This window comes from Homo sapiens, chromosome X (genome assembly GCF_000001405.40).
Source record: "Homo sapiens chromosome X, GRCh38.p14 Primary Assembly".
In the NCBI taxonomy this organism is placed as follows: Eukaryota; Metazoa; Chordata; class Mammalia; order Primates; family Hominidae; genus Homo; species Homo sapiens.
The window spans coordinates 93,006,553-93,078,641 of NC_000023.11; the positions used below are offsets into that span (position 1 = coordinate 93,006,553).

The following is a 72,089-nucleotide window of genomic DNA, read 5'->3' on the forward strand; positions in this document are numbered from 1 at the left end:
CTGTGCACTTGCAGGATAAATACCACGTGGAAGTTGACAAGGCTTATGGCTTACACCCTGTAAAGCAATGGCCTGAGCTGAACCTTGGCCCCTTTTAGCCATGGCTGGAGCTGAAGCAACTGGGACACAAGGCACCATGTATCAAGGCAGTATGGAGCAGGTGGGCCCTGGGCCCAGCCCAGGAAACCATTTTTTCCTCCTAGGACTCTGGGCCTGTGATGGGAGAGCCTGCTGCGAAGGTCTCTGACATGCACTGGAGACATTTTCCCCATTGTTTGGGGATTAACATTTGGCTCCTTGTTACTTATGCAAATTTCTGCAGTGAGCTTAAATTTCTCCTGAGAAAATAGGTTTTTCTTTTCTATCACACTATCAGCCTGCAAATTTTCCCAAACTTTTATGCTCTGTTTCCTCTGGAATGCTTTGCTGCTTAGAAATTTCTTCCACCAGATACCCTAACTCATCTCTCTCAAGTTCAAAGTTCCACATATCACTAGGGCAGAGGCAAAATGCCATCAGTCTCTTTGCACAGCAAGAGTGACTTTTACTCCAGTTCCTAAGAAGTTCCTCATCTCCATCTGAGACCACCTCAGCCTGAACATCATTGTTCATATCACTGTCAGCATTTTGGACAAAGCCATTCAACAGGTGTCTATGAAGTTCCAAACATTCACATCTTCCTGTCTTCTGAGTTCTCCAAGTCTTTAGGAAGTTCCAAACTTTACCACATTTTCCTGTCTTCTTCTGAGACCTCCAAACTATTCCAACCTCTGCCTGTTACCCAGTTCTAATGTTGCTTCCACATTTTGGGGTATCTTTATAGCAGCACCCCACTGTCTGCAGTACCAATTTACTGTATTATTTCATTCTCATGTTGCTGTGAAGAAATACAGAGACTAGGTGATTTATAAAGAAAAGAGGTTTAATTGACTCACAGCTCTGCGTGGCTGGGGAGGCCTCAGGAAATTTACAATCATGGTGGAAGGCACCTCTTCACAGGGTGGCAGGAAAGAGAATGAGTGAGAGCTGAGTGAAGGAGGAAGACCCCTCAGATTTCATGAGAACTTACTATCATGAAAATAGCATGGGGGAAATCACCTACATGATTAAATTACCTCCTACCAGGTCCCTCCCATGACACATGGGGATTATGGGAACTACAATTTGACATGAGATTTGGGTGAGGACATAGCCTAACCATATCAATTAGTATGTTCAGGGATTCAATTTCTTCCTGGTTCAGTCTTCGGAGGGTGTATGTGTCCAGGAATGTATTCACTTCTTCTAGATATTTTAGTTTCTGTGCATAGAGGTGTTCATACTAGTCTCTGATAGTTATTTGTATTTCTGTCATGTTACTAGTGGCATCCCCTTTGTTGTTTCTAATTGTTTTTATCTGGATCTTCTTTCTTTTCTTTTTTATTAGTTTAACTAGTGACCTATCCATCTTATTAATTTTCTTCAAAAAAGCAACTCCTGCATTTGGTTATCTTTTTCATGTCTTAATCTTGTTAAGTTCAGCTCTGCTTTTGCTTATTTCTTGTCTTCTGCAAACTTTGGGATTGGTTTGCTCTTGCTTATCTAGTTCTTTTGTAGCAGGACGAGACGCAGACAAAATCCCTCAGACACCGAGTTAAAGAAGGAAGGGCTTTATTCGGCCAGGAGCGTTGGCAAGACTCACATCTCAAAAACCGAGCTCCCCGAGTGAACAATTCCTGTCCCTTTTAAGGGCTTACAACTCTAAGGGGGTCCGCATGAGAGGGTCGTGATCAATTGAGCAAGCAGTGGGTACGTGACTGGGGGCTGCATGCACTGGTAATTAGAATGAAACAGAACAGAACAGGACAGGGATTTTCACAATGCTTTTCCATCCAATGTCTGAAATCTATAGATAACACAAGCAGTTAGGTCAGGGGTTGATTTTTAACTATCAGGCCCAGGGTGTGGTGCTGGGCTATCTGCTTGTGGATTCCATTTCTGCATTTTAGTTTTTACTTCTTCTTCCTTTAGAGGCAGAAATTGGGCATAAGACCATATGAAGGGTGGTCTCCTCCCTTACTTTTTGTTGTGATGCTAGGTTGCTAAATCAAGATCTTTCTAACTTTTGATGTGAGCATTTAGTGCTATGAATTTCTCTCTGAACACTACCTTAGCTGCATCTTAGAGATTCTGCTTTGTTGTATATTAGCTCTCATTAGTTCCAAAGAACTTCTTGATTTCTGCCTTAATTTCATTATTTACCAAAAAGTCATTCAGGAGCGGGTTGTTTAGTTTCTACTCAATTGCATGATTTTCAGTTATTTTTGTAGTCTTGGATTCTATTTTTATGATTTCGATTCTTTTGAATTTGCTGAGAATTATTTTATTTTGGATTGTGTGGTCAATTTTAGTGTAGGTACATTGTGATGATGAGAAGAATGTATATTCTACTGTTGTTCAGTGGACAGTTTTGTAGATGTCTATCAGGTTTATTTGGTCCAGTATTGAGGTCAGGTCCTGTATATGTTCGTTAATTTTCTGTCATGATGATCTGTCTAATACTGTCAGTGGGGTATTGAAGTCTCTCACTATTCTTGTGTGGGAGACTAAGTCTCTTTAAAGGTCTCTAAGAACTTCCTTTATGAATCTGTGTGTTCCTGGGTTAGGTGCATATATATTAGGGACAGTTAGGTCTTCTTGTTGAATTGAACTCTTTACCATTATGTAATTCCTTTCTTTGTCCTTTTTGATTTTTGTTGGTTTCAAGTCTGTTTTGTCTGAAATTAGGATTGCAACTCCTGGGTTTTTTTCCATTTGCTTGGTAGATTTTTCTTCATCCCTTTATTTTGAGCTTATGTTTGTCACTGCATGTGAAATGGGTCTTGTGAAGATAGCATAGTATTGGGTTCTCTTTCTTTATCCAGCTTGACACTCTGTACCTTTCATTTGGGGCATTTAGCCCATTTACATTCAAGATTATTATTGATATATGTGTATTTGATCATGTTACAATGTTATTAGGTGATTGTTATGCAGACTTGTTTATGTGGTTGCTTTAAAGTGTCACTGGTTTGTGTACTTAAGTGTGTATTTCAGTGACTGGTAACAATCTTTCTTTCTCATATTTAGTGTTTCTTTCAGGAACACTTGTAAGTTCTAGTGGCAACTAATATCCTCAGCATTTGTTTGTCTGAAAATAATCTAATTACTCCTTCACTTATGAATCTTAGTTTGGCCGGATATAAAATTCTTGGTAGGAATTTCTTTTCTATAAGAATGTTGAATATAGGACCCTAAGCTCTTCTGGCTTGTAGGTTTTCTGCTTTGAGGTCTGCTGTTAGTCTAATGGGCTTCCCTTTGTAGGTGACTTGCCCTTTTCTCTAGCTGCCTGTAACATTATTTTTTATTTTTGACCCTGAAGAATATGATGGTTATGTATCTTAGGGACAATCTTTGTGTGAAGTATCTTACAGGGGTTCTCTGCATTTCTTGAATTTAACTATTTACCTTACTAGCTAATCTGGGGAAGTACTCATGGATGATATTCTGAAATATGTTTTACTAGTTACTTTCATTCTCCCCTTCTCTTTCAGGGATGCCAATGGGTCATAAATTCAATCTCTTAATTCCATGTTTCTTGGAGATTTTGTTTGTTTCTTGTCATTTTTTAAATTCTTGTCTGACTGTCTTATTTCAGAAAGCCAATCTTCAGGTTTGGAGATTCTTTTCAAAGCTTGGTCTATTTTTCTATTAATATGTGTGATTGCATTATGAAATTCTTGTAGTGTATTTTTCAGCTTGATCAGTTCAGTTACTTTTCTATACCGGCTACTTTGTTTGTCAGCTGCTGTATCATTTTACTGTGATTCTTAGCTTCCTTAGGTTGGGTTTCAACATATTCCTAGATCTTGATCTTCATTCCTATGCACATTCTGAATGCTATTTCTGTCATATCAGCCAATTCAGCCTGGTTAAGAATTCTTGCTGGAGAAATAGTATGGACATTTAAAGGAAAGAATGCATTCTGGCTTTTTGAGTTGTCAGAGTTCTTGTGCTTGTTCTTTCTCATCTGTGTGGGCTGATATTCCTTCAATCTTTGAAGTTATTGTCTTTGGGAATTTTTTCCTTTTATCCTATTTGATATCCTTTAGGGTTTGATTATGATATAACGTAGGTTTAGTCTCCTGGCTTCATTTCTTGAAGGTTTTAGGGGGGCAAGGCTCAGCTCAGGACTCCTTGACTGCATCCTCTAACTCTGGGAGAATGGCATCAGGCCCTGGCTTTGTTCTCTGTCTTCTCTAGGTTAGGAACCTGAGTGCTAGAGAGGCCAATGTGCTTTCAGACTGCTGGTCATGACAGTCCAATATGTGGTGCCAGCCAAAGTACTTTATATGGCAGTGGTAGTGGGATCCATCCTTGTCACACATGCCAGCAGTAGCAGCAGTGGGAAAATGGTGGGGTGCATATTCGTTGGCTGTGGCAGGGTGTTAGCAGGTGTTTAGGTGCCAACCTCCAAGCAGATGTTCACAGCAGCAGTGGTGGCAGCACAGCTAGAGTGAATGCCAGGCTAGTGTCATGGGCAAGGCCAGCAGACTTAGGGGAGCTCAGGTTGGATGGGCTTCTTCTCATGGGCAAGACTGGCATGCAGAGTTTAGGTTCCACAGTTCCCCTAGGACTAACATCTCCTATGGAGTCAAGTTGAGCCTAGGGAGATGGCCATCCCTGACCATGCTTCTCTACAGACACTCACACCAAACCCTCTGGACTCTACACTGGCTGGAATTCTGCCCCTACCATAACTCTTAGCAGCTCTCTCTGTCAACTCAAGTGTCCATGGTGGTCGAGGAGTCTCCTTCTGCCAGTATTCCAGAGACCCGTGGTGAGAACAGGTTGTTGATTGCTTGTTCAACTCACCCTTTTCCTCAGGGTTCTTAGGGGCTAGGAACAAGTCCTGATGCACAGTAGACCCGTGCAAGGTTCCTAGCTTCCTCCCCTTTCAGCCCAGCATCTGTGTTTTTTCTCCATCCACTGTCAATGCCTTCTCTGTGAAGATCTACTGAGAGTGTGCCAGTCTTCCTGAAGTCCCATTTTTTTGGTGGGAGATGTTTATCCTGGCTGCATCTAATCAGCCATCTTACCTCCTTCTCTGATTCCAGTTTTAAATGAAATTCTACTACGGGTAAAATTCAATGAAAAAGCATCACTTGTTATGGAGAAAACTTTTATGAAAGGAAGAGTCAATTGATGCAGCAAATTTTAGTGTTGTTTTAAGAAATTGCCATGGCTAACCCCAACTTTCAGTAATCACAACCCAGATCAGTCAGCAGCCAACAATATCAAGGCAAGACCCTCAATCGGCAAAAAGATTCTGACTCACTGATGGCTCCAATGATTGTTAGCATTTTTCAGCAATAAAATATTTTTAATAAAGTTATATACATTGTTTTTTGGACATAATGCTATTTCACACTTAATATAGTATAGTGCGAACAGAACTTTTATATTTACTACCAAAATTTGAATGACTTGTTTTATGGAGGTGCTCTGGACCCAAACTATTTCTGAGGTATACCTGTTTTTCTTATCTCAATGTACTGCACCTTCCATGGGAAAAATTATAAACTATGAGATCATCCTTGACCACCTCCCACTTCCTCTTTCTTCCTCTCCAATATACCACTAATTCTGTAGATTTTACATAGTCAGCTTTTACCCATTTTCAATAATAAAAGATTTATAAGCTATCATCCTTTTTCATCTGGACTAGTACTACAATATTCTTTTTTTTTTTTTTTTTTTTTTGAGATGGAGTCTTGCTCTTTCACCTAGGCTGGAGCTCAGTGGTGCGATCTCGGCTCACTGCAACCTCCACCTCCCGGGTTCACGCCATTCTCCTGCCTCAGCCTCCTGAGTGGCTGGGACAACAGGCGCCCACCACCACGCCCGGCTAATTTTTTGTATTTTTAGTAGAGACCGGGTTTCACCGTGTTAGCCAGGATGGTCTTGATCTCCTGACCTTGTGATCCGCCTGCCTCGGCCTCCCAAAGTGCTGGGATTACAGGCGTGAGCCATCACGCCCGGCCTTACTACATTATTCTTATGAGTGATGTAATGCATCTAAGCATCTACCCTTTTCCCTTATCAATCTATGCTCTCCTCTGCATCCAGAAAGAGTGTTACAAATACAAATGTTATCAAGTCACTCAGTTGTTTGAAAACTTGGAATGACTTCCCAATTCTCTTAGGAAAACAAAAGAGCTTGACATTAGTCTGTAGATACTATAAGTTTTAGCCCTTACATCTCCTTGTACGACTCTCTCTTTTGTTCTCTGTGCTCCTGTCATGCTGGGTTTCTTTCAGTTTTTTTTTTTTTAAATATATGCCCCAGGGCCTTCACATTTGCTTTTTTCCCTACCTATAAATCTCCTAAGCAGTCCCTCTCTCACTACCATAAAACCCTACCCTACCTAATCATTAATTCCTCATTGAAATCTTTCTTAACTTTTCTGACTAGATTAGATCCCTTTATTGTACAATTTCATATTAATATGTACTTCTCCTTCATGGCACATAACACAGATTATGTTACTTTTCTTTGTGTAATTATTTGGTTAATATTTATCTCCCCAACTATCTGCTATGGGTCATGAAACCAGAGGCAGCGACTATTTTTCCCACTATTTCTACCCAATTACCTACTTCAGTGACTGACATGTAGTACATCTTCAGTAAATCTAAATAAATTAATAAAAGAAACAAAGAGAGTGAAAGAAGTAATACACACACACACACACACACACATAAAAAGAGAAAGAGAATTCTGTAAGTGTTCTTGTATTTGTGTAACATATTTAATATTGATTGTCCCTGTCCTAGGATTTATGTGATAACTTATTTGAAAAAGACAAGGAGATTTTAGAGTTTTTCCAGAGACACAATGCTGAGAGCAATGCTGTCCAGTGGAACATCCTGCAATGATGGTACTGTTCTTTATTGGTACTGACAATAGAGTAGCTACTACTTACATGTGGTTGTTAAGCAACTGAAATGCAGCCAGTGTGACTGAGAAAGTAAATTTTTAATCTTATTTTATTTTGACTACTTTCTATTTAAGTAAATACATGTGTCTGTGTTGCATGGAGTGGATATAGAGATCAATTTTAAGCAGGAAAAATTCATAAAGAAGCCTAGTATGTCCCTGGTAGAAGTTGAATTATCTTCCAAGCCCTCAGATTTTTCACCTTCCACTAATTAAACAAAATATTATGAAATCCTAAAGTTTCCCAGAGTTGGCCATTGGATTTCAGAGGAAGGGTAAGGTGAAAGCCAAGTGATTGAGGATAGGTACTTTCCACTGCTTTCTACTCCTATACTTTCAAAAAAGAGCAGAATTTTGTGTATTTGGTAAATTAATTTTTCACTTAACTTATTTGCATAAAGATCTGTACCACTTGAAAATTTTGAAAACCACTACCTTGTACAACAGATTGTACCCATATTCAGAAAGCAGTACACGATATGTTTCCATTATGTGGCTGTACATATTTATAGGAAGGGAAAGTTGCTATTCATGCGGAATGATAGGAGAGGCACAAGATGGTCTCTCTACCTCTGTTTTTTCTCTCTCACCCACCTACCATAGTACAAATGAATATATGTACATAGAATATGAAAGATGTACAAAATAGGTCTAGAAATTATCTTGTCAAAACTTGTCCCATAACAATGAATTCCTAACAGAATACCTGACAAAGCAAATTAACTGTTTTAGAGCAGAGACTGGAATAGAGAAGTCAGTGTAGTTGAGTAAACCAATTTTCCTAAGAGAAAGATAATAAGTTATTTTAAAATTATTATTATTATTTCGTTTCTCTTTCCTTCATTCCTCTTGTTCTCGACTTTCCACTTAGCTCTTTAGAAACACAATTATAATCTTTACCTTCCCTTTACCAGACACTCCCTATACAGCAAGCTTATCTACATGCTTATTTAGAAGCTCCAGAGCCAGAACTCTCTCCCAGCAGATTTCCTTGAGACAACAGTCAATTTACCACCTAAATTATGCTCACAATGGAACTCTCTCTCACCTGGAAAGCATCTTGCGACATCAGCCACTTTACAACCTCACTCTGCCCATAATAGCACCAGCTCAACCACCTGGTAGATAACTCAAAGTCATGTAACTCCCACACCTGCTCACTCTCTTCTCTGCATGCCTTTTAGTGAAAGCTGCCCTTTAAAACTCCTGCTTTCTGCCCCTAAAGTAAAGCAATTCCCTTAAAGGCAGGAGCCTGTACCTCTTCCCCTTTGCTAAGCTTTGAAACAGTCACTTCCTTTATACCAGACCTTGCTCTTGTTAATTGAACTCTGCAAGTGGTGAGTGACTGAACTTGCATTTCAGTTACAGCAGTAATGACTGTAATGTTTTATAAATACATACCAATAGTGGACCAAGTTGCCAGAGACAATTGGAGCTAAGGCAGAATAAGTTGGTTGTGGCAGATAGAGGCCAAACATTCAAAGAAAAAAAAAAAAAAAAAAAAAACAACTAAAGCAGTAACTGCAGTAACTCATGCTGAAACACAGAGGAGCAATTAGAAAGGCCACAGCTGACAACCAGGCAAACAAATTAGTGGTTAGCAGGTAGTCAGGAAGCTGAGATTCATTACAATAAAGACTAAAAGATCAGATAACAGTTTTACTAGAGAGGTGAGTGCTTCTGAAAATCATGCTGGCTATTACCCTACTGTTAAAGAATGTAACTAATGTAACTGACCTCCTTTTATAACCTTCTTAGTGGTGGTTCTCATTTTTTAAGAAGTCTGTGTTTTCCCTATGGTCTTGAATATGCTTGCTGTCTTAACAGTCATTCAACTTTTTCCTGAGCATTTACAGTAAATGGAAAAGGAAATGAAGAAGATTGAGCACCTGTTACTTGCCTGAAAGTGTAGCAGAAGAGAGCTAACCAGATAGCTAAATAAACACTCTCATGGAATATTAATCAACAATTTGATACATAAATAAGTACCATTACTAATAAGATTTTACAAGTAGGAAGCTCAAAAAAGTGAGGTAAAGAATCCAAGTTTACATAGCTAGTTTTAAGTGGTGAAATGTATCAACTCAAGACTTTTATTATCCCCTATGCCCTCTTTTATGTATTTTATGGACTACTAAGACTCCTCTTAGTATGTGAGGCTGAAAACTAATCTCTGATTAGTCCAGATTTTGACAAAAATATTGCCAGTACTCTAGAACTAAGTTATTATTTTCAGAGGATCTCTTTTAGAATGTATGATTCCTGGGAGGATATTAATTAAACCGTACAACACACTGCAATACAATTTTTTTTAATCAGATAAGTCATGGGAGGCCAAGACTCCAGGGAATCAGAGCAAAGGGTAGGATCATAATGGGGGCAATGGGGGTTATAGTGAGAAGTATTGGAAGGCATGGGGGTAAAGAAGTAAAAACATTAATAGAGGCCAATTTTTAGAGAAAACAGGATAAATCGACTTTTTAATAGGCAATCTTTATTATACTGTTTGATTTTTTTTAACAGCCAGGAGAAAGTTCCAGCTAAAATATTTCACCTGTGGCCATATTGATTATTTTACAATAGGCTATCATTTCTTACCATATTTTTAAAAGCTATGCTTTGTGGTTATTAAGAGGTGATTCTACAATACTTTTCTGAATGATAGCTTTCATCTGACAATGCATCATATTTAATGAGTAGTAAAACTGTAATTCAGTCTTTGATCACTGTCAACAAACAACTTGGGCTGGCAAGGAGCTATAAGTGTATGCTGCATTGACAATTTATTTTCTTTTAGGCTATTTTATAGTAAAAAAAAAATCACCTGGTATAAAATGTTGTGTTAATTGTTTATAACTAACTAGTAGAATTTGACCGCAGAGTTAATCTTAGGCAATAATTTCTTCAACTACCAGTGGAATTTTGCACTCAAAGTTGTTAAAGACTTCTTTCATTCAAATCCCTGAAGTGTGGTGCAGTTCTAGTCATTGTAAAGATTTTTCAGGAGATGGGAGAAAGATCTAATAAGGTCATTTTTCACAGTGTTATACTGAGAGTTGTCTTGGATGGAATGGTTCTGCAGTTCATCAGTTTTGATATTTATATTCAGTACCTCTGAGTAGTTAAAGATCAATGACACCATAAAATGCATTTATCTCATACATACTTTAAAACATCTCACAACAAAGCATTTAGAGAACTGTGTCAAAAACATGACTAGATCTTGTAACTTACAAAAAGGGACACATTTTGCCTTTTTATATTTTCCATTTTTAAAATTTTTTTAAAGAGTGTGTTTATTATAAAGATATTTTAGGAGCAAAGATAAAAAAAATGTATTCCAAAAATGAGCCTGTACATTCTAGGGCTTCTGATATTGTGACTAAAGTGAGATATATTCTATTAACCTTTTCCAAATAGGATTGTACTTGTTTATAAATGATGTCCAGCATTTGGTCCCAAACGCAAATTTTAACTTCATAATCATATAAAAAACTTGAACTGATATATCAAACCCACATACTATCTAACTTTTAAATGTATATCTATTTTTATTTCATAATCACAATAACAGTAAAATGCAATATTTCTCTGACTTCTTATAATAATTTCCCCCTATCCTTCTACAAGAATTCAGGGAGTTTCCAGACCCTTTCTCTTGTGGGCTTATGCGTGGGAGATTCTTATGTTATCTTCTCTCAGTGTCAGCATCAGTATGTCACATGCTCCTTAAATCTGGGTTTCTGTAGTGACATGTTCTGCTACTTCACTGTGCCTGAGAAATGATGTGCTATGATCCAATGATAATTATATTGCATCGGCTCAGTTGTCCTGCACACTTTATGATAAGCTTGTGAAACAGAGCTGTCTTCTGTTTTTTGTTTCTTATGCATATTTCCATGATGATGATCTATGTTAGTTACTCACTTCTAAATGAGTAAAAATAAAAGGGAGTACAACACAGTGGTTAACAAAATGGACTCTGATACTTCAGTACTTGGGTTTGATTGTCAACTCTACTACTACTAGCTATGTAGCATTCAAAAAACTACTTGATTCCCCTTTGCCACCATAGCCCATTTACTAAATGTGGGTAATGACAATCAGATCTGCCTCATAGGATGGTTTATGAAAATTAAAAGATTTAATGTGCATAAACTACTTAATTCATGACACATAATAAGCATTATATCAATGTATTATTATTATTATTATTACTGCTGATTCCTCTCTTCAAGGTACCATTATGAGTACAGGGTGACTAAGCCCTATGTGACACCTAAAACTTAAGAGTTTGGTTGATACAATTAAGCAAAAACTATTAGGCAGAAAGTCTCAGCAACAAGGACTATCCAATCTGTTGTATAGAATTCCGAATTCCAACATCCATTTTTGTTTTAAAGATATGTGTCATTATTATTTGACATGGAGATAAAATAGACTTCTACTCAAGATGATGAATTATGAAGAATATGTCAAATCAATAAAAATGCAGAATAAATAATTGTTAGATATAGTTATGACAACTGTCACTATGAAGGATTAAAAAAGGAGCACATCAGGAATTAGGATGTTAAATAACATTAATGATGTAGCTTAAATAGAAAATCCTGTTTTTAAGACATTACTCTGTAAGAAGCACCAATATGGCTGAGTAGAAGCAGCTGGTGTGTGCTGTTCTCATGGGGAAAAGAAAGAGTGGTGAGGAAACACTACCTCTTCAAGTGATAATCCAGGAAGCCTCATTGGGATTCATAAAAAAAGCAATGGTGCCACATGAACACCAGTAAAAACTGAGGCAGGACAGCTGCCTACCTGGGATTGGTGCAGAGCCAGGGGAGGCTCCCTACCATGAGAAAAGGGTGAGTGAGGGAGAACCCTTGGGGACTCAAATTTATGCCACAAACCTTTGAGGTTATGGGCACTAAAGATCCCCATTGGCACCCCCAGGCTTATAGTCCAACACAGAGAGCTTCCTGGTGTCTCAGCAGAGCCACAGCTCAAGCTCATGTTCGGCCCCATTGGTCTTGTTTCCTTGTGCCAGCTTTCATAGCCCTGCCAACAAGGGAGGCCAGGCTCTCTCACACATCCCTAAGATAGGGGCCATATTCATGATAGTGAGGAGCAGAGAGACCACAAGTCCCACCTCTGCTGTATCTCATCAGGCAAGGTCCATTGGCTGGGGTCCCCAGAACAACCACCCGACCCCTGTCTGAGCACTCCAGCTGGTTGTGGCCCTGCATTTCTCTGAAATACAGCTACCGGAAGTAACTTACAGGTCTGCTGCAATTGCTATGGTTGTGGACCCCACACCTGCTGCTCTCAGGCTGGGGAGGCAGCAAAGAATCCAAGAAATATAGTGGGCCTCCAGCAAGCCACAGCTGCCCTATGAAAAGGTATCCAGATTGTTTTCCACATCTGACCCTGCTTCTGCTGCTCCTCACTGGGCAGAGCCTCCTGGCTTTGGCCCACAGTGCAGCCACCTCACACCTGCTTAATCACATCGGTCCATGGCAGCTCTGTATTTCTCCAGGATGGAGCTCCCAGAGACAACTGACAGACCCTCTGCCATTGCTGCCACCATTGCTCCCCCCAGGTTAGGAGGAAACAAAGAGCCTGATTGTTTTCACATGCCTACAGTATGCCACAGCCATTTTATGTAGAAGAGTTTAGACTGCCTTTAATGTGAACTGAGCACCCTGTTCTTTGTCAGGCAGTCCTCCACTCCCCACCCTCAGCTTGGGTCTGCAGTACAGCAGCCCCACTCCTGGCTGATCATCACAATCAGCAATGGCTCTGCATTTCTCTGGGGTGGAGTTCCCAGAGGCAACTAACAGCCCCTCTTCCACTGCTGCCACTGTAGTACCCTGCCTTGCTGCCCTAGTGATGGAAAGGGAACAATTCACCTGATTGCTGTGTTTATATCTCCAGCATGCCATAGCCGCCCTACAGAGGGAAGGCCAGACTGTCTTCCCTGTTAGTCCCTGCCCCCACTACTCTTTACAAGGCAGGGCTCCCTAGCATGGGTCATAGCACACCTGCCACATCCCCAGCTGTTTACTAATCAGCTATGGTTTTTCATTTAGCTGAGGTGGAACGCCCAGAGTCATCTGACAGGCCCTCTGCCATTGCTGCTGCCATGGTCCCCACCCCTGCTGCCTCCAAGCTGAGGAGGGAAGAAAAAACTTCACCACACTCCAGGGTGGCAGTGCACAGCTTGGGAGTGGTGAACGGAGATCTGTGACCAGCACTCTGAAAGGAGAGGAGTTTACACTCCCAGAGCACTGAGAGGGGTAAGTTGCATGGGCTCATGGGCTGTCACAGGAGGGGAGCATGCCTGCCTCCACAAAGCCAGCCCAGAAAATGTGAGGCCTATTTCCCTCCTGCCTGCTGTCTCTGCCTGAGGAAGCCCCATGAACCAAAAGAGCTAAGAAAAGAGAAACTGACACAGTGCCAGTGATGTGAGGAAGCTCCCCTAAGGTCCAGATGTATAGCTAATGAGGTCATCTCTCTCTCTGTTGCAACACAGAGCACAGCTACAAACGCCAGGAAATAAAAAGAAGCCAGTGGCTTAGTAAGAGCCTACCTACTGCCAGTACTCTTAAGAACTATCTACTGCATCTCGGCCCAATGTAAAACACCAAAACTACTTAGCTAATATACCCCCCTATGGAACCAAGGGCAGTAATTCAGTCGCAAAAAAAGAAAGACTCTACACAGAGCATTGGCTTTCTGGAACCATCTACAAACAAAGCTAACTGACTATATTCAACTTATAACCACAATTAAAAGAACATCAACCCTTCCAGATGAGAAATAATTAGCACAAGAACCCTGGCAATTCAAAAACCAAAGTGTCTATGTACCTCCAAGGGAGTCCACTAGTCTCCAACAATGAATCTTAAGTTGAAAATAATAGATATAGAATTCAGAATCTTTATGGCAAGGAAGTGCATTGAGTTGCAAGAGAAAGTTGAAACTCAATCCAAGGAATCCAGTAAGATGATCCAAGAGCTGAAATACAATATAGCTATTTTAAGAAATAACCAAACTAAACTTTTAGAGCTGAAAAACTCCCTACAAGAATTTCATACTTCGATGTAAAGTATTAACAGCAGAATAGACCATGCTGAGCATAGAATTTCAGAGCATGAAAAATGGTTCTGTAAATCAACTCAGTTAGACAAAAATGAAGAAAAAAAATTGTTAAAAAATGAACAAAACGTCCAATAAATAATGGGGTTATGTAAAGAGACCAAGTGTTTGACTTATTGGCATTCCTAGGAGAGAGAAGAAGGGGGAAAAATAACTTGGAAAATATATTTGAGGATATAGTCCATGAACATTTCTCTACTCTCACTAGAGAGATGGACATTCAAATCCAAGAAATAGAAAGAATTTCAGCTAGATATTTTACAAGATGACCAACCACTAAGGCACATAGTCATCAGATTCAGCAAGCTCAATGCAAAATAAAAAAGCCTTAAAGGAAGCTAGAGAGAAGGATAAAGTCATATACAAAGCAAACTCCATCAGCTAGCAGCAGACATCTCAGCAGAAACATTATAAACATAAGTGATTGCAGACCTATTTTCAGGATCCTTAAAGAAAAGAAATTCCAAGCAAGAATTCATATTCTTCAAAACTAAGATTCATAAGTAAAGGAGGAATAAATTCTTCTCAGACAGGCAAATACTAAGGGAATTTATTCCAACCAGACCAGCCTTAAAAGAGGTTCTTGAGAGAGTGCTACACATGGAACCAAAGGGGGAAAAAAAGGCTAGCACAAAAACATACCTAAGTACAAAGATCACAGACACTATAAAACAATCACACAAACAAGTCTACAGAATAACCAGCTTACAACATGATGACAGAATCAAAATCTTACATATCAATACTAACCCTGAATGTAAATGGGCTAAATGCCCCCACATAAAAGACATGGAGTAGCAAACTGGAAAAAAAGATAAGACCTAACTATCTACAGTCTACAAGAGACCCAGCTCACATGCAGTGAAACACACAAGCTCAAAGTAAAGAGATGAAGAAAGATCTGTCATGCAAGTGGAAAACAACAACAAAAAGTAGGAGTTGATATTCTTGAAGAAGGGCATACATAATAATACAGAGTACCAACAAGAAAACTTAACTATTCTAAATATGTAGGCACCTAAATAAATATGCACTCACATTTATAAAACAAGTTCTTCTTGGCCTATGAGAAGACTTAGAAAACCACACAATAATAGTGGGAGATTTCAACACCCCAAAGAGCATTGAGGGAGAAAACTGTCAAAGAAACATTAGAGTTAAACAGTACACTTGACCAAATGGACATGATACACGTCTACAGAACACTCCATCAAACAACCACAGAGTATATATTATTTTCACCTGCACACGGAACAAATTCTAAGACAACCACATGCTTGATCATAAAGCATGTCTCAACAAATTCGAAACAGTTGAAATCATACCAGTTAACAACCTCAGGCAACAGTGCAATAAAAATACAAATGAATATCAAGAAAATCTCTCAAAACCACACAAATAATTTGGAAATTGAACAACTTGCTCCTAAATTACTCCTGGGTGGACATCAAATTTTCGTCAGAAATAAAAATAATTGAAATTAATGAAAATAGGGACACAACTTACCAAAAATGGAAACATTTTTCTTGAAAAGTTGAACAAGGCAAGGATGTCCACTCTCACTCCTCCTATTTAACATAGTACTGAAAGCCCCAGCCAGAACAATTAGGCAAGAGAAAGAAATAAAAAAAACATCTAAATAGGAAAAGAATAAGTCAAGCTATTTTTCCTGACATTATGATTCTATACCTAGAAAATACTAAAGACTCCACAGAAAGGCAACCAAATCTGGAAAATAATTTTGACAATGTTTCAGAGTAAAAAAAAAGTCACTGTACAAAAATCAGTGGCATTTTTATAGACCAAAATGTCTAGGTTGTGACTCAAATCAAGAACACAATCCCACTTACAATAGCTACAAAGAAAATGAAATATCTAGGTATACAACTAACCAAGGAAGTGAAAGATCTCTCCCAGGAGAACTACAAAACATTGCTGAAAGAAATCAGAGACATCACAAATAAATTAAAAAAAAATTTTGTGCTCATGGATTGGAAGAATCAATATAATAAAAATGGCCATACTGCCCAAAGCAATTTACAAATTCACTGCTAGTCCTATCAAACTACCAATGTCATTCTTCACAGAATTAGAAAAAAACTATTCTAAACATTATATGGAACTTAAAAAAGAACCCAAGTAGCCTAAGCAAAAAGAACACAGCCAGACACATCATACAAACTGAGTTCAAACTATATTATAAGGCTACAGTAAAACAAAACACCATGATATTTGTCAGGCCTCTGAGCCTAAGCTAAGCCATCATATTTCCTGTGACCTGCGCTTACACATCCAGATGGCCGGTTCCTGCCTTAACTGATGACATTCCACCACAAAAGAAGTGAAAATGTCCTGTTCCTGCCTTAACTGATGACATTGTCTTGTGAAATTCCTTCTCCTGGCTCATCCTGGCTCAAAAGCTCCACTACTGAGCACCTTGTGACCCCCACTCTGCCTGCCAGAGAACAACCCCCTTTGACTGTAATTTTCCTTTACCTACCCAAATCCTATAAAACGACCCCACCCCTATCTCCCTTCGCTGACTCTCTTTTCAGACTCAGCCCACCTGCACCCAGGTGAAATAGACAGCTTTATTGGTCACACAAAGCCTGTTTGGTGGTCTCTTCATATGGACGTGCATGAAATTTGGTGCTATGACTCAGATCAGAGGACCTCCCTTGGGAGATCAATCCCCTGTCCTCCTGTTCTTTGCTCCATGAAAAAGATCCACCTACGACCTCAGGTCCTCAGACCCACCAGCCCAAGGAACATCTCACCAATTTTAAATCGGGTAAGCGGCCTCTTTTTACTCTCTTCTCCAGCCTCCTTCACTATCCCTCAACCTCTTTCTCCTTTCAATCTTGGTGCCACACTTCAATCTCTACGTTCTCTTAATTTCAATTCCTTTCATTTTCTGGTAGAGACAAAGGAGACATGTTTTATCCGTGGACCCAAAACTCCAGTGCCGGTCACAGACTAGGGAAGGCAGCCTTCCCTTGGTGTTTACTTATTGCAGGGATGCCTCTCTGATTATTCACCCAGGTTTCAGAGGTGTCAGACCATGCAGGGACGCCTGCCTTGATCCTTCACCCTTAGCGACAAGTCCCACTTTTCTGGGGAAGGGGCAAGTACCCCAACCCCTTCTCTCTGTGTCTCTACCCCTTCTCCACCTTTCTGGGGGGCAAGAGACCCCCAACCCCTTCTCCTTCACCCTTAGTGGCAAGTCCCACTTTTCTAGGGGAGGGGCAAGTACCCCAACCCCTTATATCTCTGCACCCCGATCCCTTATTTCCACACCCCAACCTCTTATATCTCTGTGCCCCAATCCCTTATTTCCATGCCCTGACATCATATCTCTGTGTCCCAACCCCTTTCCCACTTTTCTGGAGGGTAAGAACTCCCAAACCCCTTCCCTCTGTGTCTCTACTCTCTCTTTTCTCTGGGCTTGCCTCCTTCACTATGGGCAACCTTCCACCCTCCATTCCTCCTTCTTCTCCCTTAGCCTGTGTTCTTAAGAACTTAAAACCTCTTCAACTCTCACCTGATCTAAAATCTAAGCATGTTATTTTCTTCTGCAATGCCACCTGACCCCAATACAAACTTGACAGTAGTTCCAAATAGCCAGAAAACAGCACTTTCAATTTTTCCATCCTGCAAGTTCTAAATAATTATTGTCATAAAATAGGCAAACGGTCTGAGGTGCCTGATGTCCAGGAATTATTTTACACATTGGTCCCTTCCTAGTCTCTGTGCCCAGTGCAACTCATCCCAAATCTTCCTTCTTTCCCTCCCACCTGTCCCCTCCATCCCAACCCCCAGCATCGCTGAGTCTTTCTAATCTTCCTTTTCTACAGACCCATCTGACCTCTCCCCTCCTCCCCAGACTGCTCCTCACCAGGCCGAGCTAGGTCCCAATTCTTCCTCAGCCTCCGCTCCTCCACCCAATAATCCTTTTATCACCTCCCCTCCTCACACCTGGTCCAGCTTACAGTTTCATTCCGTGACTAGCCCTCCCCCACCTGCCCAGCAATTTACTCTTAAAAAGGTGGCTGGAGCTAAAGCCATAGTCAAGGTTAATGCTCCCTTTTCTTTATTCCAAATCAGATAGCGTTTAGGCTCTTTTTCATCAAATATAAAAATCCTGCCCAGTTCATGACTCATTTGGCAGCAACCCTGAGACACTTTATAGCCCTAGACCCTAAAAGGTCAAAAGGCCATCTTATTCTCAAAATACATTTTATTACCCAATCTGCTCCCGACATTAAATAAAACTCCAAAAATTAAATTCTGGCCCTCAAACCCCACAACAGGATTTAATTAACCTCGCCTTCAAGGTGTACAATAATAGAAAAAAGTTGCAATTCCTTGCCTCCACTGTGAGACAAACCCCAGCCACATCTCCAGCACACAAGAACTTCCAAACGCCTGAACCGCAGCAGCCAGGCATTCCTCCAGAACCTCCTCCCCGAGGAGCTTGCTACAAGTGCCAGAAATCTGGCCACCAGGCCAAGGAATGCCTGCAGCCCAGGATTCCTCCTAAGCCACGTCCCATCTGTGCAGGACCCCACTGGAAATCAGACTGTCCAACTCACCTGGCAGCCACTCCCAGAGCCCCTGGAACTCTGGCCCAAGGCTCTCTGACTCCTTCCCAGATCTTCTTGGCTTAGCGGCTGAAGACTGACACTTCCCGATCACCTCGGAAGCCCCCTAGACCGTCACAGACGCCGAGCTTCGGATAACTCTCACAGTGGAAGGTAAGTCTGTCCCCTTCTTAATCAATACGGAGGCTACCCACTCCACATTACCTTCTTTTCAAGGGCCTGTTTCCCTTGCCTCCATAACTGTTGTGGGTATTGACAGCCAGGCTTCTAAACCTCTTAAAACTCCCCAATTCTGGTGCCAACTTAGACAACACTCATTTAAGCACTCCTTTTAGTTATCCCCACCTGCCCAGTTCCCTTATTAGGCTGAGACACTTTAACTAAATTATCTGCTTCCTTGACTATTCCTGGATTACAGCTACATCTCATTGCTGCCCTTCTTCCCAATCCAAAGCCTCCTTTGCGTCCTCCTCTTGTATTCCCCCACCTTAACCCACAAGTATAAGATACCTCTACTCCCTCCTTGGTGACTGATCATGCACCCCTTACCATCTCATTAAAATCTAATCACCCTTACCCCACTGCACACCAATATCCCATCCCACAGCACGCTTTAAAAGGATTAAAACCTGTTATCACTCGCCTGCTACAGCATGGGCTTCTAAAACCTATAAGCTCTCCTTACAATTCCCCCATTTTACCTGTCCAAAAACTGGACAAGTCTTACAGATTAGTTCAGGATCTGCGCCTTATCAACCAAATTGTTTTGCCTATCCACCCTGTGGTGCCCAACCCATACACTCTTGTCCTCATTACCTTCCTCCACAACTCACTATTCTGTTCTTGATCTTAAAGATGGTTTTTTCACTATTCCCCTGCACCCCTTGTCCCAGCCTCTCTTTGCTTTCACTTAGACTAACCCTGACACCCATTAGGCTCAGCAAATTACCTGGGCTGTACTGCCGCAAGGCTTCACAGACAGCCCCCATTACTTCAGTCAAGCCCAAATTTCATCCTCATCTGTTACCTATCTTGGAATAATTCTCATAAAAACACACGTGCTTTCCCTGCTGATCATGTCCGATTAATCTCCCAAACCTCAATCCCTTACAAAACAACATTCCTTTCCTTCCTAGCCATGGTTAGTGTGGTCAGAATTCTTACACAAGAGCCAGGACTGCACCCTGTAGCCTTTCTGTCCAAACAATTTGACCTTACTGTTTTAGCCTAGCCATCATGTCTCCATGCAGTGGCTGCTGCCACCCTAATACTTTTAGAGGCCCTCAAAATCACAAACTATGCTCAAATTACTCTCTACATTTCTCATAACTTCCAAAATCGATTTTCTTCCTCATACCTGATGCATATACTTTCTGCTCCCTGGCTCCTTCAGCTGTACTCACTCTTTGTTAAGTCCCACAATTACCATTGTTCCTGGCCCAGACTTCAATCTGGCTTCCCACATTATTCCTGATACCACACCTGACCCACATGACTGTATCTCTCTGATCCACCTGACATTCACCCCATTTCCCCATATTTCCTTCTTTCCTGTTCCTCACCCTGATCACGCTTGATTTATTGATGGCAGTTCCACCAGGCCTAATCACCACACACCAGCAAAGGCAGGCTATGCTATAGTACAAGCAACTAGCCCGCCTCTTAGAACCTCTCATTTTCTTTCCATCGTGGAAATCTATCCTCATGGAAATAACTTCTCAGTGTTCCATCTGTTACTCTACTACTCCTCAGGGATTATTCAGGCCCCCTCCCTTCCCTACACATCAAGCTCAAGGATTTGCCCCCACCCAGGACTGGCAAATTAGCTTTACTCAACATGCCCCGAGTCACAAAAACTAAAATACCTCTTAGTCTAAGTAGACACTTTCACTAGATAGGTAGAGGCCTTTCCTACAGGGCCTCAGAAGGCCACCGCAGTCATATCTTCCCTCCTGTCAGACATAATTCCTCAGTTTAGCCTTCCCACATCTATATAGTCTGATAACAGACCAGCCTTTATTAGTCAAATCAGCCAAGCATTTTTTCAGGCTCTTAGTATTCAGTGAAACCTTTATATCCCTTACAGTCCTCAGTCTTCAGGAAAAGTAGAACAGACTAATGGTCTTTTAAAAACACACCTCACCAAGCTCAGCCACCAACTTAAAAAGGACTGGACAATACTTTTACCACTTTCCCTTCTCAGAATTCAGGCCTGTCCTCGGAATGCTACAGGGTATAGCCCATTTAAGCTCCTGTATGGACACTCCTTTTTATTAGGCCCCAGTCTCATTCCAGACACCAGACCAACCTGGACCGTGCCCCCAAAAAACTTGTCATCCCTACTATCTTCTGTCTAGTCATACTCCTATTCACCATTCTCAGCTACTCATACATGCCCTACTCTTGTTTACACTGCGGGTTTACACTGTTTCTCCAAGCCATCACAGCTGATATCTCCTGGTGCTATCCCCCAAACTGCCACTCTTAACTCTTGAAGTAAATAAATAATCTTTGCTGACAGGACTATGGTGAATTTCCTCAGGCACTCTAATTAGATGTCCTAGGTCCTCCCAATTCTTAGACCTTTAATACCTGTTTTTCTCCTTCTCTTATTCCGTTTAGTTTTTCAATTCATACAAAACCATATCCAGGCCATCACCAATAATTCTAAATGACAAATGTTTCTTCTAACAGTCCCACAATATCACCCCTTACCACAAAATCTTCCTTCAGCTTAATCTCTCCCACTCTAGGTTCCCACGCCACCCCTAATCCTGCTCGAAGCAGCCCTGAGAAACATTGCCCATTATCTCTCCATACCACCCCCAAAAATTTTCACCGTCCCAACACTTTACCACTATTTCATTTTATTTTTCTTATTAATATAAGAAGACAGGAATGTCAGGCCTCTGAGCCCAAGCTAAGCCATTATATCCCTTGTGACCTACACGTACACATCCAGATGGCCGGTTCCTGCCTTAACTGACGACATTCCACCACAAAAGAAGTGAAAATGGCGTGTCCCTGCCTTAACTGATGACACTGTCTTGTGAAATTCCTTCTCCTGGCTCATCCTGGCTCAAAAGCTCCCCTACTGAGCACCTTGTGACCCCCACTCTGCCTGCCAGAGAACAACCCCCCTTTGACTGTAATTTTCCTTTACCTACCCAAATCCTATAAAACCGCCCCACTCCCATCTCCCTTCACTGACTCTTTTCGGACTCAGCCCACCTGCATCCAGGTGAAATAAACAGCTTTATTGCTCACACAAAGCCTATTTGGTGGTCTCTTCACACGGACTCACATGAAAATATTAATATAAAAACAGACACATAGATTAATGGAAAAGAGTAGTAAACTCAGAAGTAAAACCACACACTTACAATTATCTGATCATCAACAAGGCTGACAAAACCAAGCAATGGGAAAAGCACTACCTATTCAATATATAGTGCTGGGATAACTGGCTAGTTATAAATGCAGAAGAATGAAACTGTACTCTTGCCTTTCATCATATACAAAAATTACTCCAAGATGAATTAATTAAATTTAAGATATCAGTCTATAAAAAACTTAGAAGAAAACCTAGGAAATATCCTTCTCAACACGGGCCTTGGCAAATAATTTTTGGCTGAGTTCTCAAAAGCAATTGCAAATATATGCCAAAAGTTGGCAACTGGTACATAATTAAAATCTTCCGCACAGCAAAAGAAACTATTAATAGAGTAAACAGACTACCTACACAATGGGAGAAAATATTTGCAAACTACACATCTGAAAAGGTTTAATATCCAGAAACTACAAGGAAATTAAGCAATTCAATAGTTTAAAAAACAAATAAAAACATTAAGAAATGGGCAAAATATAATCATAGACAAAAGACATACATGCAGTCAAAAATTACATATAAAAATACTAATCATTAGAGAAATGTAAATCAAAACCACAATGAGATACCATCTTACACTGGTCAGAATGCCTGTTCTTTTTTTTTTTTCCATGTTTCTTTCATTTTTTTTTTTTATTATTATACTTTAAGTTTTAGGGTACATGTGCACAATGTGCAGGTTAGTAACATATGTATACATGTGCCATGCTGGTGTGCTGCACCCATTAACTCGTCATTTAGCATTAGGTATATCTCCTAATGCTATCCCTTGCCCCTCCCCCAACCCACAACAGTCCCCAGAGTGATGTTCCCCTTCCTGTGTCCATGTGTTCTCATTGTTCAATTCCCATCTATGAGTGAGAACATGTGGTGTTTGGTTTTTTGTCCTTGCGATAGTTTACTGAGAATGATGATTTCCAATTTCATCCATGTCCCTACAAAGGACATGAACTCATCATTTTTTATGGCTGCATAGTATTCCATGGTGTATATGTGCCACATTTTCTTAATCCAGTCTATCATTGCTGGACATATGGGTTGGTTCCAAGTCTTTGCTATTGTGAATAGTGCTGCAATAAACATACCTGTGCATGTGTCTTTATAGCAGCATGATTTATAATCCTTTGGGTATATACCCAGTAATGGGATGGCTGGGTCAAATGGTATTTCTAGTTCTAGATCCCTGAGGAATCTAGGGATTTCTAACATAACACACTGACTTCCACAATGGTTGAACTAGTTTACAGTCCCACCAACAGTGTAAAAGTGTTCCTATTTCTCCACATCCTCTCCAGCACCTGTTGTTTCCTGACTTTTTAATGATTGCCATTCTAACTGGTGTGAGATGGTGTCTCATTGTGGTTTTGATTTGCAATTCTCTGATGGCCAGTGATGATGAGCATTTTTTTCATGTGTCTTTTGGCTGCACAAATGTCTTCTTTTGAGAAATGTCTGTTCATATCCTTTGCCCACTTTTTGATGGGGTTGGTTGTTTTTTTCTTGTAAATTTGTTTGAGTTCATTGTAGATTCTGGATATTAGCCCTTTGTCAGATGAGTAGGTTGTGAAAATTTTCTCCCATTTTGTAGGTTGCCTGTTCACTCTGATGGTAGTTCCTTTTGCTGTGCAGAAGCTCTTTAGTTTAATCAGATCCCATTTGTCAATTTTGGCTTTTGTTGCCATTGCTTTTGGTGTTTTAGACATGAAGTTCTTGCCCATGTCTATGTCCTGAATGGTAATGCCTAGGTTTTCTTCTAGGGTTTTTATGGTTTTAGGTCTAACATTTAAGTCTTTGATCCATCTTGAATTAATTTTTGTATAAGGTGTAAGGAAGGGATCCAGTTTCAGCTTTCTACATATGGCTAGCCAGTTTTCCCAGCACCATTTATTAAATAGGGTATCCTTTCCCCATTGCTTGTTTTTCTCAGGTTTGTCAAAGATCAGATAGTTGTAGATATGAGGCGTTATTTCTGAGGGCTCTGTTCTGTTCCATTGATCTATATCTCTGTTTTGGTACCAGTACCATGCTGTTTTGGTTACTGTAGCCTTGTAGTATAGTTTGAAGTCAGGTAGCGTGATGCCTCCGGATTTGTTCTTTTGGCTTAGGATTGACTTGGTGATGCAGGCTCTTTTTTGGTTCCATATGAACTTTAAAGTAGTTTTTTCCAATTCTGTAAAGAAAGTCATTGGTAGCTTGATGGGGATGGCATTGAATCTATAAATTACCTTGGGCAGTATGGCCATTTTCACGATATTGATTCTTCCTACCCATGAGCATGGAATGTTCTTCCATTTGTTTGTATCCTCTTTTATTTCATTGAGCAGTGGTTTGTAGTTCTCCTTGAAGAGGTCCTTCACGTCCCTTGTAAGTTGGATTCCTAAGTATTTTTTTCTCTTTGAAGCAATTGTGAATGGGAGTTCACTCATAATTTGGCTCTCTGTTTGTCTGTTATTGGTTTATAAGAATGCTTGTGATTTTTGTACATTGATTTTGTATCCTGAGACTTTGCTGAAGTTGCTTATCAGCTTAAGGAGATTTTGGGCTGAGACAATGGGCTTTTCTAGATATACAATCATGTCATCTGCAAACAGGGACAATTTGACTTCCTCTTTTCCTAATTGAATGCCCTTTATTTCCTTCTCCTGCCTGATTGCCCTGGCCAGAACTTCCAACACTATGTTGAATAGGAGTGGTGAGAGAGGGCATCCCTGTCTTGTGCCAGTTTTCAAAGGGAATGCTTCCAGTTTTTGCCCATTCAGTATGATATTGGCTGTGGGTTTGTCATAGATAGCTCTTATTATTTTGAAATACATCCCATCAATACCTAATTTATTGAGAGTTTTTAGCATGAAGTGTTGTTGAACTTTGTCAAAGGCCTTTTCTGCATCTATTGAGATGATCATGTGGTTGCTGTCTTTGGTTCTGTTTATATGCTGGATTACATTTATTGATTTGTGTATATTGAACCAGGGTTGCATCTCAGGGATGAAGCCCACTTGATCATGGTGGATAAGCTTTTTGATGTGCTGCTGGATTCAGTTTGCCAGTATTTTATTGAGGATTTTTGCATCAATATTCATCAAGGATATTGGTCTAAAATTCTGTTTTTGGTTGTGTCTCTGCCTGGCTTTGGTATCAGGATGATGCTGGCCTCATAAAATGAGTTAGGGAGGATTCCCTCTTTTTCTATTGATTGGAATAGTTTCAGAAGGAATGGTACCAGTTCCTCCTTGTACCTCTGGTAGAATTCAGCTGTGAATCCATCTGGTCCTGGACTCTTTTTGGTTGGTAAGCTATTGATTCTTGCCACAATTTCAGATCCTGTTATTGGTCTATTCAGAGATTCAACTTCTTCCTGGATTAGTCTTGGGAGAGTCTATGTGTCGAGGAATTTATCCATTTCTTCTAGATTTTCTAGTTTATTTGCGTAGAGGTGTTTGTAGTATTCTCTGATGGTAGTTTGTATTTCTCTGGGATCAGTGGTGATATCCCCTTGATCATTTTTTATTGCGTCTATTTGATTCTTCTCTCTTTTTTTCTTTATTAGTCTTGCTAGCTGTCTATCAATTTTGTTGATCCTTTCAAAAAACCAGCTCCTGGATTCATTAATTTTTTGAAGGGTTTTTTGTGTCTCTATTTCCTTCAGTTCTGCTCTGATATTAGTTATTTCTTGCCTTCTGCTAGCTTTTGAATGTGTTTGCTCTTGCTTCTCTAGTTCTTTTAATTGTGATGTTAGGGTGTCAATTATGGATCTTTCCTGCTTTCTCTTGTGGGCATTTAGTGCTATAAATTTCCCTCTACACACTGCTTTGAATGTGTCCCAGGGATTCTGGTATGTTGGTTCTTTGTTCTCGTTGGTTTCAAAGAACATCTTTATTTCTGCCTTCATTTCGTTATGTACCCAGTAGTCATTCAGGATCAGGTTGTTCAGTTTCCATGTAGTTGAGCGGTTTTGAGTGAGTTTCTTAATCCTGAGTTCTAGTTTGATTGCACTGTGGTCTGAGAGACAGTTTGTTATAATTTCTGTTCTTTTACATTTGCTGAGGAGAGCTTTACTTCCAACTATGTGGTCAATTTTGGAATAGGTGTGGTACGGTGCTGAAAAAAATGTATATTCTGTTCATCTGGGGTGGAGAGTTCTGTAGATGTCTATTAGGTCCACTTGGTGCAGCGTTGAGTTTAATTCCTGGGTATCCTTGTTAACTTTCTGTCTCGTTGATCTGTCCAATGTTGACAGTGGGGTGTTAAAGTCTCCCATTATTATTGTTTGGCAGTCTAAGTCTCTTTGTAGGTCACTCAGGACTTGCTTTATGAATCTGGGTGCTCCTGTATTGGGTGCATATATATTTAGGATAGTTAGCTCTTCTTGTTGAATTGATCCCTTTACCATTATGTAATGGCCTTCTTTGTCTCTTTTGATCTTTGTTGGTTTAAAGTCTGTTTTATCAGAGACTAGGATTGCAATCCCTGCTTTTTTTTGTTTTCCATTTGCTTGGTAGATCTTCCTCCATCCTTTTATTTTGAACGGGCAGACTGCCTCCTCAAGTGGGTCCCTGACCCCTGACCCCGGAGCAGCCTAACTGGGAGGCACCCCCCAGTAGGGGCAGACTGTCACCTCACACGGCCAGGTACTCCTCTGAGACAAAACTTCCAGAGGAAAGATCAGATAGCAGCATTCGCGGATCACGAAAATCCGTGGTTCTGCAGACATTGCTGCTGATACCCAGGCAAACAGGGTCTGGAGTGGACCTCTAGCAAACTCCAACAGACCTGCAGCTGAGGGTCCTGTCTGTTAGAAGGAAAACTAACAAACAGAAAGGACATCCACACCAAAAACCCATCTGTACATCATCATCATCAAAGACCAAAAGTAGATAAAACCACAAAGATGGGGAAAAAACTGGAAACTCTAAAAAGCAGAGCACCTCTCCTCCTCCAAAGAAACGCAGTTCCTCACCAGCAATGGAACAAAGCTGGATGGAGAATGACTTTGACGAGTTGAGAGAAGAAGGTTTCAGACGATCAAACTACTCCGAGCTACAGGAGGAAATTCAAACTAAAGGCAAAGAAGTTGAAAACTTTGAAAAAAATTTACATGAATGTATAACTAGAATAACCAATACAGAGAAGTGCTTAAAGGAGCTGATGGAGCTGAAAGCCAAGGCTCGAGAACTAAGTGAAGAATGCAGAAGCCTCAGGAACTGATGCAATCAACTGGAAGAAAGGGTATCAGTGATGGAAGATGAAATGAATGAAATGAAGTGAGAAGGGAAGTTTAGAGAAAAAAGAATAAAAAGAAACGATCAAAGCCTCCAAGAAATATGGGACTATGTGAAAAGACCAAATCTGCATCTGATTGGTTTACCTCAAAGTGATGGGGAGAATGGAACCAAGTTGGAAAACACTCTGCAGGATATTATCCAGGAAAACTTCCCCAATCTAGCAAGGCAGGCCAACATTGAGATTCAGGAAATACAGAGAACACCACAAAGATACTCCTTGAGAAGAGCAACTCCAAGACACATAATTGTCAGATTCACCAAAGTTGAAATGAAGGAAAAAATGTTAAGGGCAGCCAGAGAGAAAGGTCGGGTTACCCACAAAGGGAAGCCCATCAGACTAACAGCGGATCTCTCAGCAGAAACTCTAGAAGCCAGAAGAGAGTGGGGGCCAATATTCAACATTCTTAAAGAAAAGAATTTTCAACCCAGAATTTCATATCCAGACAAACTAAGCTTCATAAGTGAAGGAGAAATAAAATCCTTGACAGACAAGCAAATCCTGAGAGATTTTGTCACCACCAGGCCTGCCCTAAAAGAGTTCCTGAAGGAAGCACTAAACATGGAAAGGCACAACCGGTACCAGCCACTGCAAAATCATGCTTGTTCTTAAAAAATAAAAAACAGCAGATATTGGTGAGGTTGTGGAAGAAAAGAAATGCTTATACACTGTTGATGAGAATGTAAATTAGTTCAGACACTATGGAAAGTAGTTGAGAGCTTTCTTAAATAACTTAGTTATTTCTTAAATAACACAGAGCTACCATTTGACCCATTAATACTGTTACTGAATATATACACAAAGGAAAATAGATCATTAAATCAAAAGACACATGCACTCATATGTTCATTGCTAGGCTCTTCACAATAGCAAAGACATGCAATTAACCTAGTGCCCATCAGTGGTAGGTTAAATGAAAAAAATGTCATACATATACACCATAGAATATTATGCAGCCATAAAAAAATTAAATTATGTCTTTTGCAGCAACATGGATAAAGCTGGAGGCCATAATTCTAAGTGTACTAACACAAGATCCAAAAATCAAATACTGCATGTTCTCACTTGTAAGTGGGAGCTCAAAATTGTGTACACATGGATGTAAACATGGGAATAATAGATACTAGAGACTACTAGTCAGGAGAGAGTGTGGGGCTTGGGTTGAAAAACTACTCATCAGGTACTAGGCCCAATATCCTGCATGCAATACAACCCTGTAACAAACCTGCACAAGTACCCCCTATACCTAAAGTAAAAGTTGAAATAAAAAAATCTCAGGATAAAAAATCCTTTATGTTTTTAAAAAATTAATAAGTAAGCTTGAAAGCAAGAAGACACAGTCTTCAGGTAACATACATAATCTAATAAGAAACTTATAGCCATTAATTAGAGGGATGTAATCCTTTATGAAACTCTGAGATAATTGACATATTCCCCAGGATAGTTATTTTTTTTTGTCAAAATATCTCATACATTTCAGGATATTTGGCTTTTCTGGACCCATTCACACTAAATGCCAATAAGATCCAATAGTCATTGCAACAAGTAATAATGCATCAACTAGAAGAAAATTTATTATGAGGTTAATGAAGCTCAAATTTAAGGGTCTGCCATTACATAAACTCCTCCCAGAGCCCTGTACCTAATTTTGTATTTGTAAATTTGTATTATTCTTTAAAAGACATTAAGAGTTGTATAAAACTTCAGACCCCGCAATTCTAGATTTTACCCTGACTCAAACATTTTCAAACTCCGTCAGGCTAGGGAAGGAGGGACAGATACATTCTCAATTGAGAAACCGTGTTTTCAGGAAAAGGGATATTTACACACAAGTGAGGATTGGAACTGAGCCTATAGTCTATTTGTGTGTTGGATTCCTGAAAGTCCTCCCTTCTATATATCTGGAAGTGTGAAAATGATTGTGACATGTGTGACCCTAAATGTGGATAAGGAAGACTCTTTTTCCCGGCCTCAAAAAATGGATTACTAGTGAATTTTTTGTCCTGAAATATGAGTCTAAGGAATTCATCTGCAATAAACCAATATCACTATGTGTTTCAACCATGTGTGTTTGAGGGCTGAAATTACCAACTTATGTAAAAATTTTCAGCCAAAAAATTAAGACAATAAATCCTATGAGGATGATCTTATTAATAAAAATTACAAAATACCTCCCAAATCTCACCACTACAAGGCAAAGTTAGCATATGTAACAAATAGAAGAATTCACACTGGAGAAAATAAAAATAATAACACGAGCATATGTTATGTCACAGGAATTTAAGGTGTCACATTCCTGTGACAATCTGGAAAAGCCAAAAAAAAGTCCTACAACTTGAAGATCTTTATAATCTGTCTTTAGGCATAAAATTAAAGTTTTTTTTGTTTTTTTTTTTTTTAAATCAGGCCTATGAAACCAGTTCAGACTAAGAACCTCAGGAATGCTCTGGATTCCAGCTTGAGATGATCTTTGGGTTTGACTGTTGACTCTATCCTATTCGGACAACAAAATCAACTTCTAGGAGTTTCAGAACTTTTAGAAATGTGATATAAGCTATTGTTCATTTTCTTATAAACATAGTCACATATGTATATAACAAATTTTGTATACAACATCAAGATCATCACAAATTACCCAACATTTATTACTGTACCCCAAAGCAGTCATAAACCCTGGTTAACAACACCTATTATAGATAATAATATCTATGTATAGAAGCAACTGTTGAAATCCTTTGGATTTTATGTATCGCAAAAAATTGGGGTTCTACGAAGAGGCTTATATCTCAGCCCTTGTTTATTTCCTCTATGTTGTACTTCCATTTGGTACAGATATAATATATCCTGTATATATTATTTAGCTACAGAAAGCATCAAGTAATTTGAGCAAATTCATACTTTTTCATAGATCATTAAATTTCACAATGCTCTTAATCTATACCCTTTCAGAGGTGGAGAGTAGGAGATCCAAGCTAAAATGTTAAAAGTATATAACAAATAAATATGTTAAGATAAAATAAAAGTTGAAATTAGTATATAATTGAAATAGTGATAGAAGATAAATAAGATAAGGTCAGAAGTGATGATGGCTTAAAGATGCATGTTAAAATTACATAGTATATTTTCCATACCAGGATGCAAATGTGACTTAAGCTTTCAAGTAGAAAATGTGAACCCCAAAAATCTGAGACAGGTCTCAGTTAATTTAAAAAGTTTATTTTGCCAAGGTTGAGGATGCAGGCCTGTGACACAGCCTCATGAGGTCCTGACAATATGTTCCCAAAGTGGTCAGAGCACTGTTTGATTTTACGGATTCCAGGGAGACATGAGACATCAATCAACATTTCCAAGATGAGCATTGGTTTGGTCTGGAAAGGGACAACTCAAAGCAAAGGTGGGAAGACTGAAAGCAGGGAGAGGACTTCCAGGTCATAGGTAGGTAAGAGAAAAATAGCTGCATTCTTTTGAATTTCTGATTAGCCTCTCCCAAGGAGGGAATCAGATATGCATTTATCTCAGTGAGCAGAGGGGTGACTTTGAAAAGCATGGGGGGCAGGTTGGCCCTAAGCAGTTTCTAGCTTGACTTTTCCCCTTTCACAAAAATGTAAAGCATTATTTTCTGATATTGCTTAATCCAAGAATATATTTAAAAGCATATAAATCTGGGATCAGAAAACACTTTCTTTAAATAGTGAATAGTTTAAATATTGTGAGCCATATGGTCTCAAACTCATATTCTTTGCTTTTTTTGTTTTCTGTTTGTTTTATATTAGTTTGTTTTACAGCCCTTAAAAACTGTAAAATACTTTCTTAGCTCCCAGGCCATACAAAAACAGATCCATAAGTTTGCCAACCTCTGATATGGAAATTTGATTGACTAAGGATTCTTTAAACAATTTTGCATAGATATTGCCTCTTTCTACTGAAATTTGCTAAGACAGCAATGCTAAATTTCAAGTCGTGCTTACTAATAAGTACCTGATTTATAACCCTTCTTATTTACCAGTTAATTATGAAAGCTATATTATTTCCCAGCAAGTCAAGTTAGGGATATAATTGCTATTGTCTTGAAAAAGTTTAGAAACCTGACTGTTATTTTGGTTTTCTTGAGAGCAGATGCCAATATGAGATTAGATATTCAAGACATATGTTTAAAGTAATGTTTATGGAAGATAAACAGAAAAAGCAGAGATAATCTTCATACAGTAATACTGAAACCTGTGAAAGAACAAACCATAGGGAGGTGGATTGAATATGAAAAGTTCCAGACTGTAGCACAGCTTTGAAAAAGATTTGGTCAGGCCATAAAATAGTGCTATGTCCCACAGAGAATACTCATACTCTGTTATTGACTGAGGTATTCCAGAAGAAATGTGGACTCAGCACAAAGCAGAGATATATCTAGAGGAACAGTGGCTAGGATTTTCAGCCAACTACACTTCCCAGAGCAAAAGATCTGAGTGACACATTTCCCTGTCTGCCTACACTGACAAAAAAACACAGTTTTTTAAAGAATGGCAAATTTGTCAAATAATTATGTACAAAAAAGCATCAGTAATTTAAAAGAGAATTATTTCAGCCTTTTTTACATTTTATTTTTTAAGTGGAAGATTTTTATTATTTTATTTTTATAGATTTTTAATTTTTAATTTTCATGAGCACATAGTGGGTGTGTATATTTATGGGGTATATAAAATGTTTTGATAGAGGCATGCAATATGAAATAATTAATCACTTCACAGAAAATGGGGTATCCATTTCCTCAGGCATTTATCCTTTGAGTTACAAACAATCCAATTACACCCTTTAAGTTATTTTAAAATGTACAATTAAGTTATTGTTGATTTTAGTCACCTTGTTGTGATATCAAATAGTAGGTCTTATTCATTCGATAATAGAATTGAATTGCTAGTTGTGGATTTTTGCATCTATATGATTGGTCCGTATTTTTATTTTTATTTTTTGTTGAGATGGAGTCTCGCTCTGTCGCCCAGACTGGAGTGCAGTGGCGGGATCTTGGCTCACTGCAACCTCTGCCTCCGAGGTTCAAGCGATTCTCCTGCCTCAGCCTCCTGAGTAGCTGGGACTACAGGCACCTGCCACCACGCAATTTCTGTATTGTTAGTAGAGACGTGGTTTCACCATACTGGCCAGGCTGGTCTCGAACTCCTGACTTTGTGATCCTCCCACCTCAGCTTCCCCAAGTGCTAGGATTACAGGCGTCAGCCACCACACCCTGCCTGTCTGTATTTTTTTTAATGTGTCTTTGGTTTTGGTATCAAGGTGATACTGGCCTCATGGAATGAGTTAGGGTGAATTCCCTCCTTGTCAATTTTTTGGAATAGTTTCAAGAGTTTTGGTTTTAGTTTTTCTTTGTATGTTTGGTAGAATTCAGCTCTGAATCCATTTGGTTGTGGGCTTTTTTTGTGGAAGAGGTTTTTTATTACAGATTAAATCTCACTACTCATTATTGGTCTATTCAAGAGGTCTATTTATTTGTGGTACAATCATCTGGAAAGGTTCTATGTTTCCAGGAATGTATCCATTTCCTCTAGGTTTTCTAGTTTGTGAGCCTATAGTTGTTCATAATAGTCTTTGAAGAACTTTTGTATTTCTGTGGTATCAGTTGTAATGTCTTCTTTTACGTTTCTGATTGTGTTTATTTGGATCTACTCTATTTTCTTGGTTAATCTGGTAATGGGTTTACTAATTTTGTTTATGTTATCGAAGAACCAATTTTTCATTTCAATCATCTTTTGTATTTTTTTTTTTTTTTTGGTCTCAATTTGATTTAGTTCTTCTCTGACCTTTGGTATTTCTTTTCTTCTGCTAACTCTTGTGATGATTTCTTTTTCTTGTTTTTCTAGTTCCTTGAGGTGTGATGTTAGGTAAATTTGTAATCTTTTTACCTTTATGATGTAGATATTTAATGCTATAAACCTCCCTTATAATACTGCTTTTGCTGTATCCCAAAAGTTTTGATGTCATGTTTTTATTTTTATTTATTTCAAATGTTTTTACAATTTTTTTCATTTCTTCATTAACCCAGTTGTTATTGGAAAGAGGTCCCGATCCAGATCCCGAGATGGTTCTTGGATCTCACACAGGAAAAAATTCAGGGTGAGTCTGCAGTGCAAAGTAAATACAACTTTATTAAGAGAGTAAAGTGGTGAAAGAACAGCTACTCCATAGAGTAGGACATTCCTGAAAGTAAGAGGAGGAACACATCCACCCTAGTTACAATGCTTGTGTGTGTGTGTGTGTGTGTATGCATGTGTGTGTGTGTATATATATATACACATACATATATATACATATATACATATGCACATGTATATACGTATATACATATATGTATATGCACATGTATATACGTATATACATATATGTATATGCACATGCATATACGCATATACGTATATGCATATGCATATGTATATATGTATATATGTATTGTATATATGTGTATATATGTGTATATGTATATATGTGTATATGTATATATGTATATATGTGTATACGTATATATATGTATATAAGTATATATGTGTGTATATGTATATATGTATATACGTATATATGTGTATATACATATATATATACATATATACGTATATATACACACACATATATATGTATATACATATATATACACATACATATATATACACTTACATATATATATGATACAAATAGATCTTGGGGAGATGTGTTCTGATGCAAGGGTTTGTGATAAAGGATTAATTAATTACTACATTTTGCAAGAATCAATATTATTATCTTTAAAGCAAAATTAGGAATGCCCTTGTTCTCCAGATATGGGGATATCTGGACATGCCCAAGTCTGGGTCTGTTTCAGTAAACTTCATTAATTTGTTCCCTTAATGGTAAGCATCTAGAGTCTAGGAATTTCTAATTTTCTGGGAATGCAGCCAAGCAAGTCTCGGCGTCATTTTCCTGGTCCTCACTCAAAACGGAGTCACTCTGGTTTGAACGCCTCTAACATAATGATTGTGCAGGAGCATGCTATTTAATTTCTATGTATTTGTTTAATTCACAAAGTTTCTCTTGGTATTCATTTCTAGCTTTATTCCACTCTGGTGTGAGAAGATACTTGATGAGGTTTTAATTTTTAAAATATATTGACTTGTTTTGTAGCCTAATATGAGATCTATCTTAGAAAATGTTACATGTACTGATAAAAATACTTTGTAGTCTGTAATTCTTGTGTAGAATGTTATGTAAATATCTGTTTAGTCCATTTGATCTAAGATCTAATTTAAGTCCAATGTTTCTTTGTTAGTCTCTGTCTTAATGATCTATTTTGAGCTGTTAGTGGGGTGTTGAAGTCTCCGACTATTATTGTATTGCTTTCTATGTATTTTTTTAGGTCCAGTAATATCTGTTTTGTAAATTTAGATACTTCAATGTTAGGCACATATATATTTAGACCTGTTATAGCCTCTTGCTGAATTGATCCCTTTATTATATAATGACATTCGTTGTCTTTTTAAAATTGTTTCTGATTTAAAGTCTACTTTAGCTGATATAAGTATAGCTACTCCTGCTCACTTTTTGTTTCCATTTGTGTGAAATATCTTTTTCTACCCCTTTACTTTCAATCTGTATGTACTTTTATTGGTTAGATAAGTTTCTTTTAAGCAGGATATAGTTGGATCATTTTTTAAGTCCATTCTATCGATCTATTTTTTAAGTGCAGCATTTAGTCCATTTGTATTCAGGATTAATATTAATATGTGATTCATTGTCCTGGTAATATTGTTAATTGTTTTCAAATTGTTTTTACGAATTTTTGTTTCCCTTTTATTCTCTTTTTGTCTTTGTGGTTTCAGAAAATTCTGTCATGTTGCCATTTCATTCTTTCTCTTCCCCCTTTATGTGCTTGTTTTCTGAGAACTGTGTGTTTTATACTTTCCATATTTAAGGCTTCTTTGAGCATTTCCTGTATGGCTAGTCTAGTGGCAAATTCACTTAGCATTTGCTTATATGAATAAAATTTTATTTCTCCTTCATTTGTGAAGCTTATTCCAAATAAAATTCTTGGTGGACAGTGTTTTTCTTTTAGCACCTTAAAAATGCAGTTTCATTCTCTTATGGCCTGTAAGGTTTCTGCTGGAAAGTTCAATGTTAATCTAACAGAGTTTCCTTCATAGCTTACTAGATACATTTTTCTTGTTAATTTTAAAATTCTTTCTTTTACTTGAACTTTAGACATTCTGAATACAGTGTTTCATGTTAAAGTAATTTTTGCATTGTGTTTGTTTGTGTAGCACTGGGTTTCTGTACCTCAATGCCTAACTCTCTTGCTAAACTTGAAAAGTTTACATCGATTACTTCCTTAAATATGTTTTCTATAACTTTTATCTCTATTCCCCCACAGTAATACCAATAATTTGTAAATTAATCAATTTATTTAGTCCCAGATGTCTCAAAGACTTTTTAAAATCAACTTTTAGATTTTGTCATCAAATACTCCTGAATGCAGGAACAGCATAATAGGAGATACTCAGTGCCCTGGATTACCACACTTAATTGAAATAAACCATGATGTAAATAAAATAAATGTTGAGATGGATTGTTTATCCAGTGAAATAATGAGTTTACTTCTTCTTGCTGATGGAGTAGCAGTTAATACTAACAAAAAAGAAGAAATTTCAGATGTTGTGGTAAGAAGGAAACTAAATTTTTCAATTATACCTCAGAATGTTTTAATGAGTAGCTCTGAAAAAATTATGCCATCACAAAATGACATCTCACAAACTAACATTTCTCAGTCAGTTCTATTTGATAATAAAAATCTCATTACTGAATGCCACCTTGTTAATTCAACCTAAACTGTCATAGTCCATTCGTTTAGCTGGAGAGACATCAAGAACATGCCAGACACATTTTATTTGGTGGTAAGCTGATTGCTTTTTCACATTTAAGCCTCTCTGTGTAGAACAATCAGAAGAATTTTAAATTTAAAAGTAAAACAAAATACTTCCTTCTGTATTTTTAATGCTGTAATATATTCTTTTTTTTGGACAGGATCTCACTCTGTGTGTAGACTGGAGTACGGTGACATGACCACAGTGTGCTGTAGCCTCAACCTCCTGGGCTCAAGCTATCCAAAGGAGCTGGGACTACAGGCACACACAGCTATGGGTGGCTATTTTTTTTTTTAATTTTGTAGATACAGGGTCTCACTAAGTTGCCCAGCCTGGTCTCAATCTCCCGACCTCAAGCAATCCTCCTGCCTTTGCCTCCCAAAGTGCTGAAATTACAGGCATGAGCCTCTATGCCTAGTCTGTAATATATTCTTTAGACTATTAAAAATTTGGGTAATATGTATGTATATTCACATCTATTGAATCTACTTGTGTAATATTATCTGTTTAAATGTTAATTGTTAAGTGAACTGTATGTTTTCAGCTATATATCTCAGCAATATATTCCAATTTAGATACAATACTGTTTTTCAAGGGAGGTGGAAATATTTTGTACATTAACCATGCAAAATAAAATTGTACTTTGAAATACATTGATTTTTAGATGTTAAAACAACTTTGCATTCTTGGGACAAATCTGAGATAATTGTTTATGATCCATTTAACATGCTGCTGTATTCAGTTGGCTAGCATTTTGTTGAGCATTTTTACATCTGTTATAAGAGATATCAGACTGTGTGTTTTTTTATTTTGTTTTCTTTGGTTTTCATATCCAGATATTATTGGACTAAAATAAAGAGTTGGGAAGTATTTCTTTCTGTTCTGTTTTTAGAAGCATTTATGAGTAATTGGTATCAGTTATTTAAGTGCTTGTTAGAATACAGTAGCAAAGTCTTTTTTTCTGGGTCTTTGTGAATATATTTTTGGTTAGTAATTTAATCTCTGTGCATGTACTTCTTTTCAGGGTTTTCCTTTTTTTTTTAGTCACTTTCAGCATTTTGTGTTTCTCTAGGAACTTTTCTATTTTATGTAAGCTATTCAATTTGTTGGCATACAATTGGTTATAGTATTCCTTTATAATATTTGAGAAATTTCTGAATAGTTGGTAGTAATGTCACCTAATACTTTAGCTGTGGAATCAGGTCTCCCTTCCTTCATTCTTGGTTAATTGAACTAAAAGTTTTTCAATTTTGTTGAATTCTTGAAGCACCAGTTTTTGGTTTTGTTGCACTTCTGTATTTTTTTCTATTTTAGATTTTACTAATTTCCAGTATAAACTTTATTCTTTTTTCAATATACTTACTTTTAGTTTTCTCTTTTTTCCATTTTCCTAAGGCAGTCAGTTAGATTATTGATTTGAGAACTTTCTTCTATCTGAATATAGACATTTTTAACTATATATTTCTCTCTATGCACTATTTAGCTACATCTCATAAGTTTTTGCATGTGTTTTATATTTTTATTTATTTCAAATTATTTTCTAATTTTCCTTGTGATTATTTATTTGACCCATTTGTTGTATAGAAGTGTATTGTTTAATTTTCACATATTTGTGAGTTTCCAAATTTTCTTTATTATTGGTTCCTAGTTCCATTCCATTATAACTGAACCAAAATAATTTGTACTATTTCAATCCTTATAACCTTATTTGTCATTTTTTGTTCTCTTTATTTGTTCCTTAATTTCTGTTACCATTTGCTGTCATTACTACGGACTTATACAGCCTTGGTCTCACCTACATCCTTCATGATATTATTCACACTAATATCACATATTTGTTTGCTATATAATCCAGATACAATTATATACATGTTGTCTTATACAATTGTTTTTAAATTTGTTAAGAGAAGAAATAAGAAATATCTGCTTCTGTGTTAATTTTTCAATTGCATAATTACCTTTGCTGTTGCTCTTTGTTTTTGTATGTGTACGTAAATTATTTTCTGCAGTCACTTACTTTTATCCTAAAGAACTTCCTTTGCTATTTATTATAAAGCAGGTTTGCTAACAACACATTCTCTTAATTTTTAAATAGTTTTGAAATGTCTTTGTCTTCATTGTTGAAAGATATTTTTTCTAAATATAAGATTTTTGATTGCCTTTTTTTTTCTCAAAGCACTTCAAATATGTATCTCACTGCTTTATGGTCTCCTTTGTTTCTGATAAAAAGGCACTTTTTAATCTTATTGGAGTTTCATTGTAAGTTATAAATAAGTTTGCTCTTGCTGATTGCAAAATTTTCCTCTTGTCTTTGATTTTCAGCATTTACATTATGAAGTTTCTTTGCCTATTTTTCTGCTTTGCTTACATAGCATTTGTTGAGTTTCTAGAATGTGTTGATTAAAGTTTTTCATCAAATCTAGCAAATTTTGAGCATTATTTTTTGAAGTATTATTTCTGCTTTTTTTACTCCTCTCTGTTACTTTCTTTACTGGTAAGTTTGTGTGCTTAATGTTCCACATTTCTGTGAGAATATGTTCATTTTTATTTATTCTAATTTTCTTTATCTATTTTATTTTATTATTATTATACTTTAAGTTTTAGGGTACATGTGCACAATGTGCAGGTTAGTTACATATGTATACATGTGCCATGCTGGTGTGCTGCACCCATTAACTCGTCATTTAGCATTAGGTGTATCTCCTAATGCTATCCCTCCATTGCGGCACTATTCACAATAGCAAAGACTTGGAACCAACTGAAATGTCCAACAATGATAGACTGGATTATTCTAATTTTCTTTTAATTTTTGATTTATATAATTTCTATCAATTTATCTTCAAGTCTGCTAATTCTTATACCATGAAGTATCTTTAGTAAATTGTTCATTTTTCATTATTGTATCTATCAATTCCATAGTTTTCATTTTAATAACTTATCTCTTTATTAATATTCTCTGATGAAACATTGTCAATTACCTGTTTGATACAGTTTGGATTTGTGTGCCCACTAAATCTCATGTCGAATTGTAATCCTCAATGTTGAAGGTGGGACCTGGTGGAAGGTGATTGGATTATGGGGGCAAATATTTCATAAATGGTATAGCACCATCTCTCTTGGTGATGTCCTCATGATAGCAAGTTCTCATGAGATCTGGTTGCTTAAAAGTGTTTCGCAGCTCTCCCCTCTCACTTTTGCTCCTGCTCTGGCCATGTGACATATCTGCTCCCCTTTTACTTTCTGCCATAATTACAAGTTTTATGAGGCCTCTCCAGAGCCCAATCATATGCCGCTATATTTCCTGCACAGCCTGCTGAACCATGAGACAAGTAAACCTCTTTTCTTTATAAAGTACCCAATCCCAGGTATTTCTTTATAGCAATATGAGAAAAGACTAATACAGAAAATTGGTACCAAGGCTTAAAGCATTGTTATCAAGATACCAAAAAATGTGAAAGCAGTTTTGGAATTGGGTAAGAGGCAGATGTTGGAAGTGTGTTGAGGGCTCAGAGGAAGACAGAAAGATGAGGGAATGTTTGGAAATTCCTAGAGATTGGTTAAATTGTTGTGACTAAAACACCAATAGTGATATGAACAATGAAGGCCAGGCTATAGAGGTCTCAGACAGATAAGAGAAACTTATTGGGAACTGGAAAAAAGGTCATTTTTGTTATGCTTGAACAAAGAATTTGGCTGCATTGTACGTCTGCCCTAAAGATCTGTGAAACTTTAATGTTCAGAATGATAATTTAGGGTATCTGGTGGCTGGTGAAAGACATTTCTAAGCAGCAAAGCATTCAAGAAGTGTCCTGGCTGCTTCTAACAGCCTATGCTTATATGATATGCATGAGCAAATAAATGACTTAAGGCTGGAACTTGTATTTAAAGGGTAAGTAGAGTATAGAAGTTTTGAAAATTTACAGCTTGGCCTTGTGGTAAAAATGAAAAGCTTATTTGCAGGGGAAGAAATCAGGCAAGCAGCAGAAATTTTCATAACTAAAAAGGAGCCAAGTTTTAACAGCCAAGAAAATGGGGAAAAAGCCTCAAAGGCATTTCAGAAATCACCGTGGCAGCCACTCCTATCATGGACCCTGAGGCATAAGGGGACCAAATAGTTTGTGGGCCAGCGTAAGGACCCCAATGCCCTGCATAACATGGTTACAATGCAACCTGCATTCCAGCCATTCCAGCTCCAGCCATACCTCAAAGGTGCCTAAGTACAGCTTGAGCTGCTGCTTCAGAGGGTGAAAGTGGAAAGTCTTTGTGGTTTTCACATGGTGTTAAGTCTGTGGGTGCACAGAATGTAAGAGTAAAAGGCATGGGAACCTTGACCTAGATTTTAGGGGATGTATTGAAAACCCTGCATGTCCAGAAAGAAGCCTGCTGCAAGGGTGGAACCTTCACGAGAACCTCTACTAGGACAGTGTGAAGAAAAAAATGTGGGTATGGAGCCACCACACAAAGTCCCCACTGGGACATTGCCTAGTGGAGGTGTGAGAATAGGTCTATTATCCTCCAGACCCAGAAAAATTAGATCCACTGACAACTTGTACCCTGCTTGGCTTCTGGAGAGGCCTCATAAAACTGACAATCATGATGGAATGTAAAGGAAGAACAGACATATTCCATGACCAGAGAAGGAGCAAGAGAGAGAGGGAGGAGGTCATACATACTTTTAAACAATCAAATCTCATGAGAACTCACTATCATGACGACAGCACCACCGTGGATCATGCTAAACCATTCATGAGAAATCTGCCTCAATGATCCAATCACCCACCACCAGGCCCCATCTTCAACACTGAGGATTACAATTCCACATGAGATTTGGTGAGGACACAGATCCAAACCATATAATTCCACTCCTGGCATCTGCAAATCTTATGTCCTCACATTGCAAAATACAATCATGCTTTCCCAACAGTCTCCTGAAGTCTTAACACATTCCAGCATTAACTGAAATTCCAAGGTCCAAAGTCACATCTCATTTATAAGTTGGAGCTAAATTATGAGAACACATGAACACAAAGAGGAAAACAACACACACTGGGGCCTATTGGAGAGTAAAGGGTGGGAAGAGGGAGAGGATCAGGAAAAATAACTAACAAATATTTTGCTTAATTCCTGGGTGATGAAATAATCAGTACAAGAAACCCCCATGAAACAAGTTTACTTATGTAACAAAGCTACACATGTACCCCTAAACTTAAAATAAGAAATGAACATAGAATACTGTTTGAGGTCAGTGTTTGAGATTAGTTCTGACCCTGTAATGTCACTTAGTGGTGTCTTTCCTTGGTTCTCTTTGGTAAATTAGCTGGGCTAAAATTTAGCCTTTATCTCTGATGAATTCACTTCCACTGTTTTTGAGCATACCCTTAGGCTTGAACTTCTTCAAACTCTGTTGAAAATAAATGTCAGTTCCTTTGAGAAGAGCTTCAGAGCTCTCTGTTTTATGGTCCTTTTCCTTGGGCAAATTCTATTAACAATGACTAGGGGCAGGGACAGTTATGTCCTTCACTCTGAGTGACACCTCTGTTATTGGAAATCAGCACACAGCAGAGAGAGATAGTCGTACATTCTGTTCTGTGTGGCTTGTCTTTCCAGTTTTAGAATCTTTGCTTTATAAATAAGCTGGGAAATTATAATTAAAAATGTGCCAGTATTATCAGTGCACTGTGGCCAATTTAGAGCTTCTTTCCTATATGAGTGGGACTGGGTGAAAGAAAAAAGCCTCTCTTTTTAGTCGCAATAACCGAAAACACAGCTTCAGTAACAGGTAACTGGGGAGAAAAATGATAAAAGGTGATGTTGTGCCCCTCCTGGAAGATACCATAGCTCTCCAACTGGGAGCTAAGGGGAAGACAAGTTTTGGTATGGCTGTATTTCTGTAGAGTTTTTCTCATGCTGAGTTAGGAGGGGAGTGGCGGAAAATGTAGTATGGTTCAAATAAAATAGATTTTTATGTTCTTTAATTAGGTTTTATATAGTAATGGTTTTTCATTTGCTGTCTGTATCTAGGAACACTTTCCAAGACTTTAAATGTTTTTTTAAATATAATTTATCCCAGTTTAACTGCGGAGTCGGCCTATACTACTAGGAGGGAAATCTTACCAGGTTGCTTCTTAATCATAGAAGAGGCAGTAGCTCCCTTGGTGGTTTAGTTCTGCAATATGACTGCAAATTGTTCCTGAAAGTATAACCTAGAGTTTATTTCTTCAGTAGTTTGAATTAGTTGGTAAGCTATTCCCTTTAATAAATTCATTTCTGCTTAAATTAGGTAAAATTCATTTCATTTTCAGCAACTGAACACTTACCAATAGACTTCAAGGTACTCAGAGCATGCTGATTATACAGTGATCTAAACATCTTGTTTCAGGTCTTAATTTCACATTTACAAACATAAATCTTGGCCTTTCGCACCTATGTGATTTTGCATTTATATATTGTCTCTTTTCAAGCCAGGTGACCCTAGAGAAATTATTCTTGTTTCCAGAATCATAGATACAGGTAAGTTTTTTGTCCGAAATTTACTCTCTTGCTAGCTAATTTTTCTATGCATATCTCTTTAATGTCTATAATATATCTCTCATAATTATTCTGGATAAGGTGAGTTTAAGCTGTTTCTGAATTGTGCTTGGTTTTGACTTCTGATTTCACTTTATTTCCAACCAATGGCTGATTATGCTACACCTTATACCTTGCTAACAATTAGAAGCAGATTCTTCACCAGCCAGTTAACTTCAATGACCATTTTGAATAGGAGATTTTACTGTTGTCTGAACTGTAATCAGGGAAATATAATTATCTTAGAGTCATATCATAGAAGTACTTAGCATTCAAGTACCCCTCATTAGCTGGGCTTCAATCTCTGATCCTTTCATGGGCCAAGTCTTAGAGAATAGTTCATAATTCTGCAAGTTGGTGGATATATAATGTCCAGGCTAGCTGACAAGCAAGGTCTTTATTACAGTACACACAACAGCATTATTGTTGCAAACATCTTCTGATAAATATAATGATTCTAAATCCTTTTTTTAGAAGAAAAAGTCACATTTGCCTTTTACAATCTCTTGTTAATTAATAAACATTACTTAGTAGAGAAGTTATAGGTTCTTAGCAAAATTGAGTAAAAAGTTAAAAGAGTTTCCATCTGCCTCTGGTCTCACACGAGGACAACCTCCCTCACTATCAACATCCTGACTCAGAGTGTTACAATTGTTACAATCAATGAACCTACATTAGCAATTTATTATCAAACAAAGTCCACAGTTTACCTTGAGGCTCACTCTGGGTGTTGTACGTTCTATGGATTTTGACAAAGGTATAATAACATGTATTTACAATTATGGTGTTTTACAGAATGGTTTTCCTGTCCTAAAATTTTTTTGTGCTCTTTCTATTCATATTTCCCTCCCCTCTCAACCCTTGACAACCACTAATCTTTTTACTATCTCTATAGTTTTTCCTTTTCCAGAATGTCATATAATTGGAATCATACAGTATGTAGCCTCTTTAGATTGGGTTCTTTCACTTGGTAACATGCATTTAGAGTACCTTCATGCCTTTTCATAAATAAATAGCTAATTTATTTTTAGTGCTCAGTAATACGCCATTGTCTGGCTGCATCACAGTTTATGTATTCAATACCTACTTAAGGACATCTTGGTTGCTTCCAAGTGCTGGCAATTATAAATAAAGGTGGTCTAAACAATTTTATTCAGGTTTTATGTGGAAATAAGTCTTTAATACTTTTGGGTAAATATTAAGGAGTGTGATTATAAGAACTTATGGTAAAAGTATGTTAAATTTTCTAAGAAACTACCTAACTACCCACCAAAGTGGTTGTACCATTTTGCAATCCCAGCAGTAATGAATGAAAGATCCTGCTTTTCTACATCCTCTCCAGCATTTGATGTTGTTAGTGTTTAGATGTCATCCATTTTAATAGGTGTGTAGTAGTAGCTCATTGTTGTTTTAATTTGCAGTTCCCTACAAAAATATGATGCTGAGCATATAATATTTTCATGTGCTTACTTGCCATCTGCATATATACTTTGATAAAGTATCTGTTCAAGTCTTTTGCTCATTTTTAAAAATTGAGTTGCTCCATATATTACTATTGAGTTTTATAAGTGTTTGAAATGCTTTTTCCTCGGTGCCATAAAGAAATAGCACTTGAAGGTAAATTTAATTTCCTCAGCAAGGCCATTTTAACTTTCTGCAGAAAGCGTACACTTGCCAGCGGTTTTGCCATGAGAGTACACCGAACAAAGGAGACAGGGTCATTTATAACCTGACACATCCACCCTACTGCTGTGTCTGGTTTCCGTTGGCTGGAATGGAACCTCACATTCTGCATTTTTCCCGACTGGCAAGCAACTTAGAACTTTTTAAAAGAAGCAAAGGCAGAGGAGAAAAAAGAAGGAGGAAGTAAACTTGTGGAATGTTGAGAAAGGTAAAAACACCTTCAAATAAGGAAGATGAAAAGGCTATGACTTAATGCTTGCTTGGACCAGTATAAGCATGCCAGGGCAAATATTTAGGCTAAATTGTGGGAGCTAAGAATATAAAGTACATTGATTTCTTTATTACGGCTAGCAGATATTTAAGAATGTTAGAACAGCTCTTTGAATAAATTTTGCTTCTAAGAGAAGTTGCTATTTATTCCTAATTAGATGGGGAGGAAAGTCTTTGAAGAGGAACCTCTACTTTACTTTTTACATAAGTTTTTAAATATATATTTAGATAATAGTCATTTATAAAATGTGTCTTTTGCAAATACTTTTTTCCAGTTTTGGCTTGCCTTCTCATTTTCTCAAAAGTGACTTTTTTAAGAGCAGAAGTTTGTAATTTCAATGAAGTCCAGCTTATCGATTATTTATTTCATAAATCATGCCTTTAGTCTTGTAAAAATTATCACCATACTCAAAATAATCTGGTTTCTCTTTTCTGTTATCTTCTAGAAGTTTTATAGTTTTGTGTTTTATTTTGATGTCCATGATTTGTTTTCAGTTAATTTTCTTGAAAGATATTAAGTTCTGTGTCAACATTCTTTTATTTTAATAGATATGTCCATATATTCCAACACATTTGTTGAAAATACTATGTTTGCTCAATTTTATTGCCTTTGCTCCTTTGGTCAAAGATTAATGAACTACATTATGTGGGTTTATTTCTGGTCTCTGTATATAGTTACACTGATCCATTTGTTCTTTCACAAATAGAAAACTGTCATTATTACTTTAGCTTTACAGTAAGTCTTGAAGTCAGGTACTATCAGTACTCCATATTTGTTCTTCTTTAATATTGAATCGGCAATCATGAGTTCTTTACCTCTTCATATAAGCATTAGAATCAATTTTTCACTATTCACACTACTTGCTGGGATTTTGATTGGGATTGGTTGTATATATAGATAGATCAAGTTAAAAAGCTCTAGCATATTAAAAACATTGAGGCTTTCTATCTATAAACATGGAATATATCTCCATTTATTTAATTATTGATTTCTTTATTAGTTTTGTAGTTTTAAAAAATATAGCTCTTGCACATGTGTTGTTAAATTTATACCTATGTATTTTATTTCTGTGGGTGCTAATGTAAGTGGTAATGTGTTTTTAATTTAAAATTCTACTGTGTCTTTTTTTGCTAATATATAAATGTCAACTGACTTCAGTAAATTAAACTTATATTCTGCAACCTGGCTATAATTGCTTATTAGTTCTAGGAGGTTTTTGTTGATTCTTTTGGATTTTCTACATAGATATTAATGTCTTCTGTCAACAAAGACAGTTTCGTTACTTCCTTTTCAGTCTGCATAACTTTTATTTCCTTTTATTGTCTTATTGTGTTACAAAGAAATTCCAGGATGATGTTTAAAAGCAGTGGTAAGATGGTATGTCCTTGCCTTGTTCCTGATCTTAGTAGATAAGCGTCAGGTTTTTCACTATTAAGGTGGTGTTACCTATACTATTTTTTGTAAATGTTACTAATCAAGTTGAAAAAGTCCCCCACTGTTACTAGTTGTTTTAGAGTTTTAATTATAAAATGATATTAAGTTTTGTCAGATGCTTTTTCTGCATCACTTTATATGATCAAGTGGTTTTTCATCTTTAGTCTGCTGACATTAGGGAGTTTTAAGTATTCTTGAAATATTGACTACTTTATCCTTATTTAACACCCCCCTTTAATAACTTTCTTGATTCTAAAGTCTTCTCTGAGATTAATACAGTTGCTTCTGCTATCTTTTCATTAGTGTTATTATGGTATATCTTTATCCATCCTTTTACTTTTAATCTATATGTGTTTTTATATTTACAGTGGGTTCTTTTTTCTGGTCAAATTATAGTTGAGTTTTGTTTTTAATATCCACTCTGACTGTTTCTGCCTTTAAATCAGTGTATCTAAACCATTGACATTCAAGGTAATTATTGATACAGTTGGATTAATATCTACTACAATTATTACTATTTTGTCTAGTTGTTGCCCTTGTTCTTTGTTTCTATTTTTGTTTTTCATACTTTTTCTATCTTTTGTAATTTTAATTGAGAATTTTATGTGCTTTCTTTTTCTCTCTTTTTTTTAGCATATCGATTATATTTATTTAAAAAATTTTTTCTAGTGGTTGTTCTAGAGTTTGCAATACACATGTACAACTAATCCAAGATTACTTTCAAATAACACTATACTATTTCATAGGTAGTGTGAGTACCTTATAATAACAATATATTTCTAATTTCTCCCTCTTATTTCTTGTATAATTTATGTTATCCATTTTATTTACATGTAAGCATTTCACATGAGTTGTTGGTGTTATTATTTTGAACAAATTATTATTTTTAGGTCAATTAAAAATAAGAAAATAAAAGTTTTTATACTACCTTCACTTAGTCATTCTCTAAGGTTCTTTCTTTCTTTATGTAGATATGCATTTCTCACTCATATTGTGTTAGTTCATTTTTTGTGTTGCTATATAGAATTAACTGAGGCTGAATAATTTGTTTAAAAAAATAGTTTACATTGACTGATAATTTTGCAGGCTGTACTGAAATCACGGCACCAGCATCTGCCCCTAGCGAGGGCCTCAGGAAGATTTCAATCATGGCAAAATGTGAAAGGGGAGTAAGCAAGTCACATGGTGAAAGAGAGAGCAAGAGAGAGAAGAAGGAGGTCTAAGACCTCTCCAAATGACCAGATTGAATTTAAATTAACTGAGCGAGAACTCTATCACCAAGCAGATAGCACTAAGCAATTTATGAAAGAACCACAACTGTGATTCAATACCTGCCAACAGGCCATATCTACAACATTGGGGATCACATTTTAACATGAGATTTGGAGGGGACTCTCATCCCAATGATATAAAATACTATTCTTCTTCTCTCTGAATAACTTCTTTTAATCTTCCTTGCAAGGCATGGCTAGTGGCAGCAAAAATTCTCAATTTTTGTTAGATAGAGTCTTCATTTATCTTTCACTTTTGAAGGGTAATTTTATAGAATTTAGAATTCTAGGTTGTTGATACTTTCCTCTTAACTGTAAATATTTCACTCCACTCTCTTAATGCTTGTGTGATTTCTGAGGGGCTGTTGGTTTTAATTGTTATTTGTTTTTCCGTAGGCAAGAGGTTTCCTACCCCCGTCCCCAGCTTCTTTCAAGATTTCTTAAGTTTTCTGCAGTTTGAACATTATATGCCTAGGTATGTTTCTTTTTTGTATTTATCCCACATGGTATTCTCTGCTTCCTGGATTTGTGCTTTTGTGTATGACATTAACGTGCAGAAATTCTCAGTCGATACTGCCTGAAATATGTCTTTTTTTATGTTCTCTCCTTTCTTCTCCTTCTGGCATTCCAATTAGGCATATGTTACACGTTTTGTCATTGAACAACAGTTCTTGAATATATTGAATTTTTTCCATCTTTTTTCTTTGAATTTTAGTTTTGGAAGTGCCTATTGTCATATTCTCAAGCACAGAGATTGTTTCCTCAATTATTTCTGGTCTGCTATTGAGCCTTTCAAAGGCATGCTTCATTTCTGTTACAGTGTTTTTTATCTCTAGCATTTCTCTTTGATTATTTCTTATAATTTCCATCTCTTGTATATTAGCTATATTTTTGTGTTATCTACTTTTCCATTAATGCCCATAACATATTAATCATAGTGATTTTTAAAAATCCCTAGTCTGACAATTCCAACATCATTGCCATATGTAACTCTGGTTCTTGTGCTTGCTTATTTTCTTCAAACTGTACTTTTTGTCTTCAAATATGCCTTGTATTTTTTAAATTAAAATATGGGCATGATGCACTTGATAAAGTAACTGAGGTAAATAGGCCTTTAATAATGTAGTGATAAATTATGGAAAGTGAAGATAGCATTGTACAGTAACATAATTAGATCTCAGTCTTTTGATGAGTTGTGGTCCTGGATTGTAACCTCCACTAGTGCTTCTTGTGTTTTTTCTCCCTTTTTAGGTGGAATAGAATGGCTAGGGGGGCTGGAGTTGTATATTTCCCTTCTCTTATGTGCAAAGCTAGAGTTGGCTAGAGTCAGATATTTACCTTTCCCCAGTTAGATTAGGCTCTGGTAAAATGCCAGCAGGTTAGATTCTGATAACATAGTTTCCTTGAAGGCAGACATTATTTAGAAGTACAGCATGCTCTAGTGTATTACAAAATGATTCATTTTCCCATCCTCCCTGCTGGAAGCACAAGGAGATTATTTTTTCCTGATATTTACTGTGAGGACCTGGTGTAGCTTCTGGAGGTAAAATTTACAAAAGTATAGGGGATCCCCACATCCCTGACCACCATGGAGTTTTTAACTTTTTAGATTTGTCCATATTGAGACTCCACCGAGTCATCAATTACAATTTATGTTTTCCTCTCCAAGCATTGGTTCTGATAGAGGTTTCTGCTAGTGATCCACCCCTGCGCCCCCCAACCCTGTGGTTACATTGTAGTCTCTGTATTTTCGTGAATGTCTCTCCAGTTTTGAAGGTATTAGCTTTTCCTGTGACCTTACTTATTTGATAGATCTAAGAAGAACTGTTGACATGTAAGTTTGTTTAGCATTTTACTTTGATTTTAGGGCAGAGTGGTAATTTCTAAATTTCTTACATACCAAATCAGAGACCTGTCTTTGAAAACTTTAAAGAATGGGAAGTTTATCCAAATGACCAAAAATGAATCAGAAATAGTCTGTTGAATAAAAACATTTCAGAAAGCAACAGACCAGGACATTATTTTTTTGGAACCTGAAACAAACTGACGAAAGTAAATGAGATCTTATTTATGTAGAAATTGCAATTTAAGGTGTTTAGAATATATTTATGCTAAAGACATTTACAGGACATTATAATTGTTAAAAACCCTCTTTATATCTGTAAAGCACATGTTTACTCTTCTTGTTATATCTATCAGTTACCATATAAATACAGAAATCAGATTTTTTTTTGCTCAAGCAAAAAAAATAATTATAATGTGAATTAAACAACTTAGTATATTGACCATTTGGGGATTTAAAAATAATAAAAGAAACATGAATAAAGTTCTCTACACTAAACCATTTAGAATACCAGTAATAAAAGGTTTAAAATAAATATTTATGCAATGGAATATAACCTTCAGCAATTATTCTATGCCAAAAAAAAAAAAAAAAAAAAAAACAGGGCAAAATTAGAGCTTTTTCCAAAAAGTAAAGAAAAACAGGCAACAAGCCTGAAAAAAACTATAATATTTTGTGTGGTTGGCTTGAATAAGAAATTGCATTTATTCCCCAGGACAAAAAAAAAAAAAATCAATTACCAACCCTTAGCATTCCCTCCCTGAGTTATCATACCTCATCCAATAAGTAAAAAAGATAAACCTTAGTCAGCATAATAAACTACTAGAGTCTCTCCTACTTTCATTGAAATTGGGACAAAAAAAAATAACCAGCAGATAATTTTTTTTTTTTTAAAGTTGATGTATTGCTCTATTCTTGTTTTAATTTTTTAATGGTAACAATTTAACTTTTTACTGGTAAAATCTAATTTGAAAAGATATTTTTAACTGAAAAGCAAGGAAGGTAAATATATTCTGAAAAAATACACTAAGGCAAGAAAAAATACATTTATATTAATGAATAAGCAACTTTTCTTTCCCCCCAAAAATGTATAATAAACACCAGTTCAGAATCTTGATTACCCCTGGTGTTAGATGGAGGGTAAGTATGAGGAATAGGAGAAGAAAGTGATTGAAATTATGTAGGAGAATAGCAGCTTTCAACTGTTATTATGGAATTTTATTTTCTAAGCTAGTTACTGAGGTGTCATTTAATCAGTCTTTATAATTTTTAATGTATTAAATATTTTAGAACACATCTTTTACATTACATCTAAAGCAGTAGGGCCACAAATAACTTAAAAAGATTGTTTCCCTTTTCTCTTTCTACCTCTAAGGAAGGTTATGTCAAAACCACAATGCAAAAGCCAATGCATTTCTTATACGTATTGTTTGTAAAAATCACACACAGAATATACTTTGTCATTTCAGTGGCTATCAATTTATATGCTCAGTGTAGGTTATAAAAAATTAAATCAGGCTAGGCGCAGTGGCTCAGGCCTGTAATCCCAGCACTTTGGGAGGCTGAGGCAGGTGGATCACCTGAGATCAGGAGTTCAAGATCAGCCTGGTCAACATGGCTAAACCCCGTCTCTACTAAAAGTACAAAACTTAGCCGGGCATGGTGGCAGGCGCCTGTAATCCCAGCTACTCAGGAGGCTGAGGCAGGAGAATCACTTGAACTTGGGGGGTGGAGGTTGTAGTGAGCCAAGATTGCACCACTGCACTCCAGCCTAGGTGACAAGAGTGAGACTTCATCTCAATAAAAAAAAAAAATAATAATTAAATCAATCCTCTTTAGCCTGAAAGTTATTGCTCTTTTTACTAATGGTTTCAGAGCCTTATATTTCTATGACATTTCCTCTTTTGAGATGAGAAAATTTTAAAATACAAAGATTTTCTGAGAGAACTGTATTAAAATATAAGAAAGTTTTAATTGAACAGATGTTAAAATTATGGAAGGAATTGCCATCTGCTAGTATGTTTCAGGCTCTTGTGAACATGTGAGGAATGCCTGCCTAACCCATATCTCATTCTTTTAGAAGTAGTTTCTATACCTCCAGCTGAATAAATTGTTCTTACTAGCTTATGCCCATCCTGCCCTTATGCCCCATAATATAGTCAGGCCATCAGGATTCTTTTTCTACAATTTAAACTAATCAATTTAGAGATTGACAATCAGAAAATCTTTAAAACAACAAAAATGCAAATACTTAAACCATATCCATTGATAGGCAGAAGGGAGATTTACATAGGGAAACAGGAGAAATGAGCAGATGTCAATAATAAACTGAGATAAAAGATCAAGTGGTCCAAAAAAGGGACAATAGCTAGGTTCCTTACGTATAAATATTCAGATAATACAAAGGCCTATTTTAAAGACATTGGCTAATGTTTTAAGTGATATTGGAAGCAAATGAATGAGTTTTAGCAAGGATTTATATATGTAGACTTAGATTTAAAAAAATCACTTCAGCTTATAATGCAAGATGGCTGACTAGACATATTGGATGACAGACCTCCCCAGAAAGAAGGTCAAAGTTATTGGTAAATGAACATTTTTCTAATGGAAAACTAAAGGAAGACAGCCAGGACCTGTTACAGTGCCCATGCAAAGAAGTTAAGGTGCAGAAAAGAAAAGCAGCAAGAGTCTGGTAGAGATAAACCACTGAGGAACTTGGAACTCTGTGGAAAGTGTAGGTAAGAGTGCTCTGCTCCCATCACTCTGGCAACAATCTGCTATCCAACTGTTGGAAAGCCCCTATGCCCTTCCAACCCCGGGAAATGCTTTCAGTGGTGACTTAGAAACTGCCAGGGGACAAAGAATTGGTTAAACAGCTAGTGTACATAAGCCTGCACTTCCTGCAGATCTGAACTGAGATGTCAGGTGCCATACTGGTTATGCATCTGTTGTGAGACACTGCCCAGTCCAGAGAATTTCTTCCTTTAAGTCATAAAACTACTAGATCCCCTGAAAACATACTCCCAAACCTGCTCTGACTTTGGCAAGCACAGGGAACCAGTGGATGCCCAGGGAGCTGTGGAACCCCTGGTGATCTAACCTTTGGCATGAGATACTCATAAAGAAGTGAGGAGCACAGCCTGCCAAAGCCCCCATGAGACAAAAGAAATGTAGGTATGGTGCCAATCATTGAAGCCTGCAGCACTGACAGCTGAGGATTGTTGTGGAGAAGGGGTTATCTCCCACCCCCCACCAATCAACTGTTGTGGATGCAGCAGTGTTTCTCCCCAGTGGGGCCAGAGGTTGAGCACCTGGAGAAAGTGCTTGTTGTGCTTTTCACAGTTCCTTGCATTTAAAAGTGAGCCCATGCTGCTTGGGCTTGCATAGAGTGTGGGGCCAAACTCCCCATCCCTGCACAGAGTGCCAGTGTACCAGTAATAGATGACTGACAAACCACCCAGTTATCTTCTCTGGAATGGGAAAGAGGTTCTGCCTTGAGCACATTTTGATTATAGCTATAAATAATCTATCCACAACCCAGGAACACATACAAAGTTTTGGCTCCCTGAAAGGGCCCATAAATGAAGCCAAATGGTAATAAACAATGTACATCACAGTCATAATCTCAAGGGAAAAAATAAAATGTCCTATTCAAGCAATATCAAATTCAAAAATAAAAGTTGACACCTTTAGATGACATTCAGGCAAGAACTCTGGCAGTAAAAAAATCCAGAGTGTCTTAACAACTCCAGAGGGTTGTGCTATCTTTTTTTTTTTTTTTTTTTTTTTGAGACAGAGTTTCACTCTTGTTGCCCAGGCTGGAGTGGAATGGTGCAATGGTGTGATCTTGGCTCACAACAATCTCTGCCTCCCAGGTTCAAGTGATTCTCCTGCCTCAGCCTCCCAAGTAGCTGGGATTACAGGCATGAGCCACCATGCCCAGCTTCGTATTTGTAGTAGAGACAGGGTTTCTACATGTTGGTCAGCCAGGTCTTGAACTGCTGACCTCAGGTGACCTGCCCACCTCAGCCTCCCAAAGTGTTGGGATTATAGGCGTAAGCCACCACGCCCAGCTTGCACTAGTTTTTTAGCAATGAATGCTAACAGAAATGAAAAGTCAGAAGTGACAAAGGATTGTATATATGGATTGCAATGAAACTCAATGAGAGCCAAAAAAAAAAACTTCAAATCCAACACAAATAAACCAGAAAAAACTATTTAGAATATAAAAAAAAGAGAGGTAGCTATATATTTTTAAAAAATGGTTAGAACTTCCAGAATTGGGTGAGTGACACAGAAGATGGGTGATTTCTGCATTTCCCACTGAGGTACCGGGTTCATCTCACTGGGGAGTGCTGGACAGTGGGTGCAGGACAGTGGGTGCAGTGCACTGTGTGTTAACCAAAGCAGGGCAAGGCATCGCCTCACCCGGGAAGTGCAAGGGGTCAGGGAATTCACTTTCCTAGTCAAAGAAAGGGTTGACAGATGGCACCTGGAAAATCGGCTCACTCCCACCCTAATACTGCACTTTTCCAATGGCTTAACAAATGGCACACCAGGAGATTATATCCTGCACATGGCTTGGAGGGTCCTATGCCCACGGAGCCTTGCTCATTGCTAGCACAGCAGTCTGAGATCAAACTGCAAGGTGGCAGCGAGGCTGGGGGAAGGGCACCCGCCATTGCCCAGGCATGAGTAGGTAAACAAAGTGGCCAGGAAGCTTGAACTGGGTGGAGCCCAACACAGCTCAAGGAGGCCTGCCTGCCTCTGTAGGCTCCACCTCTGGGGCAGGGCACAGACAAACAAAAGACAGCAATAACCTCTGCAGACTTAAATGTCCCTGTCTGACAACTTTGAAGAGAGTAGTGGTTCTCCCAGCAGGCAGCTTGAGATCTGAGAACAGGCAGACTGCCTCCTCAGGTGGGTCCCTGACCCCCGAGTAGCCTAACTGGGAGGCACCCCCCAGTAGGGGCGTACTGACACCTCACACGGCCAGGTACTCCTCTGAGACAAAACTTCCAGAGGAATGATCAGGTGGCAGCATTTGCGGTTCACCAATATCCGCTGTTCTGCAGCTACTGCTGCTGATACCCAGGAAAACAGGGTCTGGAGTGGACCTCCAGCAAACTCCAACAGACCTGCAGCTGAGGGTCCTGACTGTTAGAAGGAAAACTAACAAACAGAAAGGACATCCACACCAAAAACCCATCTGTACGTCACCATCATCAAAGACCAAAGGTAGATAAAACCACAAAGATGGGGAAAAAACAGAGCAGAAAAACTGGAAACTCTAAAAATCAGAGCGCCTCTCCTCCTCCAAAGGAATGCAGCTCCTCACCAGCAATGGAATAAAGCTGGACGGAGAATGACTTTGACGAGTTGAGAGAAGAAGGCTTCAGAAGATCAAACTACTCTGAGCTAAAGGAGGAAGTTCGAACCAATGGCAAAGAAGTTAAAAACTTTGAAAAAGAATTAGACGAATGGATAACTAGAATAACCAATGCAGAGAAGTCCTTAAAGGACCTGATGGAGCTGAAAACCATGGCACGAGAACTACGTGACAAATGCACAAGCCTCAGTAACCGATGTGATCAACTGGAAGAAAGGGTATCAGTGATGGAAGATGAAATGAATGAAATGAAGCGTGAAGAGAAGTTCAGAGAAAAAAGAATAAAAAGAAACGATCAAAGCCTCCAAGAAATATGGGACTATGTGAAAAGACATAGATTTGTCTGATTGGTGTACCTGAAAGTGATGGGCAGAATGGAACCAAGTTGGAAAACACTCTGCAGGATATTATCCAGGAGAACTTCCCCAATCTAGCAAGGCAGGCCAACATTCACATTCAGGAAATACAGAGAACACCACAAAGATACTCCTCGAGAAGAGCAACTCCAAGTCACATAATTGTCAGATTCACCAAAGTTGAAATGAAGGAAAAAATGTTAAGGGCAGCCAGAGAGAAAGGTCGGGTTACCCACAAAGGGAAGCCCATCGGACTAACAGCTGATATCTCGGCAGAAACTCTACAAGCCAGAAGAGAGTGGGGGCCAATATTCAACATTTTTAAAGAAAAGAATTTTCAACCCAGAATTTCATATCCAGCCAAACTAAGCTTCATAAGTGAAGGAGAAATAAAATCCTTGACAGACAAGCAAATGCTGAGAGATTTTGTCACCACCAGGCCTGCCCTACAAGAGCTCCTGAAGGAAGCACTAAACATGGAAAGGAACAACTGCTACCAGCCACTGCAAAAACATGCCAAATTGTGAAGACCGTCAAGGCTAGCAAGAAACTGCATCAACTAACGAGCAAAATAACCAGCTAATATCATAATGGCAGGATCAAATTCACATGCAACAATACTAACCTTAAATGTAAATGCGCTAAATGCTCCAAGTAAAAGGCACAGACTGGCAAATTGGATAAAGAGTCAAGACCAATCAGTGTGCTGTATTCAGGAAACCCATCTCATGTGCAGAGACACACATAGGCTCAAAATAAAGGGATGGAGGAAGATCTACCAAGCAAATGGAAAACAAAAAAAGGCAGGGGTTGCAATCCTAGTCTCTGATAAAACAGACTTTAAACCAACAAAGATCAAAGAGACAAAGAAGGCCATTACATAATGGTAAAGGGATCAATTCAACAAGAAGAATTAACTATCCTAAATATATATGCACCCAATACAGGAGCACCCAGATTCATAAAGCAAGTCCTTAGTGACCTACAAAGAGACTTAGACTCCCACAGAATAATAATGGGAGACTTTAACACCCCACTGTCAACATTAGACAGATCAACGAGACAGAAAGTTAACAAGGATATCCAGGAATTGAACTCAGCTCTGTACCAAGTGGACCTAATAGACATCTACAGAACTCTCGACTCCAAATCAACAGAATATACATTCTTTTCAGCACCACACCACACCTATTCCAAAATTGACCACATAGTTTGAAGTAAAGCATTCCTTAGCAAATGTAAAAGAACAGAAATTATAACAAACTGTCTCTCAGACCACAGTGCAATCAAACTAGAACTCAGGATTAAGAAACTCACTCAAAACCCCTCAACTACATGGAACCTGAACAACCTGCTCCTGAATGACTACTGGGTACATAACAAAATGAAGGAAGAAATAAAGATGTTCTTTGAAACCAACGAGAACAAAGACACACCATACCAGAATCTCTGGGACACATTCAAAGCAGTGTGTAGAGGGAAATTTATAGCACTAAATGCCCACAAGAGAAAGCAGGAAAGATCTAAAATTGACACCCTAACATCACAATTAAAAGAACTAGAGAAGCAAGAGCAAACACATTCAAAAGCTAGCAGAAGGCAAGAAATAACTAAGATCAGAGCAGAACTGAAGGAAATAGAGACACAAAAAACCCTTCAAAAACTCAATGAATCCAGGAGCTTGTTTTTTGAAAAGATCAACAAAATTGATAGACCGCTAGCAAGACTAATAAAGAAGAAAAGAGAGAAGAATCAAATAGATGCAATAAAAAATGACAAAGGGGATATCACCACTGATCCCACAGAAATACAAACTACCATCAGAGAATACTACAAACACCTCTACGCAAATAAACTAGAAAATCTAGAAGAAATGGATAAATTCCTCTACACATGCACCCTCCCAAGACTAAACCAGGAAGAAGTTGAATCTCTGAATAGACCAATAACAGGCTCTGAAATTGAGGAGAAAATTAATAGCTTACCAACCAAAAAAAGTCCAGGACCAGATGGATTCGCAGCCGAATTCTACCAGAGGTACAAGGAGGAGCTGGTACCATTCCTTCTGAAACTATTCCAATCCATAGAAAAAGAGGGAATCCTCCCTAGCTCATTTTATGAGGCCAGCATCATTCTGATACCAAAGCCTGGCAGAGACACAACCAAAAAAGAGAATTTTAGACCAATATCCTTGATGAACATTAATGCAAAAATCTTCAATAAAATACTGGCAAACCGAATCCAGCAGCACATCAAAAAGCTCATCCATCATGAACAAGTGGGCTTCATCCCTGGGATGCAAGGCTGGTTCAACATATGAAAATCAATAAACGTAATCCAGCATATAAACAGAACCAAAGACAAAAACTACATTATTGTCTCAATAGATGCAGAAAAGGCCTTTGACAAAATTCAACAACCCTTCATGCTAAAAACCCTCAATAAATTAGGTATTGATGGGATGTATCTCAAAATAATAAGAGCTATCTATGACAAACCCACAGACAATATCGTACTGAATGGACAAAAACTGGAAGCATTCCCTTTGAAAACTGGCACAAGACAGGGATGCCCTCTCTCACCACTCCTATTCAACATACTGTTGGAAGTTCTGGCCAGGGCAATTAGGCAGGAGAAGGAAATAAAGGGCATTCAATTAGGAAAAGAGGAAGTCAAACTGTCCCTGTTTGCAGATGACATGATTGTATATCTAGAAAACCCCATTGTCTCAGCCCAAAATCTCCTTAAACTGATAAGCAACTTCAGCTAAGTCTCAGGATACAAAATCAATGTGCAAAAATCACAAGCATTCTTATACACCAATAACAGACAAACAGAGAGCCAAATCATGAGTGAACTCCCATTCACAATTGCTTCAAAGAGAATAAAATACTTAGGAATCCAACTTACAAGGGACGTGAAGGACCTCTTCAAGGAGAACTACAAACTACTGCTCAATGAAATAAAAGAGGATACAAACAAATGGAAGAACATTCCATGCTCATGGGTAGGAAGAATCAATATCGTGAAAATGGCCATACTGCCCAAGGTAATTTATAGATTCAATGCCATCCCCATCAAGCTACCAATGCCTTTCTTCACAGAATTGGAAAAAACTACTTTAAAGTTCATATGGAACCAAAAAAGAGCCCACATCACCAAGTCAATCCTAAGCCAAAAGAACAAAGCTGGAGGCATCATGCTACCTGACTTCAAACTATACTACAAGGCTACAGTAACCAAAACAGCATGGTACTGGTACCAAAACAGAGATATAGACCAATGAAACAGAACAGAGCCCTCAGAAATAATGCCACATATCTACAACTATCTGATCTTTGACAAACCTGACAAAAACAAGCAATGGGGAAAGGATTCCCTATTTAATAAATGGTGCTGGGAAAACTGGCTAGCCATATGTGGAAAGCTGAAACTGGATCCCTTCCTTAAACCTTATACAAAAATTAACTCAAGATGGATTAAAGACTTAAATATTAGACCTAAAACCATATAAAACCCTAGAAGAAATCCTAGGCAATACCATTCAGGACATAGACATGGGCAAGAACTTCATGTCTAAAACACCAAAAGCAATGGCAACTAAAGCCAAAATTGACATATGGCATCTCATTAAACTAAAGAGCTTCTGCACAGCAAAAGAAACTACCATCAGAGTGAACAGGCAACCTACAGAATGGGAGAAAATTTTTGCAACCTACTCATCTGACAAAGGGCTAATATCCAGAATCTACAATGAACTCAAACAAATTTACAAGAAAAAAACAACCAACCCCATCAAAAAGTGGGCAAAGGAGATGAACAGACACTTCTCAAAAGAAGACATTTATGCAGACAAAAAACACATGAAAAAATGCTCATCATCATTGGCCATCAGAGAAATGCAAATCAAAACCACAATGAGATACCATCTCACACCAGTTAGAGTGGCGATCATTAAAAAGTCAGGAAACAACAGGTGCTGGAGAGGATGTGGAGAAACAGGAACACTTTTACACTGTTGTTGGGACTGTAAACTAGTTCAACCATTGTGGAAGTCAGTGTGGCGATTCCTCAGGGATCTAGAACTGAAAATACCATTTGACCCAGCCATCCCATTACTGGGTATATACCCAAAGAATTATAAATCGTGATGCTACAAAGACACATGCACACGTATGTTTACTGCGGCACTATTCACAATAGCAAAGACTTGGAACCAACACAAATGTCCAACAATGATAGACTGGATTAAGAAAATGTGGCACATATACACCATGGAATACTATGCAGCCATAAAAAAGGATGAGTTCATGTCCTTTGTAGGGACATGGATGAAGCTGGAAACCATCATTCTCAGCAAACTATCACAAGGACAAAAAAACAAACACCGCATGTTCTCACTCATAGGTGGGAATTGAACAATGAGAACACATGGACACAGGAAAGGGAACATGACACACCGGGACTGTTGTGGGGTGGGGGGAGGGGGAAGGGATAGCATTAGGAGATATACCTAATGTTAAATGATGAGATAATGGGTGCAGCACACCAACATGGCATATGTATACATATGTAACAAACCTGTACGTTGTGCACATGTACCCTAAAACTTAAAGTATAATAATAATAAAATAAAAAAAGAAACTTATACCAAAAAATAAAGAACTTCTAGAATTAAGAAAAAATTACTGAAGAAACTTCAAAATACAGTTGGAAGCTTTTACAACAGACTAGACCAAGTAGAACAGAGGATTTCAGAGCTTAAAGACTGAACTTTCAAATTAACATAGACAAAAATTAAAAAAATAATAATTTCAATAAACAAAGTTTTCAGGAATATGGGATTATGCAAAACATTCATACCTATGACTTCTTGATATTTCTGAGAGAAAAAAAGAAAAATAAAGCAACTTGAACAACATATTTGAGAAAATAATCCAGGAAAAATGTCTAACTTTGCTACAGAAGTCAACATCCGGATACAAGGTGTAGAAGAGAAAAGAAGCAAGAGTCTGGCAGAGATAAACCACTGAGGAACTTAGAACTCTGTGGAAAGTGAAGGTAACTGTGGTTTGCTCCCATCACTCTGGCAGCAATCTGCTGTCCAACTGTTGGAAAACCCCTATGCCCTTTCAATGCTGAGAAATGCTTTCAGTGGTGAGCACCTGTGGAAAACACCTATGAGATTCTACACAAGATGACCATCACCAAGGCATATAGTCATCAAACTATCCAAGATCAGTATGAAAGAATAAATCTTAAAGGCAACAAGAGAAAATGGATAAATCACCAATAAAGGAAATTTTATCAGACTAACAAGAGTTCTCAGCAGAAACCTTACCACCCAGAAAAGATTGTGGGCCTATTTTTAGCCTTCTTATGAAAAGAAAAATGCCAGCCAGGAATTACATATCCTGTGAAACTGATCTTTATAAACGAAGGAGAAATAAAGTTCTTCCTGGATAAACAAACAAAAAGAGAATTTGTCATGATCAGACCAGGCTCCATTGAGTTATAAACAATGAAATAAAAGGATGGTACTTGCCAGCATAAATACACACATTAGTACAACATTCACAGATAATATAAATCAATTACACAATTGAGACTACAAAGTGTCTAGCTAAAAACACTATGACAGGAAAAAAAACACCTCACATATCGGTGTTAACCTTGGACATGAATGGCCTAAATGCTCCACTCAAAAGACAACATGAAATACAATTTAAAAAATAAGGCTTAACTTTCTTCTGTCTTCAAGTGATCCATCTCATGTGTAATGACAACCACAGGCCCAAAGTAGAGGGATGGATAAAGACCCCTAAGACAAATAATTGGAAAACCAAAAAGAGCAAGGTTTTCTATCTGATATCAGATAAAACAGACTTTAAACCAAAAAAAGTAAAAAAAGGCAAAGAATGTCATTACATAATGATAAAAGATTCAATACAACCAGAAAATTTAATTATTCTAAATATATATGGACTCAATATTTGAGAATTCACATTTATAAAAGAATTACTGTTAGACCTAAGAAAAGAGATAGACAGACATACAATAATAGTGTAAAAATTTAATTTTTACACTATTTTACACTAAAAATTAAATTTTTACTCATAAATTAAGAGAAGTAATCATTAAAGATATATAATACTAAAAGAAAAGAGTGAAATGAGAATGTATCTGTTTCATTACTGCAGCAACATGATATGGTTGCAGCTTTGGTTATAATAAAATTTTAGTTGGAAAGGTTAACATGTGCAACACTTTAGAACTTTACCTTGTGTATATTTTTAATATTTTATAGTGAAATGTTTTGATGTTTCTTTATAAAACAGTTACCTATTTTGTAGCTAATGATTTTTAATAATCTAGGCAAGTATTTAATAATCATTCACTCTAGGTTATTCATACAAAATCATTGTGCTTGAAAATGACCAATTTGACAGAAGAACAATAATTTTTGGCCATTTGTATCATTAGAAAATTTTAGTGGTTAATATAAATTTAATATTTTTCACATAGTTATATAAAGAAGCATAATAATTTTTTAGTAACTCATATAATATGTCTAGTCATGTTGCTGGAATTCATGGAAGTATTAAATTGAACAATTTTGTTTTCTTCAGGAAATTTTCAGTCAAAGCACAGAAAAAATATCTAGGTGTAGTTTGATCTATTAATGATTACTTCTCCTAATTTAATTTTATGAGTTTGTATCAAATGTTAAGGAAGTTGTGTGTGTATGTGTGTGTGTGTGTGTAAACTTTATGTGTGTTTCAAATACTGCAACTCTTGTTCTAAGAAGAATACATGCACATACAACAGAAATATCATTAATGCCATCTGAATTAACTTAGATATAAATTTTGTTGAATGCAGTGCTAAGAAAATAAGTAAAAGATGTATAATTTTCATTGGAAAAGATGCAGTAGACAAATAAAACTGGTATTAAGATAGGAGGTGGAGCACGATGGCAGTGTAGAAGGCTCCGCTGATCATCCCCCCAAAAGTACACAAATTTTACAAAAATCTACACAAGCAAAGCAGCTTCATAAGAACTAAAAATTAGGTGAGCACTCACAGTACCTGCTTTTAACTTTGTATCACTAAAAGAGGCACTGAAGAGGTAGAAAAAAAATCTTGAATCACCAATGCCACACTTCCCTCATTCTCCAGTAGCAGCAGTGTGGTGCAGAGAGCATTTCTGTGTGCTGGAGGAGGAAGAGCCAGCAATTGTGAGGCACTAAACTCAGTGTCATCCTGTTACAGCAGAAAGGAAAACTGGACCACATTCAGCTGAAGCCCACACACACAGAAAGCATTTAAGCCAGCCTTAGACAAAGGGAAATTGCCAATTCCAGCAGCCTGAACTTAAGTTCCCACAAACCTTGCCACTGTGAGTTCAAGTGCTCTGAGTCTCTAAGCAAACTTTAAGAGCTGTCTAGGCCACAAGACTGCAACTCTTAGGTGCATCCTAGTGCTGAACTGAGCCAAGAGACAGAGGACTGGGGGAGCACAAAATCTATTGAGTCAGCAACTGGGCAGCTGAGAAAGTGCTGGCATAACCCTTTCCCTAACCCAAGGCTGAACAACTCACAGCTCCAAGAGAGGCATTCCTTCTGCTTGAGTAAAGGAGAGGGAAGACTGGGCAAGACTTTATCTTGCATATCAGATACCAGCTCATCCACAACAGGATAAGGCACTGGTCAGAGTAATGAGCCCCTGTTCCAGGCCCTAGCTCCTAGCTGACATTTCTAGACACACCCTGTGCTAGAGGGGAACCTGCTGTCTTGAAGGGGAGTACCTAGTCTTGGCAGCAATCATCACCTGCTAAATGAAGAGCCTTTGGACCCTGAGAAACCAGTAGTAATATCAAATGTAGTACTATGAGGGGCTTGTATGAGCATTTAAGACTTGCTAGCTTTAGGTATCAGCTAAACTACAGGAACGTAGAACACCAAGCAGAATCTTTGGGTTCCAATTTGCAAGACTTGAACCTTGACTGGCATTTCTGGACCTGCCCTAGGCCAGAGGAGAGCCTACTGTCCTGAAGGGTAACTCCTAGACTAGGCAGCAGTTACTGTAGTGTGACTTAAATCCCTTGGGCCTTAAGGAAACATTGGAAGTACTCTGACAGTATCTCTCATGGAATTTTGGTGGCAGTAGTGATGGGTGAAGCTCTTTTGCCTTTGGAAAATGGAGGGAAGAGTGAGAAGAACAGCATCTTGTAGTTTGAAAGCAAGCTCAGACACAGCAGAATAGAATACCAGATAGACTTCTAAGGCTTTTAAGTTTATTCTCTGACTCCCAGGCAGCATGTCTGGACCCACCTGGGGACTGGGAAAACCTGCTGTTTTGAAGAAAAAAAAAAACATACCTGGCTGGCTTTGCCACCTGCTGATTGTATAGCCTCAGGCTCTTGAGTGAACATAGGCAGTGGCCAGGGAGGGGTTACAACAGGCCTTGGTCTGTGCCCAATGTAGTGCTGGGTTCAAGTCTGACCCAGCACAATAATAGTAGTAGTGACTAAGGAGGTGTTTGTCAACCCTACTAAAAAGTGGGCAAAGGACAGGAACAGACACTTTGCAAAACAAGACATACATGCAGCCAACAAGCATATGGAAAAAAGCTCAACAATACTGATCATTGGAGAAATGCAAATCCAAACCATAATGAGATACCATTTCAAACCAGTCAGAATTGCTATTTTTAAAAAAGTCAAAACATAAGAGATGCTAGTGAAGTTGTGGAGAAAAAGAAGCACTTTTATACTGTTAGTGGGAGTATAAATTAGTTCAACCACTGCAGAAGAAAGTGTGGTGATTCCTCAAAGACCTATAACTAGAAATGCCATTGGACCCAGAAATCCCATTACTGGGTATATACACAAAGGAATATAAATTATTCTATTATAAAGACACATGCATGTGTATGTTCATTGCAGCACTATTCACAATCACAAAGATAGGAAATCAACCAAAATGTTCATCAATAATAGACTGGATAAAGGAAATGTGATACATATACACCATGGAAGTCTATGCAGCAATAAAAAATAATAAGATTATGTTCTTTCCAGGGACATAGATGGATCTGGTGGCCATTATTCTTAACAAACACAGGAAAAGAAAACAAAATACTGCATGATCTCTCTTATAAGTGGAGCTAAATGATGAAAACACACGGACGCATGGATGGGAACAATACACACTGGGGCCTATGAGAGGGTGGAGGGTGGGAGGAGGAAGAGAATCAGAAAAAATAACTAATGGTTACTAGGATTAATATCTGGGTGATAAAATAATCAGTAAAACAAAACACCATGCCAAAAGTTTACCTACTTAACAAACCTGCACGTGTGCTACTGAACTTAAAATAAAAGTTAAAAAAAGAAGAAACAAACAAACAAAAATCCAAAATAAGGAGAAATTTGCATGAATCCACCCCCAGCTTTAAGTGGCTCCGAACTGAGAGAGAGACTCCATTTGTTTGGGTGAAAGAAAGGGAAGAGAACACTTGGTAATCTAGAGAATTCTACTTGGTAATCTAGAGAATTCTCCCAAATCATGTCCAAAATGATCAAGGTGATACCTCTATGAGTGTGCGAGAACCACAGTGTTACTTTACTAGGGTTGCCATTAAAACAGATATAGTATAAATCACAATACCCAGTTTCTTTTGAATATTAAGAAATACTCTCTAAGAAGAATGGGTAGACACAAACGCAGACCATGAAGACTTCAGTAGATACATAACACATCAATGCCCAGACACAGATGAACATCCACAAACATAAGGATGTTTCAGCAAAACATAACCTCACCAAATGAACTAAATAAGCCACCAGGGAATAATCCTGCAGAAACAGAGTTATGTGACCTTTCTGACAGAGAATTCAAAATAGCTGTGTTGAAGAAACTAAAAAAAATTCAAGGTACCACAGAAAAAGAAATCAGAAATCTATCAGATAAATTTGAAAGAGATGGAAATAATTTTTAAAAATCAAGCAGAAATCCTGAAGCTGGAAAATAAAGTAGACATACTGAAGAATTCATCAGAGCCTTTTAATGGCACAATTGATCAAGCAGAAGAAAAAAATAGTGAGCGTGAAGATAGGATATTTGCAAATACACAGGGGAGACAAGAAAAGTAAGAAGCAATGAAGCACATCTACAGGATTCAGAAAATAGCCTCAAAATGACAAATCTCAGAGTTGTTGTCCTTAAAGAGTAGGTAGAGAGATAGGAGTGGAAAGTGTATTCAAAGGCATAATAACAAAAACTTCCCCAATCAACAGAAAGATACTTATATCCAAGTACAAGAAGATTATAGAACAGCAAGCAGATTTAACCCAAAGAAGACTACCTCAAGGTCTTTAGTAATTAAACTTCTAGAGATCAAAGATAAAGAAATAATTCAAAAAAAAAGGCAATAGAACAAAAAAAAACTGAAATAAAATGGAGCTCCAATACGCCTGGCAGGAGAATTTTTATTAGAAATGTTAGAACGTTGTCACGTATTTAAAATGCTGAAGGAAAACAAAAAAAGCTTTTACTTTAGCATAGTATATCCAGTGAAAATATTATTTAAAAATGAAGAAGAAATAAAGACTTTCCAAGACAAATGTCAACTGAAAAATTTTATCAACACCAGACCTGACCTAAAAGAAGTGCTAAATGGAATACTTCCATCAGAAAGAAATGGATGTTAATGAGCAGTAAGTAATCACCTGAAGGTAGAAAACTCACTGGTATTAGAAAGTACACAAAAAAACACAGAATATTATAACACTGTAACTGTGGTGTGCAAACTACTCTTATCCTAAATGGAAAGAGTAAATGATAAGCCAACAAAAAATAATAACTAAAACAACATTTTTTTTTCAAAAAGTGGTATAGTATTGGACCATCATTTAAGTCTTTCAAAAGGATACTGATTACATAAGTCATAATATACAATTGGCTATCCATTTCCATGGGTTCCACATCCACTGATTCAACCAACCACAAATGGAAAATATTTTAAAAATAAGAATACAATAACAAAAATAATGCAAATTTTAAAACAGTACAGTATAGCAATTATTTATATAGCACTTACATTGTTCTCATTTTTTTAATTCTAAAAACATTAGTTGGGAGTGCCCTTGTGCCACATAGATTTTATTTTTCCAAAGATGGTTGCAGTTGTATCTTCCATTCCACATACTGTTCTAAAATGCATTCTTTTTTTTTATTATACTTTAAGTTTTAGGGTACATATGCACAACGTGCAGGTTTGTTACATATGTATACATGTGCCATGTTGGTGTGCTGCACCCATTAACTCCTCATTTAACATTAGGTATATTTCCTAATGCTATCCCTCCCCACTCCCCCCACCCCAAAACAGACCCTGGTGTGTGATGTTCCCCTTCCTGTGTCCATGTGTTCTCATTGTTCAGTTCCCACCTATGAGTGAGAACATGCGGTGTTTGGTTTTTTGTCCTTGTGATAGTTTGCTGAGAATGATGGTTTCCAGCTTCATCCATGTCCCTACAAAGGACATGAACTCATCCTTTTTTATGGCTGCATAGTATTCCATGGTGTATATGTGTCACATTTTCTTAATCCAGTCTATCATTGTTGGACATTTGGGTTGGTTCCAAGTCTTTGCTATTGTGAATAGTGCCACAATAAACATACGTGTGTGTGTGTCTTTATAGCAGCATGATTTATAATCCTTTGGGTATATACCCAGTAATGGGATGGCTGGGTCAAATGGTATTTCTAGCTCTAGATCCCTGAGGAATTGCCACACTGACTTCCACAATGGTTGAACTAGTTTACAGTCCCACCTAAAACAACATTTTAAGACATACACGGTAGAATAAGATATAAATTAAAATAACAAAAAGTTTAAAAAATAGGGGGACAAAGTTAAGGTGCAGAGATTTCTTAATTTTTTTGCACGTTTGTGTTTTATGCAAATAGTTAAGTTGTTATCAGGTTAAAATAATGCATTCTAAGATAATATTTTCAAACCTCATGGTAATATAAAAAAAAACAATACAACAAATACACATAAAATAAAAATCAAGAAACTGAATCATATAGTCATAGAAAATGAACTTCACTAAAGAAATTCAGAAAGAAATGAAAAAAGGACAAACCAACAAGAAAACAAGTAACAAAATAGCAGGAGTAAGTCCTTACTTCTCAGTAATAACTTTTAATGTAAATGTACTAAACTTTCCAATCAAAAGACATAGAGTGGCTTAATGTATGAAAAAACAAGACCTACTGATTTATCATCTGCAAGAGATACACTTCATCTATAAATACACATATATATTTTGAAAGAAAGAGATGGAAAAAGCTATTCTATGCCAATGGAAATAAAAATAGAGCAGGAGTCACTATACTTATATCAGTAAAAAATAGATTTGAAGATATAAACTGTGAGACAAGACAAAGACGTTTACAAGAGAAAGGGGTTAATTGAGCAAGAAGATAAATGAAATATATATATGCATCCAACCTTGGAACACTCAGATATATGAAGCAAATATTGTTAGAGCTAAAGAGAGAGATAGGCCCCAATACAATAATAGTTGGAGACATAAACCCCCCACTTTCAGCAATGAAACAATTTTCCAGAGAGAAAGAAGAAAAAAAAATAAGAAACATGGGACTTAATCTGCACTATGGACCAAATGAATCTAATAGATATGTACAGAACATTTCATCCAACAGCTGCAGAATACACATTCTTTTCCTCATCATATGGATTATTCCCAAGAATAAACCACATATAAGGTCACAAAACATCTTTAAAAATTCAAAAAAATTAGATAGTATCAAGCATCATCTCTGACCCCAATGGAATGAAACTACAAATCAATAACAGGAGCAATTTTGGAAACTATAAAAATACATGGAAATTAAATAGTATGCTCCTGGATGGCCAGTGGGTCAATGAAGATATTAAGTAGAAAATTGAAAAATATTTTGTGACAAATAATAATGGAAACACAACATATCAAAACCTACTAGGTAGAGCAAAAGCGGTACTCAGAGGGAAGTTTATATTTATAAGTACCTAAAAATGGGGAAAAACTTCAAATAAACAATCTAACAATGCATCTTAAAGAACTAGAAAGGCAACAGCAAACAAAACCCAAAATTACTAGAAGATAAGAAATAATAAGATCAGAGAATAAATAAATGAAATTGAAATAAAAAAAAATACAAAAGATCAATGAAACAAAAAGTTGCCTTTTTGAAAAGTTAAACAAGATTGACAAAAATTTAGTCAGACTAAGAAAAGAGACAATCCAAATAAATAAAACCAAAAATGAATAAAAAGAGACATTACAACTGGCACTGCATAAATTCAAATGCAAATTTTATTTATCATATTTATTTATCATCAGTGGCTACTACGAGAATCTATATGGCAATAAATTGGAAAATACCTAGACACATACAGCCTACCAAGATTGAACCAGAAAGAAATCCAAAACCTGAACAGACCAGTATAAAGTAAAAAATCAAAGCCATAATAACATGTCTCCCACTAAAGAAAATCCAGGGACCTGATGGCTTCCCTGGTGAATTCTACCAAACACTTAAAGAAGAACTAAAACCAATCTGACTCAATATTTTCTGAAAAATAGAAGAGGAGGAAATCCTTCCTAACTCATTCTACAATGCCAGTATTACCTTTATACAAAAAACAGACAAAGACACATCAAAAAACAATACTACAAGCCAATATCTCTGATAAATTTTGATGCAAAAATGCGCAACAAAATACTAACGAACCAAATTCAACAATACATTACAAAGATAATTCATCATGACCAAGCAACGTTTATCTCTGGGATGCAAGGATGGTTCAAAATACACTCTTCAATCAATGTGATACATCATATCAACAGAATGAAAGATAAAAACCATATGAACATCTTAATTTATGATGAAAAAGCATTTGATAAAATTCATCATCTCTTTATAATAAAAACTGTCAAAAAACTGAGTAGATAATAAACATACCTCAACATAATTAAAGCCATATATGACAGACACATAGCTAGTATCATACTGAATGGGGAATAAAACCAAAAAACTTTCCTCTAAGATCTGGAACATAATAAGAATGTCCACTTTCACCACTGTTATTCAACATAGTACTAGGAGTCCTAGCTAGAGCAGTCAGACAAGAGAAAGATCTAAAGAGCATCCAAATCAGAAATAAATAAGTCAAATTATACTTGTTTGCAAATAACATGATCTTATGTTTGAAAAATCTTAAAGACTTCATAAGAAAACTATTAGAAGTGATAAAACAATTTCAGCAAAGATGCAGGATATGAAATCAATGTATAAAAATCAGTAGCATTTGTATAGGCCAATAGTGAAAAACCTGAAAAAGAAATAAAAAAGAAATTCAATTTACAATAGCCACAACTAAAATTACATATCTAGAATTTACCAAAGTGAAAGGTCTCTGTAATAAAAACTATAAAACACTGATGAAATAAATTGAAGAGGACACCAAAAATGGAAAAATATTTTATGTTGATAGATTGGAAGAATCAATATTGTTAACATGTCCATACTACTCAAAGCGATCCTAAAGATTCAATGCAATCCCTAACAAAGTACCAATGGTATTTTTCACAGAAACAGAAAAAAAAAAATCCTAAAATTTATATGAAACCACAAAAACCCAGAATAGCCAAGCTCTCCTGAGCAAAAGGAAAAAAACTGAAAAAAATCACATTACCTAACTTCATATTATACTTCAGATCTATATAACCAAAACAGCATGGTAGTGGCATAAAAACAGATACATAGACTAGTGGTACAGAATGGAGAACCCAGAAGGAAATTCACACACTTACAGTAAACCCACTTTCAAGAAATTTGCCAAGAACATACACTGGGGAATAGACAGTCTTTTCAATTAATGGTTCTGGGAAAACTGGATCTCCATATAGAGAAGAATGAAACTACACCCCTGTCTCTCTTCATATATAGAAATCAAATCAAAATGGATTAAAAACTAAAATCTGAGACTGCAAACTATAAAACTACTACAAGAAAACATTGGGGAAAAATCTCCAAGACATTGGTCTCGGCAAGGTTTCTTGAGCAATACCCCACAAGCACAGGCAACCAACCAAAAATGAAAAAATGGGATCACATTAAGGTTAAAACTTTATGTACAACAAAGTAAACAATCAACATGTTAAAGAGACAACCAACAGAATGGGAGAAAATATTTGAAACCTACCAATCTGACAAAGGATTAATAAATGTAATATATGAAAAGCTCAAACAACCCTATAGAAATAAATCTAATAATATGATTTTTAAAATGAGCAAAATATTTGAATACACATTTCTCAAAGAAGACATAGAAATGGCAAATAAGCATATTAAAAGTTGGTCAACATAATTGATCATCAGCGAAATGCAAATCAAAACGACAATGAGATATTATCTTTCCCCAGTTAAAATGGCTTATATCCAAAAGACAGGTAATAACAAATGCTGGAGAGGATGTGCATAAAAGAGAATCCTCATACACCATTGGGTGGAATGTAAATTAATATGAGCACTATGGAGAATAGTTTGGAAGTTCCTCAAAAAACTAAAAATAGAGCTACCATATGATTCAGCAATCACACTGCTGTGTATATACCCAGAAGAAAGAAAACCAGTATCTCGAAGTGATATCTGTACTCCTGTTTGTTGCATCACTGTTCACAATAGCCAAGTTTTGAAAGCAACCTAAGTGTCCATTAACAGATGAATGTATAAAAAAAGTGGTACATATACACAATAGAGAACTATTTAGCCCAAAAAAGAATGAGATCCACTCATTTGGAACAACATGGATGGAACTGGAGATCATTATGTTAAGTGAAATAAGCCAGGCGCAGAAAGAAAAACATCACATATTCTCACTTATTTGTGGGATCCTAAAATCAAAACAATTAAACTCATGAACATAGACAGTAGAAGGTTGGTTACCAGAGTCTAGGAAAGGTAGTTGGGGGCTTGTGGGGAGGTGGGGTGGTTAATGGGTACAAAAAATAGAAAGAATGAATAAGACATACTATTTGATAGCACACCAGGTTGACTATAGTCAATAATAATTTAATTTTACATTTTAAAATAAGTGGAAGTATATAATTGGATTGTTTGTAACACAAAAGATAAATGCTTGAGGAGATGGATAGCCAATTTTCTATGATGTGATTATTATGCATTGCATACCTGTATCAGAACATGACATGTACCCCACAAATATGTATCTCTACAATATACACACAAAAATTGAAAATATTTTTAAATAAAATGAAACAGTTATTGAAAGTAAAAAAGGAAATAGTTCCCATATCACACACTTTAAGTTTTACATACATATTCTTATAATGGTAGAGAATAAAATCAGAATCAATTTTAGAATTCCAGGAGTGGTGTGTATTTATGTCCCCAATCCTCCTCTCCCATTCCACCCCGACTTCTGCCAGTGAGGTTAAAAATAGATGGTAATGTTAATGTGGTTCAGTGGACAGAATATGAATTTGGAGTCTGAATGATCTTGATTTAAATATGTAATAAAGAAAATGTGGTACATATATACAACGGAATATATCTGGATCTGATCTAGATTTGAATATTAGTCCTCCCACCAACTGGCTGTATCTTGGACAAGATAAATATTTTCAATCTTAGGTTTCTCACCTATAAGGAAAAATGATGAATTGAATAGGTGCTCAGTAATTATAAATTTCTATTCCAGATGTACCTATTATTGTGAGGTAGTTGTAGAAAAGAAATAATTTCTAAGGTATTATATTTTGCTTTGGACATAGTTTTAGTTTTTCATTTATTTTCTGGACATGTTTTATAAAAAGTAAACAGGGAAACCCTTAGATACCACG

General features: G+C 37.1%; 1 pseudogene, besides 1 other annotated feature; it reads left to right on the top strand.

Moving 5' to 3' along the window:
- Positions 21,499-22,022: an enhancer, noted in NCBI's record as "NANOG hESC enhancer chrX:92283050-92283573 (GRCh37/hg19 assembly coordinates)". NCBI's record gives its function as "activates a minimal SCP1, AML or CMV promoter by ChIP-STARR-seq in primed H9 embryonic stem cells {active_cell/tissue: H9 hESC(primed)}" and the evidence as "EXISTENCE:reporter gene assay evidence [ECO:0000049][PMID:30033119]".
- Positions 35,918-36,979, top strand: DLGAP5P2 (DLGAP5 pseudogene 2; annotated as a pseudogene).